Source organism: Aquila chrysaetos, chromosome 5, assembly GCF_900496995.4.
Source record: "Aquila chrysaetos chrysaetos chromosome 5, bAquChr1.4, whole genome shotgun sequence".
NCBI lineage: Eukaryota > Metazoa > Chordata > Aves > Accipitriformes > Accipitridae > Aquila > Aquila chrysaetos.
In genome coordinates, this window is record NC_044008.1 from 28,182,168 (window position 1) to 28,254,256 (window position 72,089).

A 72,089-nucleotide genomic window follows, 5' to 3' on the forward strand; every position below is an offset into this window, starting at 1 on the left:
ATAGTAGCCTAAAAACTTCTAAAGCCTATACTTTATTCCTCCCTCTAGATAACACGAAAGTATGTCACCATTCACACCAAGTTGTAAGGCTGGACACAACCTTCTCTGTTACTGCCATTTTGGGTTCTGTCTCTTCACACTCTCAGGTCTTTTCCAAGTTCAGGTCAGATTCCTCTACATGTCTGTCGTCTTGCCTCTGCAAACACATCCCTCTGCCAGGCCCTGGGTCTCTCTCTCCCCCAGAGCCATTTCCACGGATGGCGTTCGGGGCACAGCCCCACTCCTTCGAAGGCTCCCAGCCTTGCCGTGCGCCAGCCTGCTCCGCCAGAGAGCTCTCCTGAGCCGCCCGAGCCCACGCGTGGGTCCGGACATTTAGGTTTTGGGGCGGGGGGACGGGACAGCGTGAAAACGATTTTCAAATTTCCAAAGAGACTTGGAAAAATTGAGTCCAAGAGGTTGAGGTCTAGAAAGAAAGAAGAACAAAATAATGGAAACGAGAAGAAGATTTCAGTTATGTCTCTTCTGGTCAGCTCCTCAGCAGTAAACCCATGGTTTATTTCCCATGCCATAGGTCTCTATAAAGAGCCAAGAAGATGAAATTTGAAATGAATATAACTAGTATCATTTTATATCAGCCAGTGAATCACTTTTATCCGCCTACTTATTTTTGTGTCTCCCTTCACCCTTGTATATGTAAACCTCTCAAATAATTATAGGTTTGTCATCACAACACTTCTCCAAGGCAGAGAATTATTATGAGCTTATTGTAACTGGAAAATTGAGGTGCAGAAAAATTAGGTACTTGCTCAAGGTGAGGTAAGGAGTTTCAAACAGAGACTCAGGCCCTGTTCACTGACTTCCCTCCCCTATTTGTACAGGTTTATATATATGCTTTTGTGCTTTTGAGAATTTTATAACTGTTAAATGGCTGATTAATAGCATTTCATTCATTTATTAAAAAAAATATTAGAGCGTTTAGCACTGCTGACAGACACACTGAATTGGGATTCTTGGCGTATGAGTCACAAATTACATGTATTATTCAGAGGTTTCATAGGCAGTGATATGACTGCAGTTTATAACCCTGCTCTCCCAAGGGACATACACTAATTTGTTCTGATGGAATCACCAGGAAAAAAAATGTAGGTATTTATATCCAAACTAATGCTGGGAGGACAGGTGGTTTTGGTATCTGAACTTCCTCTATCTGTTTGTGACTGTATAGGCCAAATATCTCACTGTGCTTCTCTGCATATTTCTTTATATTTCATTACATATCCAATTGTCATTGTCGCAACAATAATTGAATGTGAAAGTTGTAATTCTAATAAAAAAGTGGAATGACCTACTTTGTAACCCCATGGTTTTCCATTCCACTACAGACCAAAACATCAAAAAAATATAAAGTAGTTTTAATATGGCGTTTCTGGGTTCTCTAGAAAGGTGACTCAAGCCAAACTTGGCAAATGTATGGAGCTTTGCAAATAATTTTTTTTTGTTCAAAGGCTGCATTACAAAATTTAATGAAAAAAGCCCTGCTATCCTTAACATATTCATTTTTAAAATGGTAATAAAAATAAAATTAATTTAAAATATTTGCATCAAAGTAAACACTTTGCTTGATCAGAAAAATGAATAATTTATAGCATTTGAAATAAAACCAAATAAAATTCAGTAAAAAATAGGATATTATTCTCCAGTTCAGCACTGGTAGACTTACTGTCCAAAGGCTACAGCATTCAGCTACAGTGCAGAAGAAAATACAGAAGTACCTTCTCTAACCAGTTTTAAGTAGCAATTGCAACTGTTTCAGTCTGAAACAGGTCAAAGCTGTTCTGCTTTTTAGATCCCTGTAGGTCTAAAAAGCTCTGCAGGTATTCACATTCTTCCCCGTTCTTGATTAAGTGTTTGAGTACAGTGTCATTCTCTTTCTTTCTTTTTCTGACTGGGACACCCTCATTAAAATTATCTCTTATCAGGTGGGTGGAGAATTAATCTAATCTATGGTGATGTTCTAGTTTTTATTTTTAATAAATAAACCCCAAATTTAGGGACTCAGCTACATGCTAGGTTTTGCTGCAGAGGGTCCCAAATGCAGCGAGGTACCTGCCAGGCTGACCGCATAGGTGTTTAGCTGTTGATCGATAACTACTTTCATCCATAGACAACTGCTATTTTTTCCTCATTTCATTTTAGTTCACTTAAGATGACTCTTCTTCCATGTAATTTTTGAGTATTATCCAGGGAACCTGAGCATGCATGGTTGAGGATACAGGAGAGTTAATTCTAGGAATTAAGCATAGCATTGCTGAATTAAGGAATGACAAAGATCTTCCTTATCTCTCTGATGACAATTTCTGTTGGGTTGTGATGTGTCTTGGTGGCAAGAGCCATACTTAAAAACAAATGTCTTAGAGCATGAGGTAGTTTTGATGAGTTACTAAAATACGCAACTAGGGGATGAGTACTTTTGGTGAAATTCTGGCCCAGTTACCATCACCAGGAATTTTGTCAGTGACAGCAATGGACCAGCCAATTCACCCATTTAAAGAAAGGAGATGCATGAACAAACCCTTTTTTGCTGTTGTCTTCGTAACACATTTTTCTTACATAATTTTCAAAATACTAAGCGACCGTTTCATTTCATCCAGCTTGCACGAGCCTCTTGGTTTACCAAGAAGACCCCAATTCAAACCCTTATGTTTATCCCCAAACCCCTGGCTTTCTCTGAACCGACCTCCCCAGGCTTTCCCGTGGAAAAGCCTCCTGCCATCGTCGGAGCGCACGTCACCGGGGCTCGGGGACGAACCTCTCCTTACGGCAAGTTCTGGGGGCAGCTCACCCAGAGCCGGGGGGGGGAGGACAGGGAGGTGTTGATTTCCATAGCGGCTAATTTCCCAAGCGAAGAACCTAATTACTCAACTCCCATGCTGAGTTTATGCCTGCAAATACAGCGAACGTATGTCAGTAGGTGCAATCGAGAGGGCCGGTGGTTGTGGAGAGCAGGTGCCGGGGTGGTCCCTGCTCCCCAGCAGCACCCGCTGGAGCGGGGTCTGCGGTCGAGTAACCCTTCTGCAGTGCAAAGGGAGGATACGCTATTGGGCACATTTTCATTCTTGCTGGTGTTAGTCATAGCCTTGGTGACTCATCAATCTGGCTCACAAAGTAAAAGCAGATTTACCCTTTATAGGGTTTGGCAGTTGGCAGATGATTGTTTCCCCTCTGTGAATCAGACTTTTATTTATTTAGTGTAATCAAGAAGGAACTGTCTGTTTTGTGACCTTCTAAGTTAGTGAAAGGGAACAAAGGATTTCTCTTTATTATTATTATTTTTTGGCATCATGCAGTTAGCAGAACAATGCAAAACTATGATAAAGGATCATGCTCTGGTTGGCTGGCTGCTTGGACTGTAGCTGCGTGTCACATTATCATGCCAGTTGGTCTGAACAATTCTTTTACATGAGCAGAAATAACCATTTTATTACAAATAAAGTAGAATCCATACTCTTTAGAATCAGTCAGGAAAAATTACTCCCTTCCAGCAAATACCTAGATAACCATTTAACATGCAAGGCACTGAAAGTTCCTCGAATGATTTTGCTAAGCTGGACAAAAATAATAAGAGAATTTTGCAACATGCCTGGCTATTGGACAGAATACATCCTGCCAGATTACAGACATATCTCATGCAAATTACAGAAAAAAAATTAAAAAAATCAGATGACGGGCAGGGACTGTGGTAAGCAACTCGAGGACAACAATCTGGGTAACAGACCTAAAATACATATAGAGATTGCTCAATGCCAGCGGAGCTGAAAGAAATTATAAAAAGCTAAGAATAACTAACCAGAAATAATTAATTGGTTACTGCTTCCTATCCAGATAAGGAAAAAATGCCATTTGGAAAGTTCATGCAGTTCCTAAACTTTGTATTTTGTTTAAAGAAAATGGCTTCACCAGTGTGAAGCACACTAATTCACTCCCTGGTCCTCGCACTCCGTAGGCATTTTGCTGAGACCTGTAAATGATCTGCAGTATGTTCAGGGAATGCCAACAAACAGTTATTCATTGCTACAGCTGCATTTATTGCATAGTTTTCGAAGCTGGTTTTATTTCTAAATGTTTTCCCCTTCTGTGTTTAGCCAGCGACAGGTTTCAAATGCAGTGATAAACCTTGGTGCTTAGTGAAGCTAAGCTAGATTGACCTATGTGGAATGAAACATCACCAATAGTAAAGTAAAAAAGAGGGCTTTTTTTTCAAGTTTATTTCAAGAAATTTTCATTAGCGTCCCCTGTGGTAAGCTGCAGTGGGGTTCCGTGTCCCAGTGGAGTGCGCTGGCTGCATGGTGGGGGGGGACCTGCCATGGGGGGGCCACTGGTCTCCCTGGTGGTGGAGTGGGGGCTCTGAGCATTGCACCCAGGAGGGGAGGGCTTCTCATCCTCCGCACTCCATTTCTGCGCTGCCACACTGTGAAGGTCATAAATGCGCTGTTTTACTGAAAGCCTTGGTTGAGGAATATGGTTGGAAGAAAAATTAGAAAAACTCTAGTTCATCAAGCTACATACTTGAAAAGGTACATTGCAGAGAAATCCACGCTTCTTTTAAATCCACCCTTTCTAGGATATAAAAAGGCTTCAACTCTGAGATGGGGAAAAATCTGTGTTAGGTATAAATAAAGCATGACTGCCTGATCAGTTTAGCGGACATGGAGGCATTACAATGAAAGCTCCCATGAACAATTTCTTTATTAAGCAGATCTTACTGAGATTAAATTACCAAATCAAGAGCGTTTTCCAGCAAATAGCATGCTTTGCTGAGCAGTCTACGGCCAATGAGTTACATTAAATGAACAAGGGATACTGCAGGTTATTCTTCATTAGGATCTGTAAGGACAGGATAAACAATCATCTGTGGGGAATGGTTTCAGTGGAAGGCAAGTTAGTGACATCCTGAGATCTCTTTCACCCCTCTATTTTTATCTGTGAAGGGAAAGATAAAATGATGGAAACCATGTCTGTTGATCTGAATTCAGAGATGCATAATTTGACCTGACATTTCTGTTGAAGCCAGTGGGTCTCTGAATAGACCCCAATTCTTGCTCAAAGCTATAGTGTTTTTGACTCAAAAGAAGACTTAAAGAAGTGCTCATCTTGAAGAACGTACTTAGAACACATTCCCAAATTCTTTACTCTGACCCTGATAATACCGTGACACACCACTGTGATCACAATTTTAGTGTGGCTTCACTTGAAATACTCCCAATCAAATGTTTTTGAATTTCATAGTGTGAGCTATGAGATAATGTCTTGCAAGTAAAATGATCATGAATACAACTAGACCAAGGAGAAAATTACTTGCAACTTTGTTCTTCTGCTTTCTTTTCCTCGGAAGCATAATACTCCTGAGACCAGCAGCTGTCAACAATATGAGAGTAAAAATAATACATGGTATTAGTTGCCTGTTGTGCTAGGCACTGTGTAAACATTCAGTAATTGAAGTTAGTAATATTAATTATTTTATTATAGCTTTCAAGATTTTTAGTGTTCTTTGTCAAGGCTTTTTTCCCATTTTCCTGTGCTATGTGAGAATCTCAAATATGGCTTAACAAAAAAAAAAATTTAATTCACATAACTGTGCGTGAAAACCTATAGAGTTCAAAGCAGAATAGAAAGAAGACAGATTTTTTTTTTCCTCATTTCTTAAATGTCACAATTTTAAAGTCAACCTTAAAGTTTATTTGCGCTTGCTCTGGATTTGGGGGACTACCAATACTAAGAAAAAAAGCAGACCCTCTGCCAGACGAACCATTCTGCCTACACAGACAAGATAAGCAAAGGGTGGGGGGAGTACACTGCTGTTAAGAATGTGGAAATGAAGCATCAGGAGATTAAACTGCCAGCACTTTCAGCACTCGGTTATGCAGATAAGGTCAGTGCCGAAGAGGGCGTAGAGGCAGGCTGCGGGAGGGCTGGGAACTGACCCTGGCTGCTCCTCGGAAGGGAGGCAGGCGGCATCAGGTGCGAATGAAGCAGCACTCACCAGTGCAAAAGCTGCATCAGCTGCAAAGCTTAGTACTTTCTTAATGAGCATCGCTATGAAAAACCTCAATGAACTGCCACCGCTGTCTGTATTCCTGTCTCTGGGTTAAGGGAGGTAGGTGTGAAACAAAGAAAAGCGCAATTGCTGTTCTTCACAAAATAGTTCAGCTTGGGACCTGCTTGCCACAGGATGCTGTGAAAGCTAAAAGTTCACGCAGCATTATGAGGGAACTGAACAAGTCCATTGCTAAGAAATGAGTAAATATTACCAAATAAAACCCAAACCAAACCAAACCTAACCTAACAACCCACCTGTATTGAGCTCAGGAAAATTAGTTTAATTTTATCTGAAAATGACTGAACGGTGAGAATGCATCTCAGTGAAATATCTCCTGTTTTCCTTGTTCTCACACTTCCTTAGACATTGACTTGTGGTCGCTGCTGGAGACAGGATGTTGGTCTAAATGGGTTTTTGATGTGACCTACTACAACTGTCCCAAGGCTATAATGTTATGAGGGACACTTACTGACAGCAGCTGAAGATCTAACCATCAGCTGTTGGAAGTTCTCTTAGATGCTACGTGGTTTTTGTGGCTACAAAGTACTTCCCAGAGACGCCTTTTCCCAGCATCTCTTGGCCCTACAAATAAAGCAGTTCTGCACGGTTCTAGCCACTTTAGACTGTCTGTGAGTCACTTGTTGGGATTGCAGCTTATGGAAGGGGTCAAATGCTTCATTAACAAGGGTAGGCTGCACCACACTGGAAAATATTTTTTTCTCAGTATCCCCTTGATAGTTCTAAAATCTAAGAAATGGTTTCTACAAATAAACAACATCTGTGCGTTACCAGTATTATCCATCTTCAGGACGGAACATATTTATCTGGGCAGAGCCTGAAAGCCCTCCCAGGAATATTTCAAATCCATTTCCTAGGTAAAGCAAACAGATACTTATGCCCCAGCCCCACGTCCCACACCGACTCCTGCATTCACAAGGAACCCCAATGACCTCTCTGGGTCCATATGGCTAACCATACCGCAGGACAGTGCGTTACCTTTTATAATTAGTACAGCATGTTTTTTTGATGGGTATACTTCAATTTTGTCACTTCTTCCTAATGACAGCGTTCAATTTAAATTGACTCTCGGGAATGAATTAAAATGTACAAAGGGTCTTAAATGAAAAAGTGTTAAGTATCCATGTAAGCTCAAATCAGATATCTAAATTATCAGATGAGGAATGCAGCTCTTGAAAACAAAGGTGCACCAGTAGATTTGTTTCAAACAAATACATTTCTGTGTGGTTAAGAGAAAGAGCTGATATAAGTAGTTTGGAAGCAAAATAAACCACACTGTTATCATATATTAAGAAGAAATTTGTGTAAATCTCAATGATTTGTAGAAATATAGTCCAAATTTGTGAAAAAAATAATCACAAATTTACTACAAATGAAAACTTTATTTTAAATATTGCCATGTTTAGGGAAAACATAAGAAAGAAAAGGTAGGTGGCACTTTAATTTTCAGTCTTGATTCAAAAGAGGGAAGTCTATGATTAGAAAAAAGCTGGAGGATGCAAATCAATCGCTTTCTTGAAGCCTTTTTACTCAGGTAGAAGTTACTCTTCCTAGTAATTAACCATGTGTGAATTACTCCTTCAGCAGGCTGACTTGTGGATTCACACAATTTAATCAAACTGTGGCTCAAACTTACTTGTAATATAATTATTTGCCAGCTAAAAAAGAGTAATGTAGTAAATGGGAAAATCTTACCTTTCCCTCCCCTCAAATCCACTGGTGAAAGAGTCAGTAGTTCTTCAGGTTCCCATTTCTAATTCCCTTTGCCTTCTTGACTGCAAGATATTACTGGCTTTCAATTCACTGGTAGTGACCGACTGCTCCAAGCGCACTCCCAGCCTGTTGCAAATGCAAAGTAAAATGGGTTTATAAAAAGTCACCCATGAATATTGGTTAAGCTGCCTGTTTGACTGCATGATTGCAATGGGCTAGGACCATGTGTACAACCAGTCACAGCGATTTAACTGACAGGCAATTAAGATATACTAACTTGTGCTTGTGGGAACATATCATTAAAGTGCCTTATCTGGTACTTCACCACATTAAAAAATATATTGTGTCAAGGTTGTGATAAAAGTTTTATGTTATTGATAGTACATGTAAATTAAAAATGTAGCCATGTACCAAGTTAAATTTTACATCTTCTAGCCACATTTTTCTCATCCTAGTTTCTTATGATTAAGCTTTCTCTGTCTTCCTTCAAGTACCAAGTGTACTTCCAGAGAAAAAGACATTAGATATTATCACTTTTTGTACGATTTTTATTAGCATTCAGAGGATCTCAGGACCACACAAGGAGGTCTTTGGCAAACATCAAATACAGAGTTTTCCACAATGCTGGGTGACTGCCTTTTTGAAAATCTTTAGCTTCAGTTACAATCAACTGGTTGCGAAAACACTTTAATATGTAAGAACAGAAGTGCTGTGCTTTTCTGTCTCAACAAGTTATTAATTCATTTCTAGCTGAGACTCCACATCTAGATAAGAGCTCCACTCCTAAAAGGTACCTACCTCTCCCTGCCTGAGTTCTTTCCATCAGAGACCTAGGTATAAATTTACCTTCTTTTTTATCACTGTGGGTGTGACAGCAATCTGCAGATTCAGTAATAGATAGGAAGAAAATAAATTATTTCTCTGTGATAATTTGGTGGCCAAGTGATTTCACCTCTTGTGTAATATTAAAAAAAAAAAAAGTTTAAGCAGATGATAGCATTTATTTTCTCTATCTGCTTACATGTGATAACAGAGAGATGCAGGCCTTAACTTTGTATTTAAATTATGTCAGCATTTTGAGCTGATAAGGTTTAATGTTTTAAATGTAATCTGTAAAATATGTGGATTAAATGTGAAACTAGTACAAATTCTGCAGAAAGGAATAGATAATTAACCTGAATTACTTTGACTCTCTGAAAGTCAGGTGTCTAGTCTAAGCTAAAGAGCTACCATCAGGAGAGAGTGAGAAGGAGAGGAATGTGTGCGTACAGTTCAGTCCATTCAGAAATAAATGTCTAAAATAGAATCACCCTCTGGAAATGCTTACCTCCTCTCGTTAGTAACAGGCTGAGCTTTGACGATTAGCTTCAGTTTGACACCTTACTTTTAAATGGCGAAAATTAGGTGATGTGAACCTAATCTTGCCATTATCTATTTCCACCCAATACAGCAAAGCATTTAATAGCAAGCTTATACTTAAATGTAAGACAAGTGCCATAAATCTTTCTAAGTGTTTTGCTGGAGCAGGTCCAGAGTCCTCATCGGTTTGCAGGATCAAACACTGTATCTTTAATGGTGTTTAGCACTTGAAATTTCTATCAATATCATTGCTCTGATGTGCAGTTACAGCTTCAAAACGTGAAGGCCAAACTTGAAAGGATTTGTTTATCACTCATCCATGCTGCTGTCTTTACCAGAGGGAAGCGAAGGTGTGGAAAAATAGATTGCACATCTCACGTCTGGCTGAATACTGAGCATCTGAAAGTTATTTTCATTGGGGATCTTCTTAAAAAGGCAGGAATGTTTACAGCACAGACACTGAAGTGGGAATAGATTCCACATACAATTATTATATTTACTTAATGATCAGCTAAGCTTACTTTAGGCACCTACCATAGGTGCAATTCAGGACATAAAAGTTTAGGAATCCAGATTTCCTTTACAGTCCATGGAAAGAGACACTCAGAGGGCCAGTGGGAACATCAGAGTTAGCTGCCTGTAATCTCCAGCGTTACCCATTTTGCTATTCAATTGCAACATTAATGCCTGGTTGTTTCCTGGCAAGGTATGAAGTACACATGGAAAAATAAGATACTGCGAGAACACAGAGCACCTTTTTGAGCCCATTTAACTCCCCTGTAAATTGGCAAGCAAACCCTGCTTTCACTAAGTCCTGTGTCTAAGCAGCACAACAGTGTTTTTCACATGGTATTTACCATATTTTACAGTACTATTTCACAGCAATCTAGATAAGTGGCCTGCATAAACTGTGTTGCAGTTTGAGTATGAGAGGCTAAACTCTATTTGTGTACATATCACAAAGATAAAATAGAAGCGACTTAACAATGTTATGCCTTGGCTTTGAATGTGGTGAGTATAGCATGTTATCATTCTGCCAAAACAAACATGTTGAATTTGTGACAAATTTCCAGAAAAATAGATTTTTGACTCACTTAGGCACCCAGTTTAGTTTCCAAAATGACCTGAAAGAGTAAATTACTTCTCTTGCCTACATTACTGTTGTTTTAGGCCAAGGAGAAGATGGGCTTAAGCAGCTCTGCTCTGACTTTCATTATATTGTTTGGCCTATTACAAATCTAGTCAAAACAAAGGAAAGAAAACATTTCAGATTTTGAAGACTATTACATACTGACTTATTTACAGCTTATATAAAACAGGACTTTGCATTTGCTTCTCTGACTCCAGTTGCCACAATAGGTGTTTGGCAGTGCTGCTCATCCAAGATGACTCACTTTTTTTGTGAGGCTCCACTGCAAATAGCTTCATTCTGAGAAAAGTCTTGTCTAAGGCAGTGGCCTAAATCTTCACTCCTACCCGTGGCGGTAAGTAAAATATCTGCTTAAGCTGGCAGATGTTGACTGGTCAGTGTGCTAGAGAACTGCACCAGCAAAAAAGAAATTTGATGTGGGATGGACCAATTCCTGCACTTGTATCACTTCCTTACAAAAAGGGGAAGGGAAATTACCGCCTTGATCTGTTTGTTGATGTGAAGCATTGTTTATTAGTTTAAAGAAGAGACCATATCCTGACATGCTTGTTAAGGTAAAATGTGGATGTTGGTATTTCTGATAACTCTCAGACTTGCAAGTTTTACAGACCACTCCAGTATTGAGAGCTGAGCTTTGAAATCAGATGTCTAACGAACAGCCGCCTCCACCGTTCTGAGTGAAAGACTGGGAGCAAAGGATACTTGCTGCAGTTATCTGCAGGACCCTTCCACCATCTCAGGTATGGCATTAGCAGCAAAAATGTAATAAAGGACATGTCAAAGAGGACCTGTTTGTGATATACTGTTAATGAGCCCTGAATACAGCTCTGGCCTTGCAGAGGTGCTCAAGATGGTGAACAAGAGAGAAAAAATTTCTTGCTGTAGTAGGAGGGTTACAGTCCAGTCTCAAAATTGGAATTCAGTGGTTTGGATTTTCACATCCCTTCTGACGCCAGACCCATCAGACTCCAGCATCCCATAAATCTGAGCCTTGAATCAGAGTGAACACAGATCTTTAGATGTTTGCTTCCATGCCTACATATCAGAACAGATGACATAAATTACGACCTCAGAAACTTGCAGAAAAGTTCACAGATTTCCTCTTCACTAGCCCATCATCTGTATGTGATTGTGCTGACATTGCTGAGCGGCTATAAAGTCAATCTAATGTCAGGTCACGTCTAGGCTGCTAAATAAAAAAAGACCAGAGGCAGAAGTAAAGCACTTGCCTCCTCATCATCCACATTGTTCAACAGTTTTTTCCTTGCTCTGTTTTGGCCATCTTCTAATAGCTCCTTCTAAGTCAACACCTAGCACAGTCTGGCAGACTAAGAGACAGTTCATTCTGGGGACCCAAAAGCCACATTTTCCAAAGGAAACCACATTTGGCTTCTTCCCAACACAGTTTTCTACTGTTATTCGCCAGACTTTGCATCATCACTTATCTCCAAATGGTCTCATGCTACTTTTCCAGGCATAGAGCGCATACAGCCTCAATGCCATGCTCTAAGTAAGCTGCTGCACAGTCCTGATAGTAAGAGCATCTAGCAAGCTTTGTTTTAAAACAAGAGAAACTGTCAGCTGGGCACAGATGTTCTGAACAATGGGCTTTTTGGCCTTTTGTCCTTAGTAAAGCAAATTCTTCCCCCACCACATTTTCTGATTTAAGCCTGAAAGAAAGAAGCCCCTCCTAAACCTGAGAATTGTCAGGCAGTTACATTGGCTGCAGACTGGTACGTGTCTCATTCTGCATCTCCCCGGCTGACAGCTGCTCTTACAGGCGTCAGTATTAGCAATAGCAGAGGTGATGGCATTGGCCTGGTGTAAAAGAACTGTGCTTAAACAAGAGTTATACCTTCATATTTCTTGTTCACTTTATGTGGAGAATCCTGTGAAAATAATTTCCTAGATTAGATTACTCAGATCCACTCTTGCTTCCTTTATGGATGACAGCTCTACCCCTATGAACAGGCAGTGAAGGACATGGGGTAGCTCATGGGGTGACATTCCTCAGAGGCTTCTAATTCCTGTCCTGTTACAGGAGTCTCTAGGGGACCCTTCCTGCAGAGCTCCCTCTTCCTATTACCTCCGCTAATGGGACCGAGACCTGGGTACCACCGTGTATGATGAATGCTGGCAGGCTCCTTCGGGAGGGGAGTCTTAAATTCCACATCCTATCCCCTTCCCACAGACTTCTGTCAGTGGAAACCTGTTCTTACCAATTTGAAAGACAAAGGACATGCAAACACAACCTTTTCCTGCACTAACAAGATCTCCCACCCCATAGATGTTCTCTGAATGATTAGCAGTGATAGTGCTGCCATAGCAAACAATAGTTAGAATGCGGCAATCTTAATGAGACCATTTTGGATTATTTTGGATTAAAGGATGTTTTCTTAAAATTTAATTTAATTTTATTTTTTATTTATTTAAAATGTTGTCTTATGGTAATGTTGTGGTTTAACCCCAGCCAGCAACTAAGCACCACTCAGCTGCTCACTCGCTCCCCACCCCCTGCAGTGGGATGCTGGAAAGAGTTAGGAAAGAAAAAGTAAAACTCATGGATTGAGATAAAGACAGTTTAATAGGACAGAAAGGAAGAAAATAATAAAGACTCGCCGACCGATGCCCAGTTAGTTCCCGAGCAGTGATCTGCTCCCCCCCCCCCCAGTTTATATAGCGGGCATGCCGTCCCATGGTATGGAACACCCCTTTGGCCAGTTTGGGCCAGCTGCCCTGGCTGTGTCCCCTCCCAGCTTCTTGTGCCCCTCCAGCCTTCTTGCTGGCTGGGCATGAGAAGCTGAAAAATCCTTGACTTCATATAAACACTACTTAGCAACAACTGAAAACATCAGTGTGTTATCAACATTCTTCTCATACTGAACCCAAAACATAACACTATACCAGCTACTAGAAAGGAAATTAACTCTATCCCAGCCAAAACCAGGACAGGTAAGTAAATAAATAGCTGGAGTTAACTGAGTGTACAAGTTCAATTGGCTGAACTAAGTAGTGAATGTTACCTGCAGTAACAGCATCAGGGTATTTCTGAAATACAAGAAACTGCACCTTGAGCCAAGATTCAGAGCATGGGAGCCAACAGGCAGGATACAACAAGAGCCTCGAGGCCCATGTGTAATCGCCAGGTAACACTAGCCAAGAAAACCTCCATACTGAGTTTGGTGAAACTGGAATGCTGAGAAAGCAGGCAATCACCTGGCATAGAACATTTACCACCTTCCACCTTCAAATTATTTTAAAGTTATTAACTGTCTCCAGAAGATTCCAGAAACATTAGTGCTGCCATCCTCATTTCAAAAATGAGACCTCAGAATTAGAGAAGGTAATGACTCTCTATAAGTGGTTAGCAGTGAAAGGAAGAAAAGCCAGCCCCAGAATGATACCTCAGGAGTTCTGGTCCTGCATGAACACCATTAATTTTGTAACTACCACTGAAAGTAAGCGTGGTATTATTATCTTTCCCCAGAAGTGCATTACTGTAATTCTAATGAAACTAATTAATTGATGAACTGATTAACTAACATAAGCATGCTTGAAATTCAGAATTTCCTATCCTCTGTGGACTTCACACTTTACACTACAAAATTGCTTTTCTGACATAATCAAAGCTGTCAAAAACATTACTGAATTTGATCCTACAATTTTAGTTTTCCTCTCTACATCTTCTACCATAAGTAGTTTCCAGTAAAAAGATAGTATTTCCTCCAAACCACTCACAATACAGCCGATACCGCACCTTTTCTTGCTAAGTAGAAACAAATCCTCAGTTTAGGGTATCAAATTTGGGTCAGGTTTGGATGCAGCACAGCCCCGTCCTGCTCTGGAACAGCGTGTGCCTTCCAAGTCTGGTCAGATGCACGTTGTACAACTGCGCCTGAAGGCAAGTGGCAGCGGTTTACATTAAGAGCAGAACTGGGCTTGGGACAGTGAGTTCAACAAGCATGAGAATAATGCTTCTTTCTTTAGCCGTCTCCAGGCTCCACCCTGTTTCTCAAAATTGCTGAACTATTTACAAATGTTTAAGAGAATGTCTGTGTTATTAGAAGAACGTTTACGTTGCCATGCATTTCAGATGCAGGCAGAGCTATACCATCAAGGCCCACCCCAAAGACAAGAGCTGCACTGTATTATCAAAATATGTACTGGTTCTACTCTCCACTACCATACAAGGCAGCTCTGCATTCCTGCTGGTAACCTTTTATTACCTCCTAAGTTTTCCAGATCACTGCCAGATTTCTTGAACTTCATGGAATGATTACAGGCTTCATAAATATAAACCTCAGATTCTTTTGGGCAGTTTTGTATGGGAATGCCAAAATGAAGAAAATAAAAAGCATTTCGGAAAAGACTGTTAAGACCATTTGTGCATTGTAATGGCTGCAGTTATCTAGTCTACAGTTTCAATAAACTTCACAAGTTAGAGTGAACCAAGCCTCAAAATATCACCGTGATGTTGCTATTACACCCATCTTACATAGGATGTTAGCTGAGGAACAGAATGCCCAAGGAATTTAGACAATGTCCCATTGCATTCAGCAGAGGACTGGAATTAGATGTCAGATGTTTCTGTTTTGCAGTCATAGTCCGAAGTCTACTAAACTATGCTGACTTCTTATGCCTTTAGACAGGAAGAAAGTATTACATAAAAAAGATTCCGAACAGCTTATATTGATACTCTCAATGCATTATGATTAAATTAAAAGGGGCCAAGAGTCCATCTGATTGCAGTAAATAAGAAATTTGTAGAGGAATACTCAGTTTTAGAGATAATTTCCCCAACATATTAAAGAAAAAAAAAAAGAAAAAAGAAAGAAGTGATGGAATAGATGCAAGTCCACAAAAGCAGCCTGAAAAACTTCTGAATGCATATCATATAGAGAGTTTTTGAGTTTAAAAACGTGCATTGAATTCCGGGAATGAGAGAGATGCTGTTTGTATTCTGCCCACAGTGTTCTGGATTCCTATTCTGGAAGGTCATTAAAATGTTTTCTAAGAACTGATGAACTGTTTACTGATTTTATTCTTACTGATTATTCCTGATTTCTGTCCTGAATACCCTTTCAAAGTTATGCATTAAAAATGCCTCCCAGCTTCTTTCAGCTGGAACTTTAATCTATGTTGTTGGTTTTTTCCTTATTTTCTTTGATGAAGATGTGTCCAACTGAGACAAGTTAAGCCCCAATAGCTTCCACTGAGTCAAATTCCTACACAATCTAACTCTTTCCTTTGCACCTGTAGACCACATAAAGGTGTCAGTACCAAAAACTTAGCTGTCAGAATGTGTCATTTTTAGGTTCAGAATTTGAAATGCGGAAAAGGTTAGTGCCAAAATAACCAACATGCTGAACAGAGAGTCACCCCACCAAAACACACAAGTAGGAAATGCTGAAAATGCTGAACATGGATTTTTCAGCCTGTTCTGAAGCTTACTAGTGTCAGATGGAAATGGGTGCAGACCACACTAAAGTACTGGTTAAGGTACTTTTGGAAAGACTTCAGTCAGTCATGTGTGGATGCATTTTCCATGTAGGGGTGTGTGTGTGAGAGAGAGAGGCAGGAGTCTCTTCTGTAATCTCAGCCAAACTTGGCAGAGGGATGGAGATCTAACACTTATTAAGTTCCTACAAGTTTTGGGAAACTTGCAAAACAAGTTTTGTCTGTTAATGCTGAAGCTCTGCTGAGCCTCAGCCTCTAAAAGACAAGGGAAATTTCACATGGGCAAATGAGGTCTAACAAATTCCCTAACCCTGGGAAAGGCTTTAGTCAGTGTTTGTGTATTAAACAGCAGAAAAACCTCAGACTGGAGTTCTCGCCTGTATGGAGTCTCTGCTGCCTAGTAAAATGCAGATGAGGTTAGAAGTCATAAATACATTTGTAAGTATGGTTCCCCAATTAGATTCTCTGAAGTCTGTAAGGGATAAACTCCTGCTGCAGCTTAATATAATACAATTAGATTGTCAATTAATCACAAAACCGCTGGGAGCCAAGCTGCTTTGGTTAAAGTATTTGGGAATGCTTGTTCCCAGTCCCAGGATCCAGCTGCATCTCTTTACTAGGGAAGACACAACGGAGCAATGATCTCAGCTAGAGGGAGAAGTAGCAGCTGGTGGGTACCTTTTTGTGATGTGCAATAGTGAAAAGCAGAGCAGGCCACGAGATACAAAGAACTAAATTGCACCCGTTGTCGGAATAAGCCGGTTGGTGACTACAACTTCGCTGGACAAGGCCCTGAGTAACTTGATATACCTACAAAGTTTGCCCTGTTTTCAGAGGGAATTGGACTAGATGACCTCCAGAAGTCTCTTCAGGTTAAATCTTTTTGTGATGTTATGAGCCCTCAAACCCTGAATTCACAGTTAAAAGAAAGGTAATTGTTTTGCTGTTATTTTGCTGAACTGTTACCAGTGCATGAACATTTGTCCTGGATGTCCTTAGCCTTTGGCAAATTTAAATGGACTTTAGCATCCTGCTTGTTCGGGAACATAGGGATTGACTCAGACTTTTCCAAATGCCTTCTCTCGCTATCCTTGTGTTTCACTCCTGATCTGATTCCTCAGAATCAGATCTGCTTCCTAGGAAGTGACATAAAGTTAAGCTCAGACAGCAGACATCAGCATAGAACATCAGCCCATTATCACAGAAAAAACATTTTTCTTTTTTAAATGCGGCACTTCTATTAATCAATGTACAGGTGTAATTGATTAGATTTTAGATACATCATAAGCATACAGCATTAGGAGCGTGGATTACTGCTGAAGAACAACCTTTCCTCACCACCTGTCCTCTTGATGTCCTCTTGTCCTTACCTCACAACCTGAATTATTGCAGGCTAGGCTCATGGTCTGTTTTCTACCCATAGCAATCATAGAATCATTTAGGTTGGAAAAGACCTTCAAGATCATCGAGTCCAACCATCATCCATGCCCACTGAACTGTGTTCTGGAGTGCCTTGTCTACACGCTTTTTGAATACCTCCAGGGATGGTGACTCCACCGCTTCCCCTGGCAGCCTATACCAATGTCTGACAACCCTTTCAGTAAAGAAACTTTTCCTAATATCCAACCTAAACCTCCCCTGGAGCAACTTGAGGCCATTTCTTCTCGCCCTATCTCCAGCCACCTGACAGAAGAGACCAGCACCCACCTCACTACAACCCCCCTTCAGGTAGTTGTAGAGAGCGATAAGGTCTCCCCTCAGCCTCCTCTTCTCCAGGCTAAACAGCCCCAGCTCCCTCAGCCACTCCTCATAAGACTTGTGCTCCAGGCCCCTCACCAGCTCGGTTGCCCTTCTCTGGACACGCTCCAGCAACTCAATGTCTGTCTTGTAGTGAGGGGCCCAAAACTGAACACAGCACTCGAGGTGCGGCCTCACCAGTGCCGAGTACAGGGGAACAACCACCTCCCTGCTCCTGCTGGCCACGCTATTTCTGATGCAGGCCAGGATGCCGTTGGCCTTCTCGGCCACCTGGGCACACTGCCGGCTCATCTTCAGCCGGCTGTCAACCAGCACCCCCAGGTCTTTCTCTGCCGGGCAGCTTTCCAGCCACTCTTCCCCAAGCCTGTAGCGCTGCATGGGGTAATCAAAGAGCATCATCAACTTTCCTTGTTTATAGTAATCGCCCTTTGCCACCTGAAGTTTTCTACCTTATCAAAGTAAGTAAAAAATTATTCCAGAGTGCTTCCGTGATTCAGCATTATCTTCCCTGGCTTATTTCGCCTTTTTCCCCCCCTTCTCCCACTTTACTGATGTTCATCTTAAAATACCACCCCTGTGCCTCCTCCTCCTATCCAAATTCATGATCGTGCTGTTTTCCACTCCCACACAGCCTCCTGGACTTACAGCCCCCTCCTCAGCTTATTCCTTTCTTAAAACCTCTCTTCTCTTTCAGTTCAAAGCTTTTTTTATTCTGCTGAGTATTTCCCAGGGTCTTACCTTGTGGATGCAGCACATGTGCTCAGCGCAGCACAGACGGCATCTGCTGGGTAACTGAAGAACATCATGTGGCTGCTCTGAATATTTCAGTTATTGCGAACACAAAAATCAAGTCTTGACTCATGTAAACAACTCATCCAGGGTAACCAATAAATACTCTTGATGTTTTATTGTGATGCTACTTTTTGTGTAACAAATGAAAAGTTATCAAAACACATGAAGCTTGACTAGTTTGTCATAAACTGGGTGTAAAAGTTTTCTACAACAATGTTAGGCTTGAAGCCAAACCTGAACAATGCTGGGCTTAATCTGTAGCAGAAACATCCTCTTATTTGGGTCATTTTTCACTTGTTTAGGGGGAGGCAATGGGGGAAACTCTGATGTGTTACGTTTTGTTGTGATTGCTCATAGCAACCACAAAACTCAGCATTGCTGCTCTGGTGGTGGCACAGCAAAGCAGGTACTGCCTCGGTGCTCTCCAGAGTGCAAGGTAAAAAATATCTGGCTCACTTTTTGTGATTTAAGTAGTAAACACAGGGTGGCAATCTACAATCTGAGCCTAGTCCTGGCTCAGATGGTTTTGGACTTTTGTTCCCTAAAGCTCCTTTATCCATTGTTTTGTTAATAAAGACATTGAAAAAATAAACATGTTATTTTCAGTACTTTGACTGAATTTTTTTTTCTCGCCACTTCTAGATTGTTGATGAACTTTAAATGATTTATTTTCCATTTAACACCTACTTCTGGGACCTCTTTGGCAGCGCACTTAATTTTATTAAGTGCCATTCTTAAGCCTTATACTTAATTACTAAACTCCATTTACTTATTTACTGAAGGATTGAGTAAAGGGAGACTCAGAAGGTCCTGGGCTATAGACTTTTTTGGCCTTAGCACTTTGAAGAAGTAAGGTAGTAGATGCAATACGTGAATGTGGATGATCGGTTACAGCCTTTTTAAGTGTTGAGAGTCTCCAGCTTTATACCATTAGCAAGCAGCTATTTGCAAGATGAAAAATCACCAAATCTAGTTCTGTGTGATCCTACTCACTGCTGACTGCTAATGACACAGCAATACAATTTTAATAGCATATTTAAGCTAACATTCAAAATCAAGTATTGGCTGCCTTGTGTATAGTTTAGATTGACTATTGCATTCTTAATTGCCACGGCTTACCTCCAACAGCTGGCGTGAAGAGTGCCTGCCCAGAAGTGACACTACATCTTGATGGTTGGGACATCCTCCCAGAAGGCGTGAGGCAGAATTTTGAGATAAAATGCTTGAGGACAACCTTGAATCTTCCCACTTCTGGAAGCAAACGCTTCACTCATCCAGAGGTACAAAAGAAGGTGAACACACCCTCCCTGTGCTTCACACAGAAAACTATAATGAAAATAACGTTTGTGCTCAATGGAGTGTGGCAGGCAGCAGGCTTTATACCAGCAGCTGGACTGGGTTCCTGTCAGTTCCAGGATAAAACAGGGCACTCTACAGTCCTAACACATGAAAAGGTGTGGAGGCCTAGCAAAAGATTTTGTATTGGCCTGTCACATCGTTTTCCACCACACACAAAAGCTTTATATATATTGATGTGAATCAGACTGAAATAGTGTCTTTACAGTGTTTTGCTTGGGCTGGCAAAGATGACCACATTGGCCCCAGTGACCCAGTGGAGTGCTCTTGTGGAGGTGATTTTTATGATGGCTTTCTACTGAGATGCCACAAAGCGTGGGGCTCTGCTGTGGTGGGAGAGCACATGCAGGACCCGAGAACACCATACAGGAATTCCCAAATTTTTGGAGCAAGTCCCTGCCCTTGAACTGCTGCATCCTCATACTAGCTCCCTTGCTACTGTTCTTACAGGACAGCCATTGTGCCCCTACTCCCTTGGAGAGCCTGTTGCCAGTTGAATTGTTGACCCTTTCCTGGACTGCCAACCTCCTCTTTGCCACACTTTGGTAGCTGTAGCATCCCAAACCCATGCTCAATGTTGCAGAGGTTGTTGAACCAAGCGTTACCATCCTGCCACCCCTACCTCACCAGTTCTTCTGAGAACAGATGATCTACAGCTTCCAAGCACCTCAAGTTAGTCTTGAACGTAAATAGTTTTATGCTAATGGTCATTACTTCAACAAAGCCAGATCATTTTTCTTCACACCATCAACTGTGTACCATAACTCTCCAAACCTAGGATTCTGCAGGAAAAGGGGAAGGTTCTGTGTTGATTGCTCATTAGCATGTATTTTAAGACACACAGAGGTTAGGTTTCCAGAGGTAAAACATACATATAAAAAGCTGCTTAAAGTATGTTTTTTTTTTTCTTTCTAGCATATGTATAACCATTGTAAGTTTGAGACGCAATCCTAATCTCAATAGAAGTTAAAGGTTATGCCTATCATGTATAAATATCTGTTACTAATTCAAAGATGCATTTATTTAGCTTTGTTCTTTCAAATTTTTTGCAAAGCCTTTGCCAGCCCGGACTTTACAGACCCACAGGATAACTCTTCCTTAAATAAAAGGCAATATTGGATTCTGACTGTATAATGGTAGTAGCAATCTCATGAAATCCAAAGCTAACTATGGCTGCATGCTAAGGTGTCCTCCAAAATACCATCCTATATAGAATTGATTCAGCCTTGACTTTACCTGTTCCCAAACAAAGGAAATCTTTTACCTGGAGTTCATATAAAATGTGTTTTCACAGCAGTAAGTCATTAAAAAAAAAAAAAAAAGAAAATGTTGTTCTTTGTACCACAAGAGCTACAATGGCATTACCACTTTCTCTTCATCCAGACTGTAAAGACTGATTAATACACTAATATTTGGAATGACATACACAAGTAAGTTTTGCTATATGAAGTAGTTAAAAAAAAAAGATAAAAACGTTAAGTGTGCTAAAAGCCCGTCATGTGCAAGAACATCCACATCTCCTGAAATTCCGCATGCTTGGAGTGCCACAGACCTTTGCTCTCGAGGCATGGAAGAGACTGCGTTGCAGTGTTTGTACAATGGGCCTCCTGGGCACCTGAGCCCTGTGGTCAACCAACAGGTAATACCTAGATGCTCCAGCCAAGGTTATCAACACATTAAGTGAAGCAGGATTTACTAATAATCTCAACAGCATTGCACCTCACCTGTAATTTTTGGGCACTAGGTAAATTTCAAAATTTCAAGGAGTGTTAGAAGCATAAGTAGAAATCTGGTAATTTTAGGGGTTCCCTGAAGAGGCTGACTGCTACTACCATATGCAAAAGAAAAATCAAGTTCCCAGATGTCCCAATTAGGTCAGTGACAGGATGGTCTCTTTGGTGCCCTCAGCTGCACCCCACTTTTGTTTAATCCCTATTGTTAAATTGTTCTACTGTATAACCCTACCTGTTCTTCACACCCCATTGCTAAAAACACTACTCTAAAAACCTCAAACTTTGAGTCATAACAACCTACATTGGCACAGTAGCCACATAAAATGCAACACAGAACATAAAGCTAAGACAGGCAGAAAGTTACATCCCAAAGGCAATTTTTTTTTTTCTCACACATGCTGATAATGACAAGGCCAAACTTGTCTTCTGCTGTGAATCTTTGTCTTCGTTTGGTGCTTAACATGTGAAGAGTTTAAATCAAATGTGTCACTCTGGCAGTAGCATGATCAACAGAGCTGGCTAAGTGCCTCCTCAAGCTGTTTCTTGCAGCCAATTAACTATTTCTGAAAATAAGAATATGTTATAATGAGTGCTTATAAGGCTTTCTTACCAACAAAAGTTATACTCTTAAGCGTAAAACTTCAACTTTCATACTTTGAGTTCAAAACTTCATCTACGAAATATGTACTTTTATTACTGAAGTATGCAAAATCTTCCAGCTTCTATTCTTAGTTTACCAAGATAAATAGATCCAAAGGGACCTCCATGATAAAATATCCAAAAAATACAAGAGGAAAAACACCCCAACGCTTAACTGCCAATATTTTTATCGTGGCAGTGACAGAATGAAATCTCCTTAATGCTTGTTTTCAAGCTCCAGTATGTTGACATATCTTTCAGCTAACACAAAAAGCATTATCTTCAGGAACATAAATTCCTTCCTAGCTCATTACAAGAAATGTTTAGTACTCCTAATCATCTCCTCATCTATTGTGTGGTCACACAGCAGTAACTTGGTCTCCCCTATGTATCATCTGCACATTACACTTGACCCTCCTCTATGACATGATCCTTTCCAATTACTACATGGACACAGGTTGAACTTTGGCTACCCCATAGCAGAAACACCTAGATGCTTCAAGGTTCCAGGAAAGAGAGCCAGAAGGGATCAAACAGACAAGGGAAGATTCTCAAGAAGAGAGCTAGCTAAAAGACAGCAAGCCAACATGCTTCAGAAGAGGCATGAAAAAAGCCAGTTCCAAAAGATGGTAGACTATTGAGATGTTTGGTTTGACATTAATTTCCTTAGCAATTCTGTCCTGATGGAATGAGTAAGTCCTGAGGTAGTGCCTGCTCATCCTTTTAAATGAAGGTTACACAATAATAAGAGTTTAATAAATAAAACTGCACGGAACAAGATTTAAAGTGAAAAGTAAGACTGCCATCAGTGCAAGCAATCACATTAAGGAGAAATAGAGCTGTTACATGGGGCAGCAAGGGAGGGGCAGAGAAAGTTGCACAACAGCTTTTCACGAAGAGTTCTTTATAAAGATCAGCTGCATCTTCTAGAATAGATGTTAGTGAGTGGGTGAGGACAGATGCACTCAAGACAAGTAGAACCCAGACACCATTAAGTAATCCTTATAGATAATCATTAAATAAGACCTTATCCACCCCCCAAATAGCATTCTCACAGCATGTCCTGCTATAGATTAAGGAGCACTTAAATGGAAAAATGGAAACCTTTTTTTACTGAGGCATCCTGGTTTTCCTTGGTTTAAAACTGCAGATCTGGCAAGAATACAGCCCCATTGGTATGAGCTGAGAGATATACACTTTTATGTACATCCTGAGGATCCCCGAGAAAAACTGTATGGGCTTCCAGAACATGGACCTAAAGTTTACATCTCAATTTAGACAACATACAAAGTATGTATCTCACACCAGTGTCTTATTTTTGCAGTACTCAAAGGATCACAGTGCACTTCATTTTCTCAGCACATTAGCTTACCTGTGTGGATTCAAAACTTCCCATGCTATGTCTTAAAATATAATTAAAGCTATAGCTTATGTGAACAAAAAGTCAGTTCACTCTAAGCTCTGAAGTTGCATATTTGTTGGAACAAGACCCATTTTTCTGCACCTATAAGCACATCAACAATATTACACAAGACAGTAAGCATTTCACAGTAATACAAGCTTTAAGTTTTTTTGGAAATAATGTCAAAGCTAGAGAAGCATGGAAACATTTCCCCTCCTCTTTGCCTCCCCTAAAGGGAATTCAACAAGAACAGAATTAGTAGACAACTCAAGTGAACAACGCTAATTTTTATTTGTAAGTGTTACAATACAGCCACCATAAAACTTGAGCTGAACATAAGACTTGCATAGATTTTTATTTTTTTTTCATTTTTTTGGGGGGGGGGGCCCAAAGACTCTCCATTCACTGTTTGGCACAAAGATAGCTAACAAGTTTCACTGTAGCTCTTTTTAAGAAAGAGAACCACACATTTGGTTTATCTAGTAAGCAAAGCTAATACACAGCTGTGATTTTTTTCACTCAAATAGTGAAAGTCTTCTGGGAAAGACTTCTTTGTGCTTTGGTTAAGAACTTACAAATCAAAAGCCTAAGTATGATCCTTTTGCAGAATTACATTCTTGGAAATACATACAGTATTGTGTGCCACATCCCTCTGATAGAAGGCAGAATTTATGAAAAGAACATTCATGAAAAAACAGAAGCCAGTTCTGAAAGGCTAAGAGTGACACCCACTGATGTTGGTGGTGGGGTTTTTTTGTTTTTTTTTGTTTTGTTTTTTTATATCTGGGCAAGACCTCCTATTATATTTTCCTCACCCTGCCATCTGTAAAATAACTTCAATATTCATAAAATGAAAACTTTTGCAGGCATGAACAGTTGTAAGAGAGACACATGAGCCAACACAGTTTTCTACTGGTGCAGTGTTAGTTTACAAACTAGGTGTGAGAGTAGTCACTATCCCTCAAGAACCCACATGTCAACAACAAGCAAAAGATTACAGACAACTTTTTTTTTTTAAGCTTCCTTCTCCCTGCATACTTGAGGTCTAGTGAACAAAATGATGTGGTGGTAAAGCTGATCATTCTGTCTAAAGTGCTTGATGAAAGCAGGGAAACTATAAAAATGATAAATTAGTGAACCCAAAAGTGGAAGAGTTACATCTATCACACAAAACAAGAAAAATTGGAGCATTTTCACATTTTCTTCTTTCATTAGACAAGATACAGCAAAAAGATCCTTCACAGTGAAGAGCTCCCTTAAAGTGTATATACTTCATAACACATTTTTTCTTGCATTTCTGGGATACAAAGTCATTTGACATAAGATGTGGGAACAGTGTTCCAAAAAAGAAAGTATTATTACAGCTAAGAAATGAAGATTACATAGCAAGTTTTAGTCATTAAAAAAAAAAATCTTTGGGAAAATGCTATTTAATGCTTTCAATAACTTTAAGTGCCCTGATACTATGTATTTTACAGTAGAAATGCAAGAGCCTTTGGAACGCAGCAATGCTTGGTTCTGTGCATGTCTTCTCTTAAGACATCATCTTTTTCTTACATTCCACTGAGCAAAAGACCATCCCTTCCACTGGCATGAACTTCTGGCCAATTAGACACTTGCTGCAACAGGAACACAAGAAGCATTCCTGCGTAGCATGCCAGTTGAAGTTGTTGTATGTCACACGTTGAACTTCTGGATCTATAGCATTATGACAGCCTTGGCAGATCTGTTTAGAAACAAAATGACACTTAAATGAAGCATACAAATCCTATCTACAAGTCCAATAAGAGTTGGAATTCTTAAGTGTTTTTGGAGGAGACAGGTGTTAAAAGAAGCCTTTGAAATACGTTTCCAGCTTTTGATTTTCCTTTATTTTTAAAGCAGAGTTCCCGATCAGAATGCAGCTGAGGACACAAACCAAAATAATAAAATGCACACAAGAAGTTAGTTGCTGCTCAGACTAAACTTAGACAGTTATGATGGTTAGGGTTTCCCAATGCCCAAATAATGATAAAAACTTGTCGTGCCAAACAGCACAGATCTTCATATATTATCCCACACATTTGAAGAGATTAGTTACAAATCTTCCTGTGCATTGGCAGCTGTAAAGCAATGCCAAAGAATTAAAGATTACTAGAAGGTCTTGGATATAATTCCATCTTAAAATCTGGTTGTCAAAAATTATCATTTAGATCAAGGAAGTTAATGTTTTAAGAGAAAAAAAAAAAAGCCTCTCCAAAAGATAATTCCTCATGCCTACCTCAGAAGATTATTAACTACCAGCTAGAGATAATAGTTTTTCCCTCCATTAACTACATAAACAGTCTAGGTGCACATTAGACTGAACTCCCAACTAACAGCTAGTTAATTGGTAGATATGAATGGACCATCATCTCAGATTAGAGCTCCTAGCACAACTAGGAATCAAGAACTACCATCCTTTCCCAAACTTCTACCTTTACCCCATCAGTCACTCTCCTTTATAACTCATGTGGTTAGAAATACAAAGAAACAGAAGTACCTAGATTGCAGTTGCCACTACGGGCTTTTAGCAGACAAGCTGAAGTTGAATCCCACTGGTCACAATGAACTATAATTGACATGAACTAAACATTTAGCAGCATTACTCATCTTCACCAACTTTACTCCTCCTGTTACAAAATCCTGCTTCACCACTGGCAAAGTTAAAGGTATTTTCGGAACAGCCTCCCTCCTGCCAGTGTTCAAGTTTATGAATTGTCAAAATACTTGTCTGCTTTTAAGTTTTTCTTCAGCAGGGAAAAAGATGATTAACTTGAGCCTAAACTTGCATTCAATTTATACTCTTCAGATACTCCCACACTGGGAGAAAGTGAGAGTTTCAAACTCCATAGATGTATGTTCCCTTCCTTCACAGCACCAACAAGTCTGTAAGGATCTTACCGCAGCATGGTTCTTCACATAGCAGGGTTTGCAGACTGGCTTGTCATTCACCATTACATAGATTTCCCCAGCCAGAACGCAATCACAGTCAAAACAGCAGAAGTGTTTCAGATGCCAGTTTTGACCTTCCGCTTGAGTATATTCATTGCTGAATATCAGCTATGACGAAGATACAAACAAATATTATTATATGCATTTAAATAGTATGTCTCTTAATAAAGCTAGCCTCAGGATGCTTTGTAATTTCCAAGGAACTCCTGGTGATTCCACCGTTTCAAATTATTTCAACAACAAAACCGAATGCATTCACTTGTTTGTTTCCCAAAAGCCTCCATTTCATTTATTAAAAGCCAATAGATGCCAAAGACACCGAGCAGGCTGTTCTCTGTATGCTGCACAAGGTGTAATTTAGTAAGGCACTCCCCCTAGTGTCGCTCATGAGGAAACAACTGCATAACTGGGACTGTAGAAGCATTTGCACTCGTGTATTACACCCTATGTCCCTGTAGACAGCAACGACCCTCCCGCTCCCAAACCAAAGCAAACTATGGATCTTCCCGAATGTGGAGTGTCCATATCAGTTTCAGTTCCTTGCAACTACAATCAGCTAAAACTGGTGAAGGCACATCATCTCCCTGCACTAAAATATTTTACTAAAAATCATACTCGCTTCTCAGGGGAGCAAAGTTGTGTGCTAAAACAAAAGGACTAGGATATTTCCTACCTCATCACATCCAGCACAGCGGGGTTTTTCGCTATCACAATAATGTCTTCCACAGTACAGGTTACCATTCTTCCAGAAATAGATCATGTCTACTAGAAGTTCACTGCAGGTGCAACACACAAAACAAGCTGGGTGCCACAATTTGTCATACCCAGCACGTTCTGCGTAGACAGCTGGGTCACCTTCTTTCATGTTCAGTTTGCAGCGATAGCAGGACTGGAAAGGGGTTATTACCAAGTTAAATAAGTCTTTGAAGAAGTACATTTATAGCAATCATATATTACCAACATTTAATAAATCCCACCTTCCCAGACTGAAATTAAAGCATTAGTTTACTCCCATGATCAGACAGTAGCGTGACATGATGCCACAGTACAGGTTTAACTAAGCAATTCAAGATGATGCACATTCTGCTGACATAGCACTAGTGTTACTTAAATGGATTATTGGATTTTGCCATGTTCACATTCTTGCAACTACAGTCTAGTTCTTAAAAAAGCAACAGGCAATTAAAATTCACGTTATGTTCTATAAGCCTTACATACTCAAGAATAAGGACAGAATAATAAGGAGCCTCCATCAAAGCTAACCAACTAGACTACGACTAGAACCCATGACAAGAAAATGGCTGTACTTATAGGTCATGAGAAGAACAAGCCATATCCGCATCACTGGTAGGAAAAAAAAAATTGTGAATATTTCAAACTCATTCTGTTTAAAGCTGTGTTCTAGGGATGCTAGTCACTCATGGCTGTTGTCCAATAGTCTGTGATTAACGATCTTAGGATGGGGAGAGTGATTATAGAAAAGGGACTACAAAGTTCATGAACACAACTACACTACAAATAGTTGCAAAAAGTTCATAGGCAGTCTTCTGCCCTATACCTGCTGACAGAGAGGGTTTTGTCATCGAGTCAAAAAACACAGGTGGTTTATGTTACTGAAACAAAAATTTTTATCTACAGTTTAATCACCGGTTTGGCATTTCCTGCACTCCAGTTGGTCTGTGGACTCAGTTGAACATCCTGGGGAGGTTTTCTCTATGATTCACATCACTACAAGCCCAGCCACAAATGGCTTTTTTAATTGTGTGTGTATATATATATAAAAAAATAAAATATATATAAAGTCTCTCAGCTGTAAGGCATATTGATCAGACCCCCACACTTATGTCAGACAAGCAATTCCAAAATATACATAGAAAGACATCAAAAGGGGAGGAAGAACAGCTTGGAACAGAATGAAAAAGGAAGTAATGAAAGGGAAAGTGTAAATATATATATATATAAAGCTTTTTGATTCTTTCTACTTTAGATCTCACACTCCAAGAGGAGTCATTTTGAAGGTTTATTAGTTGTATGGACCCAGATGAGGGCAAGATGATTCATTTACCTACCATGTGCAACATCCCCAGCCTAGGTAGTTAAAAGATGCATAAAGAGATTTACTTCTTTGCAAGATGAAAATACGCTGAATATCCATTTTTCTGTTATTCAGCTTTCATTCATGGTGAAATAGATTTTTTTTTTTAAACACAAAGGCAATTATTATAGGTATATTTGCATTAATAGTAGAGACCTGGTTGTTTGCATTTTGTTGTTGCTTTTTTAATCAGGTTTAAAAAAATTGCAATCCATTCCTATAACGAAAATTAATTTTTCAAGGGATTCTATTTACTACAGCTACAAGAACACATACTTTCAGACTCAGTCTGAAAGACAACGTACAAGAAGATTTGGAGAGCAAAGATGCAGAACTAGTAATAGATAGAAAAAAGTGTAGACAAGGATGGCAATTCTTCTGCAAGGCATTTAAGAGCTCTTCTCTGTATTGGTTTATTTTGAACTCTTCAAAAAAATAAAGAAGTTGAGATAATGCTATAGCATATAGCTGAAACTAAGTCACATTGCAGAAATCAGACAAAAAAATACTTAAAAATAATATATCTAAATCCCAATTATTTAGCACAGGGTAAACTCAGTATCCAACAATAGATAAGCAATTCAAATGTTCACTTACACTATTAAACACTTCTAAGTCTCTAAATCCCCGCCCACAGTGATGAGATACACCTGGCCTAAACAGTAGGAGGTATACTCAGGTGCTCAAGTAAGAAAGTTTGGAAGTGATAAATAGGTGTAAACGTAAAAACAAAGCACCTTTTGATATAATTACTCAGGAGGACGGAGTGCCTCCTACCCTTGACTTCATGTCATCCAAGCTAGTTGGCCAGCAGGGTACAATGCAAGGTGTTTATTTCTGTAGGTGTTTCTCGAGGAGACAAGTGAAGAATTGCTGTGGTGAAACTAAAGTAACCCAGCAGGAGAGGCTGAGTTAAGACAAAGTGACAGCAACCTAATCAAGCCATGATAAAATAACTTTTTAGAATCTTAGAATATCCATGACAAGATAATGGTAAAAATAACTGAATAATTAATTTTAGAAAGTAGCTACAGGTAACCAAATGGCACAGCATATGACTGATTAAGGTAAGGGAGCATGTTCAAAGCTAAAACTTAAGTGTTAATTTTATATTCCATATGAATTACACCAGAAGTATCATACTGTGTCAGTTTAAAAAAACAAAACAAAAAACAAACAACAAAAACACACCAAAAAAGCACACCACAGACCCCAATAACACTAAAAGCCATATTCTACAGCCATGTTAAACTTCTTTTCCATCTAGAACTTGTATATTCATTTTCTATAAGTAACCTGGAGACAAATAATTTTTGGGATTCATACATATAATAACGACATTTCTGGAAATCAAGTTACAGGAATTTTTGCCACTCTGAAGCAAAGGTCTACCTTCACTAAACTAATTTAATGTTATTTCAGTAATCCTATCCCTCTTTTGTATTCATAATTGGTAGCCAAGGCATACGGAACAGAAGTTAGCAAGTTATGTCAGAAATACTTTATTAAGGGTATAGTTTTAGAAATATCAATGATAACTGGGTAATTTTATATACCTTATTTTTTGTTGAGCTATTACAAGGCAGAAATCAGATGCCAAAAAAAAATAGATCAAAAAAATAGATCTGAACATCAAAAGAAGGCTAGTCAAAACAGCTGTTATATGTCTTGGCTTGTTGGACATGGGAGGGAGAGGTGTTACTTTACTATTTCTTAGTTTCATTTAATTTTAAACAGAATTTGTCAAGCGGGTAATTTTGGTGCTCTTCCAAGAAAGAGGAGAAAACAGGCTTCTAAAATTAAACTAAACTCTTCAAGGGGAGACAAGTGTAGCAATTAGTCTGTAAGACTACACAAGTATCTTGATTATTATTCTGTAAAAGCCACCTTGCTATACTGTATCTCCAAGCTAACATGTTTTTGCAAGGAGGATGAAAAGGTCACCTAGGAAGTTATTTGCTACAATGCATTAAATACAGTCAGAAACCAGGGTTCCATGTAGACATTCACAACATTTTCCAGTTCCCCTTCTTTCTTTCCCTCCCCAGATTTTCACTATTCCAATTTAACAAACAAGTTAATTGGGTTAAAATGACCAAAGACAGCACTTGCACGGTAATACAGGTTCTTGTTTTGTCTTTCCTTTCTTATACTTACATACTGAGATGCCTTCTGATCTGGGGACTTGCCCTCCATTGCTCCTACAGCAGCTGAGGTGCCTCTGTCACCATTGTTCAAGTTATTCTTGTCAGTATCTCTCGTTTCCACCTCACCAGGGAGCTTGACATCTCCTACGCCAAGCGCCTCGCTTTTGTACTTCTTCACAAACTGTTCCATCTGCTTAACTTCATTGGGGGAGAGCTCGTGGCATTTTGAAGGATCCTGATCATGAGCAGGCAGCTGCTTAGCCAACTGCTTCTTCCTGTACTGTGCGCCTTCCGAGCCAGCAACAGGCTGCTTCTCCTTGGGTAGCATCTGCATATACTGTCTAGCCTGAACCAGAAGGAATTAGATATCAGATGCCACTTCAACTAGAGACCCATCCTTTTAAGCAAACACGCAACTAAAATGATCTCTGCTGTTGTTAGCGACAGTCAAATTTGTCAAAAACAAGGTTCTTTCCATAAACATTAAGCTCCCGAAACACAGTAGAAGGAGATAAAATACAGCAGATGCATTAATTGGCTTCTTCCCAGAGTAAGAGGCAGGCTTCCTTTTAAGCCTTTTACAACATGCATAATAGTTATTACTTCTTAGAGTAAATAATAACATTTACACAGCACCTTGTCTCTTCAAAGCTATCTAAAACTACTAATCATCAGTATAGATTTAAAAAGTAGAAGCTAAATAGCCTGTGTGGGTCATACAGCCCATTGCTGAAATAATTCTAGCTAAATTAAGAAAAAAGCTCTAGTTTTAATAAAGCAAGGACAAGCCTAAAAATCAAGGTGGTAAATGAATGTTAAGTAACAGTCAATTTACATGCACAAGGTTTGATTAACTGACTGAAAAAGGATATTTTGAGAGATAGGTCAGAGATAATGCAATTCCGGCATGGATCACACAACACTGCAGTACAGTAAATTAGCAATCAAAGTTTGAAAAGCAAAATCCTCAGAAGGCTATCTACCATCTCATCTGCTTCAGCTGAACACATACTGGAAGAAAGTTGCTCTTTTAGACGTCAACACTGACCTTGTTCTTACCATATACAGTAAAAGCTATATGCAAGACTGAGCGTTCCCCTTAACTTTAAACAATGACATAAACTGTTGTGGGGTTGTTGTGGTTTTTTTCTTATTTTTCTTTTAAGCCCACATTCCATGCAAATTTTTCAAATTTACTAAAAAAAGGCAGGTTAGAGAAGTTTGACTTGAGGGACTTAGCAGATAACGCTTAATCCTATCTATTAAAAACCACCTCATTCCCTGGTTCTCAAGAAGTTCCATAGACAAGCATCCATATGTGCAAGATGATAGAGGCAAGACTCATTAAACAGGCACCATATTTTTAGTTTTGAGGAGGAAGAAAAGATGACTACAATAGGGAAATTTACCCTTCCAGTAAGCTCTACTTCTCTATCTCCCATCAACTCCTGCCTTGAGCATGAAGAAAAAGTGAGTTGGACTTACAAGTGTCTGATTCTGAACAGGAGGAGCCCACTCAAAAGTCACAGTATTGATGGATATATTCTTCTTGGCTGGCACTGGATTAGTCAGTATCATTACATTGCGTTTATACATGGGAATGCCATCATTCTTCAGCTTTGCAATAAGGGTTGTATATTTTGTATCTTCAAAGAGCTTCCCCACTTTCCGATCTTCCTCATTGCTTGTGAGGACATCATGCTCTTCCTGGCCACATTTGCAGTTGCGGCATATTTTTCTGAAATTTATGGAAACAGCAACAAAGTTAGTCTCAGCTGAAAATTACATCTCACACCAGCTGCATGCATAGTAACAAGTGACTGGGAACCCAAAACCTTGTTTTCAGTGCTTTAATTAGGGAATCTACAAGTTATTCTGCAATACGTCAAACACCTCTTGAGGATGTTCTTTACTTCTCCTGTTGTATTAATTACATTCTTTGTTCACAGAGATTGTGTTCAGATAGATATCAGTCAACTATACTAATGCATTTTGAATATGATGCTACAGCATTCTTTCAGTTACATCTCAGTACTGATCACACACATACATGTCCATTATCACCCACCTACCAGGTTTAGTATCGTTAGTCACCCATGAGTTAACTTAAATGCATCAACATGATCATCCCAGCAATCATTTATTTGGGCTGTTAGTTTTTCAGGTTCTCTTTATACACTCAAAATTACAGTATACTATTTTCTTCATATGCATTTCACTGTATGCATGATATTTGGTTATCACAGGGCTACTATCGAGTGGAAACAAGTATTTCCTAGAAAGGAAAAAAATGCATACAGCCATACATACAGTGTAATTGCATCAAGTTCTGTTCAAAGTTCAGCATTTAAAAGAAGATGAAAGAAAAGTGAAAGGCTTATATGGACAAAGCCTTTCAAACAGCTCTGAACCAAGTCAGAGGTACTCTTGGCACACGCTGTACAGAGAATTTTCACAGATAACATCCTTAAAAGGTAGGAGGCTTCACTTACTTAGATATAAGTGGTACTCTTTCATATACAACACATTTGAACTCCTTTGATTAAGGGATATTAGATAGCAATTTATTACCTTAGACATAATTAAAAAATTCACATATAAACCAGAACCTTGGATTAGACAAGCTAGTTTACTATTAATGGTTTCCCAGAGCTTCAGTTCAAAGCAGTCAGCCACAGCATATGGAAACTAGCTAAGCTAGATATTCACTAAAGGTTCTTATTATAGCCTACAAAAATGGATCAACCTTCTGCATCTCTAGTATGAAGACAAATGAGTAATATTTTACCCTATTATTTATTCTTCACCTAGCAAATAGCATAAGACTACTACCTATGAAACGCTTCTCAACCCTGCTTGCCAAAACCCATCAAAATCTAACATTGTTCTGCATCTTGCTTTCTAAAGTCTTGAAGGCAAGGCACATACCTTATCTTAAGTCATCTAACAGGTACATGACAAGAACACACCATGACTACGGAAGGCCTATTAGGTGATGGGAAAGGAAGGAAGGAGGACCTGAATACAACCGGTTGTGTGAAGTGTTGCACAGCCAGCCCCAAAGATACGCACTACACATGTACACCAATTTATGATGTGGGGTACCATCATTTCAGTGTGTGATGAATGCTGCCCTGGTCATGTAATTATACAGCAACCGTAGGTCATGGTAACCTAAGTTATAAAGCCCACTCCAAATAGAAATAGCTAACTCTGCAATAGAAATGAGCCACGCCACTCTAAACATAACAAGAAAATAAGAACGTTAAGCAGAGCAGACTCTGCTTTGCAATGCATAAAAACCTAAAGAGATCAATAATTGAAGTGCAGGCTGTCTGACAGCTTGCATGACTTCCAACTCATTTCCACAACAGGAAAGATGCACAGAATTTCAAATATTTGGATAACTAGTAAACACTAAGCACTTTGCAATCTCCCAGCTTACCAAAACATTCAAGCATGAACTAGCATTGCCCATTAAGCCTAAATGCTGTACTATGCATCTCAAGCACTCACAACATAAAATTTTGCAAGATCTTAAGCAGTCTACATGAGTCCTTTACCTAGCTAATAGAGACTATTTAATATACTAATAAAGCAATTTATATTCACTGTGCTCATCTTTTAAGGCGTGCATATGATTATACCTTATTACCACATCTCAATCACATCTTCTTTGAAATCTAATATGAGGTCACAGAATCAGACAGACCTTACTTTTTGCAGGCTTATTTCATTATTATATCATGACCATCATGCAGCTATATGCCTCACAGCACACATGCAACTTGAATTCAAGCAGTTAGTCCATCAGAACAATAGTTTACCAGGTATTTTCTTCACTTTTTCAACTTAAGTCTTTAGCAATAGTAAGCCCCAGTTTCAGTTTTGCCTCTCGACAGGATGTGATCTAACTACATTGGTGAACGAACAGACATTCTCAGGCAACCTTCACAGACTCATAGAAGTAAAGTATAGTCTTGCTGTCCAGAACTGCTCTGCTTGCAAAACAGAGCTCAGTAAGAACAATTCATACTGTTGTACTGCCTGCGTGGTCACAACAGTAGCGTGACAATTTGTGCAGCTCTCCCCACTCTGTACAGCATCCAACTACAGTGAAGCAGCATCGACAGCCTGCAGAGACCAGACCATCCCCAACAAGCTGTGGTGGAATTCTTCCCCTGAGACTTTCACACATGCTGGAAAAGCCACAAGTGCACCTTATTTTTGGTCATGCTACATCACGAAATTTCATATCTATTTTCTAGTAATATTCTCTCAGAATGCAGAACAGCTTTGAGATCCTGTTTCTGTTTCCAACTAGGAGAACACCCCGACTCAATTGCTTTTAAACACCCTCAGTCCCACCTTGAAGGCTTAACATGTTGCACTAATTTCAGTATCTGTGAGAGATTTTTCTGTTGTCCTGATAAATAGATGAACAGATAGTTGCAAAGAAGTAAAAGCATATAACTTGTCCTCAGGTCCTTCCTGGGTCCCACTGTGAAAACCACCATAGAACTACTGTGCTTTATACTTGCATTGAAAAGAATGAGCTACTCACTGATCTCCCCCAACTGCAGACTTAATTTAAGAATTTGACTGTGTACATCTCAGTCTAATGCCATCTCCTTGCTCTTTCAAGATTAAGTGAATGACTGCCTACATGGAGTTTGCAAGAAGCTGTTACAGGGGCTATGTTACAAAATTACAAGTGTAGTGGCCCTGGCATTAGAGCTTGTGGATAATTAAGTCTCCAAATGCAGGAGAAAACAATCCGGAAAGAATGTGGAGAATGCTGAGTCACAACTGATGTCAGCATCTCTCAGTAAGTCAAAGGAAAATCCCCGAGGCTGTTGCCATTTCCCCTGCTCCCCAAGGCTCCCCTGGATCTCAGCCACATGAAGATGTCTGTACACTGCTAACAGCCATAAAGAAAGGTTTCCTGTCCTGATTTATAACCCCTTTTCAGGACTGGAAATTATTCTAGAAAGATATCCAGTTGACATTTACACACATAACTCTTCCTGCTTAGTACTGTTTACAATTTAGTCATACCTTCTTCCACTAAGTTGCCACATCAGAGTCCTGTTCATTAGTCACTGTCCCTTCTGCAGAAGGGATATGGCCAATTACTTCTACTTAGAATAGACTGGCTGGTCATTTCTTTGACGACGATACAGCTATCTTACTGAAGCAACCCCGTCCCAATACCTCAAACTTAGACTCGTGAAGTGTATCTGATAACTGATGCTTAATTTTTATTTTTGGTGTTAAAGCAAACACCTCACATGTGCCAGGAAACCCAGTTGCTATTATATACACACACAGAGACATATTTATGAACACATGTATATGTATAGACTTAACTATCTCCTTTGGCTCCATCAAGAAGACAGGCAGTGAGAATTTCTTGTTCTCGCCATCTGCATTGTCAAAAAGATTTTCCCTTCACTTGAGGGCATTCAGCAAGATCCCTACTTAAGGAGGTATTAGGGACTCCTGCTTATGTGTTCACAGCTCAGGACTTCAAAGGAGAGAAATGTTCCTCCAATTAAAAGTTGCATATCACTGTAAAAGATGGATCTAGTAGATTGTGCCTTGCTTCCAGGTCTTGGGTAGGCAGAAAGAAGGAAGGTAAACAGATTCCACCCTCTCTCCCAAGCTGGTGAATTCCTGCATCCTGGATGTCTACTGACAGCAAGGATTAAAGACTTCCAGTTCTTTCTCCAAACCCAAATGTCAACCATCCTCCTACTCTTCTATCTTTTGGTGTATGGAGAGGAAAAATAATTCAGATCATGACCCTTCCTACACTGGCTTTGCAGTCATTCTAGTGACAGGAGGCAGCAGCTGCAAGCACATGGATGGCCTCAACAAATACCCGGCAGGTCCCGAGGTTTGTGTCCTCCACACAGAAAGACTAACCTCTTCCAGTGATTCCTTCTGTTATGCTTTCTTGCTATTAATGCAGCTATAGTAATCACAAATGTTTTGAACTGTGCCTCAGTACTTGCCTGTCAGCTGTAGTACCAGAAGATATTAAAGCCAACTTAAAGCTCTCCCTGCCTTCCAGGGATTGTATCTGTGCAGAGAAGCCAGATGCTGAAAAAGGTCATTCCCAAGCTTAAGATTCTTGTCTCCAGAAGCATTTTAATATCTTGGCAAGCTACAGAGACAATTATTGCTTTCCTGTATATACATGGCCAAGATAAATCAGAACCTTCCCTCCTGCTTTTAGCAACTGACTCCTGTCCCACACTTCCCTCTAGTGGGAAATGTATTCCCAAAGAGCAAACATGTATCTGACCAGCAATGTCTTACCGCCAGCCTGCCCTGTGAATTTTGTGGAGACAGTTTTGCAGACTGACAGAAATCTTAACACCTGAACTGAGAAGACCCTGCCCACTGCTGCTACACTTTGATGGAAGCATCATTGTGAGGGCAATTTTAAAAGCAAAAGCTATTAACACACTAAGATATAATGCAGGTAATTGTTCAATTTTTCACCATTCAGCTACCATTGTAGACCATGGCTCTCACTGTATTCATTTTGTGTTCAGCTCACAATACAGGTTTTCAGAACTTCAAAATTTAGGAACAAATTTTACGAAGGGCTTTGTTTACCACCATTTCTAAACTAGCCTAAATTAACAGTTCTGCACCTATATAAGCATCCCACACACTGTGCCAAGAATTACAGCACAAAGTGCCTAAACAGCACTTGCCATCCCAGAAGAGGTATTTTCCAAACACTCCCAGTATAGGGAAGAACAGGGTAGCAACTCCGTGTAAAACCCTGCTACTAGATAGGTATACTTGGATTTTTTTCGTGCACTTTCCACTCTGACTCAAAGGCAGAACTGAGGCTCTTTTGTACTGAAATACTGAAATTACATCTTAGCTCTCTGAGGTACATTGGAGTTTTCACGTACCAGACCAAGAATTATGTGATCTGCTGAAGCTCCTCAGCTCCCCCCAGGAGAGGGCAGTGTCACCCCTACACAGACTACAGCAAGGGCTGCAGCCTGCAGACAAGCACAACTGCTGCCTTACTGTACTGGATCTGGCGCCTATGGAGGTAACTCTCTTCATAATGCCTGTATGGTGCTGCGCTTTGGATGGGTGGCTAAAACAGCATTGATAGTACTTGCTATTGCTAAGCACTTCTCTCTACCAGTGTCAAGGCTTCCTCCTTTTTGGACTCTGCCCCTACTTCGGCAAGTAAGCTGAGCATGGGCAAGAAGCTGGGAGGGGGCACAGCGGACTCAAAGTGGCCGGACAGGTACTCCATACTAGTGTCATGCTCAGCAATAAAACAGGGGCAGAGGATGAAGAAGGCAGGGTTTTTGACTTCCAAAGTGGACACTGCCTGGAGACTGGCTGGGCACCAGTCCGCTAGTGGGAGGTGGTGAGTGACTGCCTTTGCATCACTTGCTCGCCCACCCTCCCTCACCCATTAAACTGACTTTATTTTGTTTCATGAGTTTTCTCACTTTTCTTCCTCCGTTTTGGTCCCTGCCCCGTTGTGAGGGGACAGGGGGTGAGCAGCTGTGTGGGTGCTTGGCTGCTGGCTGGGGTCAACCCACCACAGTTTTCTTTCATCCCAACGCGTAACAGCTTCTTTAACTACAGTCCCTACTTCAACACCTGTCTTTTACAGGTGAGTAGCAGTGAAATCCATGACTAAACTTGAACTGATTTTTAGCATTTGTGTTATAAAGACAATATTCTGTCCACTTGTGCTACAGTTTGCTTCTACTTAAAACAGAGTTTCAGATTTTAAGGCTAACACAACTAAGTGAACAGGTATTTGGGATCCATCCCTTTCTGTTCAAGTGGTAGACTCCCAAAAATCTCTGTATCATGCAAAATATAGTAATATATTTTTTCCTTTGAAAGCTGTTTACACAAAACTGATTTCAGACTTCAGATTCACACCCTTACTGTCCCCACTAGAAGCTCTGCTGAAGAAACAGCTACTTTCTAACCCATTCTTGAATTGCCTCAACGGCTAACTTTTCAACTGTTTCAGAGGTATGTGCCACATTTGTCTGACACCTAGATTATGCTTCTCAGACTACTTCTCACCACCTTATTAACCGAGTCTATCCTATATAGATTTGATTTCCAAATTAAATCTTAATCTTAACTAAATAGTCACTAGTTTTATGTCTTTTACTCGCTCTTCAATCCACTGCTCTCTACAAGCTCTTGCTTTCTAGGAGAGACAGTGTTCTGACAAGCTATGTATTCAGGACCTGGCACAATGAGCCCTAACCACAGGAGCATAGTGAAAAGCATATAAAGCAAAACACACAAAAACCTCCAAATACACACACAGAAGCAAACACACATTCTAACCTTGTAATCATGCTATTATGTGACTAAATCACTTCAGACATTTTATTTCTTTTTATTCCAAATTCTTCCCTGTTAAAAAATAAGCTAGGAATTACAAGGTCTAACAAAAGAGGACAAAAAGGAAGAGTTGAGAAAAAGTTAACTGGACTAACCTTTTATTTTTTTCTCCCCCACTTGCAATTTCCCCACCCATCACAGACTATGAACAAAACTTTCTCTCAAGTAGGAAGTGACATATTTTCTCATCTAACCATGGATAAACAACACTATTTACTCCTGCAATTTATTTTGTTTTACTGAATTGCCTATACACATTAACTATGTTCCATTGTATTTTACAAGTACCTCTACATGAGTCCCATCACTGACTGAATGCATATTGAAAAAGTCTTTCCATAAATTAATAATTTTTTATCTTTAGATGATCACATTTATTTACTAGTGTATTACAAATAATGACATGGAGCAAGGAGTGGTAAGTTGTTTCTATAGCTACATATTACAGATATGTAGCCAAGAATATATATTCTCATCAACTTACAGCAAGTCTTTGCCATGGTCTGTTCATCTGATTATTTTCTAAACCAAGTATCGGCTGCAGTCAAATACTTGGGCAAAGTTGTAAAGTCTCCTAGGCCTTATCTGCACCTGATGGCACTATGGCTGGGATATAAAGACTACCTTAAAAAAACCCCACAAAATAAAACCCTACTGCAGATAGTTATGACTGTAGCTAAATAGCATTGGTGAAATGTAATCATTTTAATTGCTAGCGTGCGCTAGTGCTACTAACATTTATTTTTATGTCCCTTCCAGGCTGTTCCCTTTGAGAGAGGGTTTGTTGTTTTTTTTTTTTTTTAAGTCAGAATCACTAAGCTACATCTTGAAGCACACCCAGTATGATCAGTAAACTGGGCTACCTAGATATATACATTTACATCTTGTTTAAGTAAAACAAGAAAGGTCTTAATAGAATACAAAGTTTCTGCAGAAGAAACAGCATAGACCACAGCATAGACTATTTACTTCTACTATCATCAGCTCTTACTGGTTTAGGAAGAGTGCATCATCCAAGGCCAAGTACTAACTTATTTGAATTATGACAACTCTTCCCCCTTTAAGTAATTTGTAGATATATACAAAGTTTCAACATCTTTTCAACATAGATAAGATATTTCACCTAAAATCTCAGAACAAAGCTTATGTACTTGGTCAGGAGCTGAGAAAGCATTTTATTACTGAGATAAAGCACACTTCCCTGTCATCTCTCTTACTGCAGGGATATAGATGTTTTTACAAACCTACTTCAACTGTTTATTAAGCTAAAGCAAATGCTTCAGTAGAAGTACTACCATTGACTTCATTGCAGATGAAATGTATGTTCGTAAGTGATTACATACTTAAACACTCTGTTGTAATGCAACTGAGAAGTCCTGGCCCTGAACCTAGACACAGCTTCTTTAAAGCATCTGAATAGCTTAACTGAAAGAGAGAACAAAAGCAGTTACTTACACATTTGCATATATGTGCCAAAATCTGCAGTGCTGAGTCACAGCTTAAGAGACATCTGGTGTCACTTACCTCCAGAAATGAAGCTCAAATCCTTCACACTTATCCTTGCATTTTAAGCAGGGGGCACCAAATCCTTGCTCATGGCCCAAGCCCATCTGTGTACAGAGCAAAATTACTACAGTCAGCTTCAAGAAATATGCTGCGTGAATGATCTTACTGCTGCCTTTATAATCTACATTCCACAGCTAAAGCAAAAGATAAGCATTTCACTAAGCTGACATCAGGACAGTATTTTGAGTTCCACTCACCTTTCTATTGTACCTACATAAGCAACAGTGTTCACACAAGCCTGTTCATAGGGTTGAGCTAGCAGGCAGCAAGTTAGCATTAGCCAAACCCAAGTATTTTTCTGGTGACTTGTCTCCCCAGCCCAGCTTGCTCTGCAAGCTTCACACAAGAGAAGCAGCAGATTCTCTGCAGCTCTTCCTTAGATCTGTGGCTGTGAAACCACAGCAAGTGAGGCCATAAGACCTCAAGTCAAAGGACATTTAATCCAGCTGTCAGGACAAAGTTATTTGCTGAATACGACTCGGCAAAAATACAGAAGAGCAAGAAATAAACAGAACCTACATTTATATGCACTAACCTGGTCACCTGATAGGAATAAAGAAAACACCTAAGTGATTTGTCTAATATTCCCAAGTATATTTGAGACTGGTCTGATAGTGATTGAGAACAGAACATACCCTTTACAATAACATTTCAGCTGGACTAATACCAGCTTACTTTCCGAGGAGAAAGAGAAACAGCACAGTTAGCAAAAACAATGACCATAAATTATATGCAAAGGGTTTCGCTGTGAAAAAGATTAAAAGGACAGACGACCAATTCATAATGCAGAGGAAATACAAGAGAATATAAAAAACAGTGCAGAGTAAAGGCCAGGTATTCACACAATATATCAACACATCAGCAAATTTAACTGAGTAACAGCCACTGGGTAGTTCGGGGTGAAAAACAGACACCAAGCACCATAACTTATGTATTCATATAACAGTAAATTTAAATGCCTCACTCCAGCTCTTTAAATCTTTGGGGAACGTTGCTCTTAAATCAGATGGATGAAGGACCACGGAACTGTGGCCACGGTTGGGTGTGCAGGCTCATGCCCAACATGCAGAGGGGAACCCATCCCCACACTCCCACCTACCACTCCAGTGGTGTGAGGAGCACTCCTAGTTAGCTGTGGATAGGCACAGTGGGAGGAGGGACAGTCAGCTCACCTGTAGTTTGGCTTTTACCATGAATGGAAAATGAGCTAGAGCTGACAAGTGCTGGTACTAATCTTAGTTCTGGCAACAATAATACAATGCCAGGGCTGTGGTGATGCAGTTTTATTATGAAGAAGTTTGCAATTTACTCTGAGAAGTTATACTACTATTGTTTTATGTGCAAGGATATAAAGAGCTCAACTTTCAACTTGTTTCTGTCCAAAATGAAGGAACAGATTATTCACAAATCACTTGCTCAACACAAAACACACGGTAAGATGCAGGGAAGACCACATTTTCAGTTATTTTATAATTTGAAGGATCACTGCCTCCATAGTCATTAGACATCCCCGAGGAAATTACAAATTTTTCTTGCAGATTATGGTCTGTTTAGGGAAAAGAGATACTTTGGCAGCTATTAAGTTACTGCTTGCAACTGCAGAGATGGATAGAGGGGCGTGAAATTATTTCTTCCTTTCTTATCTGGAAGAAATACAAGCCTGCTGTGATCATGGTGACATCTTTATCAGCCTAAGGGCTCAAGAAGTTCACATGCTGTAAGTGCTAACCTGAAGCCAGACCAGTAGACATCTAAAATAAACATAACTTTGAAGATTAAGTTCTTTCATCAACTACATTTTAGTCTATGTTGGATATATAAAGCTAATGGGTTAATAAAAGTTTGTCTCCACTGAAGATGGGTGTTTACAGGGGTCTTCTCATCTGGAATCCAGTGCCCCACCATACACACACAGTACCTTGGTGCACACACACCATACATCAGAAAACAACCAAGCACTCTAGTCAAGTCGCACATGAAGAGAACAAAATGTTGGCCAGGATGTTCCCTAAAGAGAAAGAGGAAGCTAAAGCAATACAAAACAATTGCTTTTTTTCAGGACAGGTTGGTTTTTGTTTGGGGTTGTTTGTTTGGGGTTTTCTGGTTGGTTTTTAAAGTCATCCTCCCTAAAAAGCTGTTAAACTTAAAATGTGCTTGCACTGCCCTGAAAAACAGCCACCGCCCCCCCCCCCCCCCCGCCCTGCCCAAAGCAAAGCCAACATTAACCCATTCTCACTTGCTGCTACACCAGCTACAAACTGGAATTACTTCTTTATGCTTATGCTCTCCCCTCCTTTAAAAAGAGGGGAAGGGGAAAAGGGGAATAATGATGATTTTATTGGTATTGTAATTAGAAGGCTTAGAAACCTACAATCACTTGTGTATAGAGCGCTATTGTACAGTACACAGAGAAATAGCCTTAACATTTCATGAATTACCAAAACAGAGTCCGAAATGCAAGTACGAAAATGAAAATGGTTTCTGCAATTTTTTAATATATCATTTCCAAGCCTCCTAACATTCAGGGTTTTTCAAGCTAAAAATACCTCTCCAGAAGCAAATTAAGAAGAGGAAATATGTGCTAAATGCTCCACCCAAAACGTACTCCCTTCTCCAGACTAAAACAGACAACAACCAGCCAGCCTACTTGCATCTTCACAACCAGCAGTGTCAGTGGAGATTTCTTCAGAAATACAGGATCCCACATTACTTCCCCAGTAATGAAGAGCATATCGTTAAGTAAATGCTTATGCAGCTTGAGACAAAGTGAATTAGCAAACAAGATAGACTTGTTTTGAAATGTATTTCTCAGTTTGCTGCACAACAAAAAGAAGGGGATGACCTTTCTATACACAATGTCTGGTCACCTTATGGAAAAGGTTTAGCTCGAAACTAAGGAGCACATTGAGGACCAAATTAGACATGATTCCAGATGCACAGCCTCTGCCTTTGTTCTGATAGAGAAACTATGTGGCCATTTGCCAAAAATAAAGATATAAAAAAATTGCACACAGTGCTTTTGAGTTTGACTCTATCTAAAAGTCAGTGCACATCAAACATCCCTCCACAGTCCTGTAACAGGACCTCCTTCAGTGGTAAGGAAGCATCAGCCTTAGAAATGACTGTTTCTTCAACAGCTGATTCTGCTGTAATTTAGGAAATTAAGAGAGCCTAAAGCTGCAGCAGGCTTCTTCATTGCTGCTGCCTACATCTATTTGCCATGCCTTCTGAAGGACATGGCCAGCTCTGTGCTGGAGCACCCAGAGATAGAGAGCAGGCTGAGCACATACTGGAGCGGGAAAGCATGCCTGAGAACAGGAGGGAATCCATTTTCCCCATAAATGGCGTTATGGGAGAAATGGCACAGATAGGTCAGCTGAAATACTGCCAGAAGAAGGTTCCTGCCTGTCTACTGCCATTAATTTTCATTTTACAGCAAAAGCTATCCAAAACCATCTGGTATTACTAACATACCCAATACAGTTTTAAATAGTCCGAGTACAGAAGACGATATAAATATGATTGAGATCATCCGTTGCATGCTGCTTTCAAGATTAAATAGTCCTCTAGGGCAGAGAATTTTAAATGGCTACAGCTAAGTGAGAATTAGTAAAAGACTGCCCTGCTTCAGTTCAGACTGGAATCCAGAGTCAAAAGTGGGCTGTCTTTACATTAAGGAGACCTGTGTAGAAGCTTACTGTCATCTTAAAAACCCAAATGGTCCCATTCAAGTGTCTAATAGTTTGTTCAAATGTGTAAGAGAAACCCAGTAGTTGCTATGAAATAGTCTAGACCTGGCTTACCAGAAGCTTCTGCCCACTGTCTCTCAATATTATCACTGTACAGTGACTAGAGTCTAATTCTGTATTCCCTCCCACAAAGAAGCTGGGCACAAATGATACAAAGGGTATCCTAGCAGAGTTCCACTGGAAGTCTTCAATTATTTTGAGTTACCATTTAACAGTCATCAGACCCACCACAAATATAGCCCTCAAAGCTAGTTGCTCTGACCTTCCTGCCCCTTTACAAAGGGGCCCCTTGGGTGCAGCAATAAGAAGGTAAAAGAGGAACCCATAACAAAATGGAGAAACTCCACTTGGCATTTCTAGGTCTCCCTCCCACAAGATTTCTTCCACCTCCTCAGTCCCACCAAAGGACCAGAGCTAACTTGGGTCTTGGCTGCTTTTCCTTCCTCCCTCCAAGGAAACTCGTGTACCACCAGACAGGTGAGCTGTATTAATATTTCACCTTGCCACAATACCGGTACTTAGCCTCTGCAGAAGATCAGAAGCCCTTTCCACTGTTTGAGACCTCTCCAGAATTTGAAAGGTTGTGACTATACAGTGAGAAAGTTGTCATTAGTGGATTGTGATAATTAACAGTGGAGCCCCAGAGTAGACTTAAATCCTCTTCATTGTCCTTTTTGCAGAACTGTGTCCCATGCCCTTGAGTCCTCCAAGGGCAGAAGCAAAGAAATCCATGCTAAAGCTATTCCTGGATTTACTGTAAAATCCCAGGAATCTTCTGGTTTGAAGATTACCTAACTATTGATCCATTTGGATGTTTGAGGGGCTACATCAAGTGATATTGTTTCCCATTTCCAATGTAAGCTTGAGAAAAACACCTGTATAGCACAACAGAACAGACTTCTAGCATATCCTAATGTACTTTAGAAACTTACAAAGAAGTGAAGGTAAAGCCAAGTATGCAAAAACAAAAAGAGACTGAGAACAAGACACATTAGAAATCTCACATGCTATGCATGCTTTATTGCTGAGACCTGATCTTGTATCACTCTATTCTGTACCAGCAGAAGTCTTCTCTAGTAGGGAAACACAACAAATTGGAAATTAAAATAGGCTACAGCATTTAAATTTTAAAAGCAGCAGAGCTATGTTATTTCTTATGATTCCAGAATGAAAAAAAAAACAACCCAACCACAAGAGACATGCTTATATGTGGACAATGCTTATAAGACTTCTACAGACTCTGTATGAGAAGAGAGAAAAAAAAGTTCCATCTGTAGAGCAGTATCCCACTAACCACCCTATATTTGTTATTATTTAACATGTCTATTGAAATTGACAGGAAGTCTGTCCTAGCTTTTTTGACATACGCAATTTGATTTAGGGAAAAGTTGACTGGAATAAAGATGTAGAAGCTTGGGTAAGGAGGTCCATTTGCACAGAAAGAAGGATGCCAAAAAGTCGTCGCATCCAAGAAAAATATTAGAAAGATGATCTGGGCAGGACAGGCAGAAAAATAAATCGAGGAGCTGCAGCAGCCTATGATAGCACACAAGTACTAAGAATTTATTTTATTGTGATGTCTTCAACTAAATATCAAACAGTTCAGAATATAAATATTTAAGACACTGCTACACAGTCTGCTGTCAAAAGACTAACAGCTATTAAAGATCTCAGCCGGATAGAAATCAAGTCATGTTTATTCACAAAGTCCAGTATTATGCTAGCTAAGTTGGAATGCAGCTGACGCACCAATAACACTGCCTATAAACCACCAATACAGCACTATCCATCACCCAATGCTGCAGAGGCTTTTTCACAATACTTGGCATATTTTGTTTTGACATCAGTGCTCTTGCCCAGTTGCATCTTCTAAGATTAGGTTTTCAGAAGCAGACCTGGAAATCTACATACTCACTTATTAGGATCTTAAGTCATGCAGGAAAGCACATGCTTTTTTTCAGCCAGTGCTCTTAGAAGCTGCAGCTAGACAACCTCAGACTGAAAACAAGGCACAACGGAAGGGTTGGGCAGACACTAAGAAACAAAAAGACCAGAAACACACATACAGCAGTATCAAAGTACAGTTACATCTGGTGTAATCTGGAATTATCATGACAGAAGCCTCCTTACTCCCTTGACCTATTCATTTGACCAAGCCTAAGACTAGATAACAGCCGTGACAAGCTTTCACCTTCACAGCCCTATTCTTCCTGCAGGTCTCCAGCACCAAGAAGAACCTCAGCAACTCTGCATGTTAGCAGGAAGTACATATTAGGGGTTTTGGTTTTTGTTTTTGGTTTTTTTTGGTGGTTTTTTTTTGTTTGTTTGTTTGTTTTAACATATACACCCTATGTAAAACATATATACACACACATCCCATACGTATATATTAGTTATATATATAAACCAAACATGCATATCTATTTAAAACAGATTGTAAAATACAATTTTTAAATACAGCACAGTATGTATATTTACATCTACCCCATTGCATCTGTAAACTTTGTATTTGCTAGGAAGAAGCCATTAATTTGCAAGACATGTTCAGCATACTTTGAGATAAAAGAAATGTGTTTTTAAGCAACTTTTACCAATAAAATTTCATTCACAATTGTTACTCACCATTATTATTATTATTATTTTACTTAGAGGAAAGGAAAAAACATTTATTTTTTTCCAGGAACACTTGCAGAAACAGATCTTTATGCCTTTAATGACAGAATACTGTAACTTAAAAGTAAGTTAATTTTCCATCTCACTAATACTTGGCTTATAATTATAGCATATCAAAGAAAGTTTAACCTGATCTTCGAAGTCATGCAGTCCTGCATTCAAAGAGTTTCTTGGCTTGCTATTCAGGCATTTCATGTTAACTTATGGTCAAACACCTAGGGAGTACTTTTGCACAGGAAAAAAAAAAAAGTAAAAAAATGTTTAATTTAGCCTTGCCATCTTTGCCAAGCTGATATCCAGGCACATTGGACAAAAAGTAACTAGGGGTGTGCATTCAGATAGGTGTTCCAGAAAACAATTCACAGAATTTTTTTTTTTAAGTTTGTGAAGGAAAAAAAAAAAATAATCCCACCACAACATATGCAGGAAGCAGTTACTCAGTTTCCTTGTTAACAAAACTGAAGTAGCTCCTCTCACACCTCCACACTTGTTTTCATAGTTCTCCTTGCAGGCAAAATTTACCCATGAATAAAATTGCATTTCCTTGATCTTACTATACATAAGGAACAGCAAAGAAGCTCTGCTATCGTGGGTTTCCATGGCAGTAACACCAAAACAAACAGTGACCTCAACAGGAAGCATAGCCCAGCAGATATTACTAAATCATGCTTTGCAAAACACGAAAAAGTTGACTTTGCTCCTATAAGTATTTTATTCACCATTCATTTATCAACAAGCATTACAGTTGTTGACTTAATGATGGCTAAACCACTCTGTGTTTGGTTTTCCACCATAACAAAACAAACCAAGTCTCACGCCATAGAAAAATAACCACGCAGTCATTCTACATCGGAGAAGTTGCACCTCTTCTCCCCAAACTCCTCTGCCCCTTCTCCATCACAATCAAAGTTCCTTTTATAAAGCAGGCATTATACTGTGAAAGCTTATACAGAACAGACTCACTGCCAGATTCTTATTTTCTCTAGTGAAGCACAAGACCATGCTGCCAGCAGGACTGGAAAGCAGGACCGTGACCTACTGATTCATTTTACCAAGCTCACAGAGGTGACAGACAGGGCAGGAATCCAGACTAGCAGAACTTTGTTCTAACAGAGGCTTCAACAAAAAGCATTAAATCTTCATTTTCCCTATACCCTCCAAGCAAGGTTTGAGAACACAGTGTACATTGTGTTTGAGAGAAATAGTCGTCTGTTTGTTGCACAAGTACTTTTCAAGCTGGAGCTGCTGTTTTTAGGCTTCAGGTCTGTGTGCAATCTCTTTTTATATACAAAATTATCTTCACAATCCTCAAGTGCAAGAGCAAATCCAATCGCTCCTGAGAAAAAGGAGAAAACTATATAGTCAGCCTTAAACTCCCCATCCCCTTTAAAGGGAAATTATAAGGGACAGTAATGTATCAGTCTTAGTATTAACACAGTAGCTGAGAAGACTGCCTTGCAACTGTATTTTCCCTCACTATTCACTGCCTAGACATTTGCCAGTCATTTTATGTCTCTGAGAAGCACACAGACTTGACTACAAAAGAGTTATACATATATGTGGAAAAATGTGTATGTTCTGCATATATTCTCAGTGCTGAAAATGCATTCTGAAATTTGTGTTTCCTGCAGACTGTGGTTGTCCAGAACCCAGGATTCAGACCAAGAGAGACATCTGGCTACACAGCAGACTTCCTTCCTCCAGCCACTTGTGAAGACAGCAAGATGAGTTTTACAGCACAGAAAAGAAACTGAATAGAAGATGTTAAATGAAAGGTCTGAGCTGAAGTAATTGTGTCCCTAGATTCCTCACAGCCACTTAAGAGTATGTTACACAGGAATGCTGCCTTTCTCTCAAAAGACAGCAAATATATGAGCTATTCACTGCTAAAAGGATGGGTTAGAAATTGTGGCAGGTGGGGCAGTAGTTCTTTCTGCTGAAGGACAGGTAGGTTGTTTGAGCCCTAGCGGTCTTGTACTGGAGGGGAACCAATTTCTGTCAGATGAACTGTGCTAGAACTGTTAAATTTGGGGGGGGGGGGGGGAAATCAAACCTGATATCAACAACGAGAACAGACTTTCCTGAACCAGTTCAGAAGTGTGTTTTCTCTTTGTACAAACCCAGACACATAAATGTAGAATTCACATATATGTGCATGTTTTTCTCCAGTACAATACCAGCTCCTTGAAAGCCAACAGCAGCTTTCTAAAGAGACAATGCAGTAGTTCACAACTGAAGAATGGACTCATGGCCTAGTGACACTTGGAGAAATCTCAGGAATGTCACCTTGGAAACTTCATCTCTTGAGTTTTCTAGAAGCAGAAAATGTCCCTGTGCAGTTATACATTAGCAGTTGTGGGCAGGGCAAGAAATTTTTCTACAGTTATGAGGTGAGTGTCTGAGTCTCCATACCATGCCCTGCTCCACTGGGCATTGATTTCCCTCTGCTCTGCTGAACACCAGGGTTACAGAACAGCCAACTTCTAAACTCAGACTTTGAGTTCAGAAGAGCAAGAGAATGGCAACTTATCTGGGGACAACGTAGCAATTCCTGCTTTCTTCTGGCCAGTATTCTTGGAACTTCCTACCCAACAGGCAGGTTAGCCATCATTAGTCCATAATGTCTACCTCCATTTGGCAGGCAGTAAATAGGTACAAGTCACTACAAAATAAAAAGTTAACATAAGGTAGCAAGCAAATTTTGTAAAAGGACTCAAGTTATTTCAGCCCAGTGCGTAAGATATGAAGACAGGGGTGAGAACCACAACATGTAGTTAAGTAACCCATTACTGCTGATGGACTAAAAAACTGACATGGACATCTCCACCTCAAGACAAGTTTCTCTTAAAGGCCAAGTAGTTTACTGGTTTTGATAAACTTTACTGGAAACTTCCCAGAATGTTCTTCCACCTTTCAAGAAAGGGGGAAGTTGGCAAAAAAAGAGAGAAGTAAAAGATAAGGAAACAAACAGGTTGAGAACAGGAATTAAAGGATGGAGACTGAAGACATGCAGCTACTACTACTTGAAGACAAGCAGAGTTGACATGAACTGTTACTCATTTGTTCCAATATACAAAATCTGAAGAAGTCTTGATTAAGTAAATATCGGTTGTCAAAAAAGAAGGAAAGAATTTAGTACCGAACACACTCGTACATAGCAAAGCTTCCCAGTTCTCCCTGCATTGACTTGTCACAGATCCTTGTCTGTTCTCTTGGGAAGTGAGCTTCACCCAAGTTATAAAGAGAAAGAAGGTGATGAGGAGATGTGAACAAGGGAGGAGAGACAGAGGAAGAACAGAAGTAGTTTTCTGAACATACGTATAGTAGAAACAGAGAAAACTTGAAGTTCTTCACACCATAAACATCTCTTTGCAGTATTAATACTAAAGCTGAACAGCACAGAAAATACAAATTACTTTCTACAAACAGAGCTTTGCTGGTTTCTTTTGTGGCACTAGCTTCCATGTCTGAACAGGTTCAGAAAAGTCTTCAGGTATCTTTGAAGTTGATGAAGGAGAAAAGATGACCAAAGAAAAATATGACAACAGTAGTCAAATAAACTTACAACACACACAACTACCCAATAATTACAGTGCATTTTAAAGCAGATGTTCAGCAGCTACAAGTTCACTTGAACCAACACTCCACTACCAGCAGAATTGTATCAGTATTTCACAGGACATATTCATTTTCTCTTTAGATGGAGAAATTGTGAATAGGAATGCTCTATCTTCCACAAATATGCATCTCTCCCCTCTTGGAGTTCAAAAAAACTTTCAACAAACAAGCTCTGTGACACCATCAAGTTTAAATTTTGAATTGCACTTAGAAAATATAAGCAAATCTACTCAAGAAGCTTGTTTTCATTACATACATGCAGTCACACAAGGGGGACAACCCCGTGCATGCAACTAGCTTCTAAAGACAGTGATAGTACTTAGCTACACCCATCTATACACTGATGGCCTCATGTTGACTGGGGACTGAGATATGTAGATTCTCCAAACCAGGACCCTCATCCAGGTGACTTTATCACGTAGTAACATCACTCGGAGAAAGTTGTAACTCAGGGCTAGCCTGCTTCACTAGGATTCAGCCTTGACTTAATAGGTAGCCTTCCACACTGCACAGCTACTTCTTTATCTGCATCAGTTTCTAGCCTGCACATTGGAAAAGCATTTGGGTATAGAAAAGTGCATATTCATACTTTAAAATAAGTTACTACACTTAAATGTAACAATTCAGGAATACACACCATGCATATCCATATAACATGCATTTCAAATGACTAGTTTTCATATATCAATGAGGGTTATGTACAGATTTAACTCATGTTCATACACAAAGCTCCTTCTGCCTTTATCAAATAGTGCCATTACAAATACCATAAAGAATTTCTTACTAGAAGAAGTCATTGCTTAAGTGCTGCATTTAATTTCAAAAGCACTAGAAGCAAAGATTGAGAGGTGCATCCCACATGAAGTCAGTTTTACATACGAAGTTTTAAATAGCAAGTTTTAGAAAGAGATCCAAGACAACTGGGTTATCTATCACTTTCTGTTACTTATCCTTCGCTTCTTGCCAGTTTGACTCCAAAGAAACTAGTCAATACGCCTTTAAAAGAAAAAAAAAAACCAACGACCTTAAGTTTCTGTCTCGGGAGTGTCAGCGTTTGTATGGATTACAACACACTTGTGATGAGCTAGTCACAGCAAAGGTCGGAAATTAATCTGCAGCATATCCACAAACAGCATTCTGGCTGTATGCAATTTATGTTTCACCCACACCTACATAGGCACAGCACACACCTGAACACAACTGTTAGATCTCAGGGGTTTTAGTGTGTGTGTGGGGAAGAATACGGGTTTTTACTTGCAGGACAGGACAGGGGTGCTCACTTGGCTACCTGGGGAACAAACTGCAGCGTCTTAATTAGCGTCGGGAGCAGAGAAGTTTTTTGTTCCGCCCGAGGGCGAGGCAGCAGGAGGTCATTCCGCAGGCAGCTCCCCCCGCCTATCACCTCACCCCCCCCGAGACGAGCCCACGGAGCCCGAGCGGCAGGAGCCGGGAGGGGCCCACCCCCGCGCACGGCGGGTCCGCGGCCGGCGCGGCAGGTACGCTCGGCGGGCAGCCCCCACCTTACCTTTTTCACTTTACTCTCCAGGTCCATGCTGCCGGCGGGCCGGGCTCCGGAGCAGGGCGGTGCGGGCTGCGAGGCGGCTCCCGGCCGAGCGGCCGCCGGTCTGCGGCGCGCCGAGGTGCTGAGGCGAGGTGACGCCCGGCCGCCCCTCAGCGCCCGCCGCCGCGCTCAAACTTCCGCTGCCCTGCGGCAGTGGCTGCAGCCGAACAAAGGCAGGGCGGCAGCCAATCCCCGCCCGGCCGCCCGCCGGCCCGCCAGCCAATCACCCGCCGCCGCCCCGCCCTGCCCGGCCCGGCCCCGTCTGCCCTGCCCGGCCCGCCGGCGGCGGCGGCGAGGCCGGGCCGGGCCGGGCCGGGCGGGAGGCCCGCCGGCCGGCAGGGCGTGTGAGTCCCCCCCGGCGGGACGATAAGGTCACGGGGAAGGCATCCGCTGGCGCAGCGGTTTACCTTCGAAGGACAAGACGCCTGGAAGCGCGCCGCCTCCCGAAGGAGGACGAAAGAAATGAGAGTCTCGGGTTCCGATGATTTATCGACACGAGTAGGAGGGGGCGGCAAGGCCGGGAGAGGCCTCGCCTCGCCGAGGCTCTTCCCACATCCCCAGCGACTCCCCAGGCGGTGCCATGCCTGCGAGGGCTGGCTCCCAGCCTCTACCTTCCTGCCGGCGGCCCGGGGAGGCCGCCCGGAGCTGGGGCTGCGCTGGGGACGGGCCGGCCACGTCCCTGCGGAAACGGGTAAAACTTGGCGCTGGTAGGGCCGAGCTGCCGCCGAGGCGGTGGAGGAGCAGTGGTTGTGCCCGTTCGCAAAGGGGGTGGCGGGGAGCGGGGCTGCTGTGCGGCTGCTGGCCCGGGCGGAGGTATGGCAGCGGGGGCAGGCGGTGTGGCGGTTGGGGCAGGGCCCCGCCGCCGACCCTCTGCCCGGCCCAAACCCTACCACCGACCTCCTGCCCAACCCAAAACCTACCACCGACCTCCTGCCCAACCCAAAACCTACCACCGACCTCCTGCCCAACCCAAAACCTACCGCCGACCTCCTGCCCAACCCAAAACCTACCGCCGACCTCCTGCCCAACCCAAAACCTACCGCCGACCTCCTGCCCAACCCAAAACCTACCGCCGACCTCCTGCCCAACCCAAAACCTACCACCGACCTCCTGCCCAACCCAAAACCTACTGCCGACCTTCTGCCCAACCCAAACCCTACCACCGATGCTCTGCCCGGCCCAAACCCTACCACCGACCTCCTGCCCAACCCAAAACCTACCACCGACCTCCTGCCCAACCCAAAACCTACCACCGACCTCCTGCCCAACCCAAAACCTACTGCCGACCTTCTGCCCAACCCAAACCCTACCACCGATGCTCTGCCCGGCCCAAACCCTACCACCGACCTCCTGCCCAACCCAAAACCTACCACCGACCTCCTGCCCAACCCAAAACCTACTGCCGACCTCCTGCCCAACCCAAAACCTACCACCGACCTCCTGCCCAACCCAAAACCTACTGCCGACCTCCTGCCCAACCCAAAACCTACTGCCGACCTTCTGCCCAGCCCAAACCCTACCACTGACCCTCTGCCCAACCCACACCCTACCACCAACCCTCTGCCCAGCCCAAACCCTACTGCTGACCTTCTGCCCAGCCCAAACACTACCACTGGACCCTCTGCCCCAACCCACACCCTACCACCAACCCTCTGCCCAGCCCAAACCCTACTGCTGACCCTCTGCCCAGCCCAAACCCTATTGCCAACCCTCTGCCCAACCCAAACCCTATTGCCAACCCTCTGCCCAACCCAAACCCTACCACCAACCCTCTGCCCAGCCCAAACCCTACTGCTGATTCTCTGCCCAGCTGTTCTGCCGAGCCCAAACCCTACTGCTGACCCTCTGCCCAGCCCAAACCCTATTGCCAAATCTCTGCCCAGCCCAAACCCTACCGCTGACCTTCTGCCCAACCCCACCACCCTACTGTCGACCCTCTGCCCAGCCCAAACCCTACCGCTGACCTTCTGCCCAACCCCACCACCCTACTGTCGACCCTCTGCCCAGCCCAAACCCTACCACCGACCTTCTGCCCAACCCAAACCCTACTGCCAACCTTCTGCCCAGCCCAAACCCTACCACCGAACTTCTGCCCAACCCAAACCCTACTGCCAACCTTCTGCCCAGCCCAAACCCTACCACCGAACTTCTGCCCAACCCAAACCCTACTGCCAACCTTCTGCCCAGCCCAAACTCTACCACCGACGCTCTGCCCAACCCAAACCCTACTGCCAACCTTCTGCCCAGCCCAAACTCTATCACCGACGCTCTGCCCAACCCAAACCCTACTGCTGACCCTCTGCCCAGCTCAAAACCTACCACCAAACTTCTGCCCAGCCCAAACCCTACTGCTGACCCTCTGCCCAACCCAAACCCTACCGCCAACCTTCTGCCCAGCCCAGTCCCCTGACATTGTGTAGAACTGCTCTTTGATGCAGGTTCTGTTGCCTAATTCTGCTCCATCTCACCCCCACTACGTCTGGAGGAAATTACTGGTTTTGCCCAAGTGGGTTTGCTTCCACCTGAATCCACTCAAGAGGTTTTGACACTCCAGAACCTGATCACATCAGGCGTTACCACACATTTTACAGTAGTGATTTTTTTCTATTCATTGAACTGCACAACAATTTTCTTCTGTTGGCACTGGATGAATATTGTGAAAAAAATTTAGACTTTGATCCCAGTCTTCAGACTCATATGCATGTGATCAGTCCTGGAATGTCACTGATAATATAAAATATCTTTTATATATAATGTATATGTAATATGAAATGACAGAATAATTAAGCATTTGCAAGATTGACTGCTTCCATAAATATTTTCTTCTTTCATATTTCTTTTGATCTTTGGAAAAAGTAACAAAAATTCATACAGACTCTGTAGCTACCCTAGGCAGTGGTGGTGAATAATTTGGTAGATTATGTTGTCATTCCTCTGCAGAATCTAATCTTTTCTCTCCACACATACCAACTTTTCTCAAGTAACTCTTAGGTCATTTTGTTTCTTCCCCGGAGGTCAAATATACTTCTCTTTTAGTGTTCAATATTTTTGTCTGCCATCACTTGTTGAAAGATGTTTGCAAGAAAGCAAAAATGAGACTAGGTCTGTTTGTTGACTGTTAACAGGTAAAAGCAAAACTCTGTTTGACTTTTCTGCTGGGAGAGGTGTCATGGTGTATGGCATGGGCCCACCACTCCTACCAATGAATCTATGCAGCAGACCTTGGCCAAGAAGTTCAATACAAAACTAAGAGAGGATGGTCTCAAGCTGTAACATTAGAAAAAATGAGAGACCATAGACCACCAGGTAATGCTGCTGTGCTTAGTGTGTGTCTGTTCCAAAGAGAGGTGAATAATAAGGGCTGTTGCATGAATTTTCTTTGGTTGATTTTGAAATTTTGTTTTTCATTTCTTGTTCTCATTCTGTTTTGTTTGGTTTAGTGGTTCCTTTCTGCTGATTTTGGGGGTGAAAGACAAGGGGAAGTTAGAGTGCCTGAAATGTTGGTATGCCTGGGACCATATAGTTTGAATACCATCCATGCTTGGAACTTCCTCAGACTAACATCAAGGGACTAAGCAGGAGATTATTCCTGTTCAGTGAATGTGCTGTCGAAAGTTATAATGTAATAGTGAAAAATGCCAGCAATTACAAAGACTTGCTAGGTACCTTTGTGCTAAGCAGAGAAATGAAAGTTTCATAGTCCTCATTATATGCTTTTTATATGGGAATGGATATAAAAGCATATTTTCATTTGTGGAAGCTAAAAAAAGTGAAACAAAATCTTGTATGATTTAAGTGTATTTTGCTTATTCTTATCTCCCTGAGAATAATAGCATAGTAATAGTTTTGATCATTACATTTTTCTTCTTTTTTTTTTTTTTCCCCCTACTATGCTATGACACTGCTGGGTTAATAGTAATTTCTTTTGCTTATATTTTTCATGAACCTCTTGAGTTCAAGATGCTCTGGTTGTGATTTGTGCATCTTTCAATTGTGTAATTTAGTGCCAAAATATAGTAAACTTTAACAGCCTTCCTATCAATTAATTTGTATATGAAGACTACAAATTCATATATGTAATGGAAAATGCAGACAGTAATATAAGACTTCTATTTTGCAAACCAGCAGATTGCTGTTGGAACACACTTCCTCTGAGACCTGGATCAACAAAGAATGCATTTTAAGATTCTAACTCTTTTCTGTGTTTTCTATGACTTTAATTAGTCTGGCAGAAATAACTTCCTATTCTGTGAATGTGATCCTGTATAGTTCTTCCCCTTAAGGATTCTGAAGTTGCCAGGCACACAGCATTGAAATGTGCCAGGCCAGAGAGCTGGGCTTTCTCATAACTGTCTAGGAAATACCAAATACCTGTTTTAAATATTAGATTTTTTTGAAGAAAGAGCAAGATGCGTCCCAGCATTAACTTTCCCACAACAACGATCATGGAAACAACAGGCAGAAGATGGGAAAAAGCTAATACTTCTACCATACACACTTCTGGGAACATAGACAACAGAGAGTGAACGATCTGTCAGATTGTCTTCCTGGTTTTACAATTTTCTTTCCACTCAGATACCATAACGATGAATGGATTTGGAGTAACTATATATCTCCAAACATTAGATATGTAGATTATATAGATGATGTGTAAGTCCATCCTCAAATGAGAGAAAGGATAGTATCATAATGACTTAGCAATGCTGAAAATTTGTTTCTAATAAAGCTGTTATTTAATAATGAGTTCTTTTGTTTAAACTTTGAAGCAAATACTTCAGACTAGCTTCCAGCTAAATCCTTCTAGTTGCGCTGTTTACTCAGTGCTTCATATGTTATAACTAATGACACTGTGTGCTTTTAAGATTTTTTTAAGTATAATCTTAAGTGTAATATAAATATAGGAGTCTGTCTTGCCTCAAAGTGGCTTAATACACTAATTTAGTTTTCAAAAAACATTTCAGTTTGAGAAAGGAATAACATTTGCCTTTTTGTATCCATTTGGATAGAACAAAGGAATGTTACATGGAATGTCTTGGGGTAGGTCCAATAAAGAACCCAGAAGGGAACTTCAGTGCCTAAATCAGAAGTTGCAAATCTTACTGCATTACCAATAATCTGCTTCCCAGCTAAGCATATACTTAGTTCTCCATTGTACATTAATTGTTTTACTTTTTGTTTACTTAGATTTGAGATTTTGTGAATGTTAGTATTGAGAGAGTAAATTGTTACCTGTTTCATGCTTGGTCCATCCAAGATCTAAAGAATAAACTTCATTGTATTTAACTCTTCAGAGAGGCTTAATGTGTTAGGAGGTTTCAGACCATGCATGATGTAGAGGCTGATTTAAGATCCTTACAAAATTCAGTAACAGCTATTGCTTTTTTAAAAGAATATAGTGAGAAGAGGCTCTGCCCCACTTTTTTTGTAATGCTCAAGTAGATAGTAAACTTGCCCCCAAGTTGGAATACGACGTTGTAAGCTTTCCTCAGCCTGATGGGGATTCAGACTACAGCTTCTGTCTGTTAGGACTGTGTCCTAGCTACCAGACTTTGGCTACATAGTTAAACGAGAGGTTTTAACCATGCTTTTGAAGTAGTGCCACTGTACAGAAGAGAAAAAGAAGCCCACTGAAATAGTGAGAGAGTAGTATGTCTACCTAAGTTAGTGGCTATGCAGTCCCAAGACCTACATTAACTAGATATTGGGTAAACCTACGGTTCTACAAGTGGGGAGGACTTGTTATCCAAAGAACCCTTAACACAGGCTACAGTCATGCTCTTTTTTCTTCTCCCTGTCTGTCCCGGTGAGTCTTCAGTTCTTGAAACAGTGGCAAAGCAAAATGGTGGAAAAATGTGCTGTAGTTTCATGATTATGGCACTTGCTGGGAAAATCAAAGCTTCCTTCAATCAGAAGAGGAGCTTGAACCTGTATCTTCCACCTTGTGGATGGTATTAGAGGCAGAAAGAGAAGGGGAGGGGAGGGGAGAAAACAATAAAAGAAAAACCTCTTCTAAAAGGAAAGAATGAGCTGTGCTTTGTTCTTTGAAAGAACTGGGATAGGAGGAGGCTCTGTTTCCCAACAGGCAGATATGTTTTCTATCAAGTATGGGTGATTCAGATAAGTTGGGAGGCAGCTGCTTGCTGACTGTGGTTCTTTTCTTGCTCAGTGTGCTTCATGGCTTGGAGTCTGTTCCAGATTATGGAACTGCTACATGAACTCTATGTGCTTTAGGTGCTCTAGCATAGATACCAAGTGTTATAGCACGTAACTTTTAGGCTTTTAAGTCCTTTACTGGATATAACTCAGACATTATGTAGTGGAGAACGGAGATAATTCTTCAATTCATCTCTGCTTTTTAGTCCCAGTCACAAAATCAGTAGTTACAAACATGCCAACCTGAAGAAGGATCCTGCATTATTAAATCTCTAATTGAGGTAAATTTACTTAGACCAAAAAACCCCCAACACTTACTCAAAATGTATTATAAATTATGTTATTAAAAATTATAAATATGGTATCAGGAAAATACTAAGTAAAGCCAGAGATACACTTCTTGTTCTTTGAAAAGCTTATTGTGTAGTAAGTTTCCATAAATATTTCATTCATGGATGAACAAGGAGCTCCTGCCAAAACTCGAACATAAAAGGGGAGCGTACAGAAGGTGGAAGCAGGGACAGGTAACCTGGGAGGAATACGGAAGCACTGCCTGAGCATGCAAAGACATGTTTAGGAAAGTCAAAGCCCACCTGGAGTTGAACCTGAGAAGTGATGCCAAAGCTCCGTCTGAATATCAGGAAAGACTTTTACTGTGAGGGTGACTGAGCACTGGCACAGGCTGTCCAGGGAGGTTGTGGAGTGACCCTCCCTGGAGAGATTCAGAAGCCGTCTGGACATGGTCCTGTGCGACATGCTGTAGGTGGGCCTGCTGGAGCTGGGGGGTTGAACCAGATGACCTCCAGAGGTTCTTGCCAACCTCGATCATTCTGTGATTCTGTGATTTGACTTTTGACAGTATCGAGAGGTGCTGTCTCACCTAAAGATGTGAAAAAATAGCAAAAAGAAAATACAATTTTTTTTTGAATTCTGTTTTGGCAGTTTTTCCTTCTGGTAATTTCTGTTGGATGCTAATATTTCACTTTGATTTGGAACAGCTATCTAGACACTTGTATTTTCCATCTGAAGAGAGATCCAAAAATTTGATATTTATCTATTAGCTGCATTGTCTTCATCTAAGTCAATGAGTTTAACCCTTTCTTGTTGTTGAAAATTATGTCAGAGGTCTCTCAATGTCCAGTAGCATAATTTTGAAACTAGAATTATTTGGAAATTTTATGTCAAACAGTTTTTATTTTATCCTGAGAACAGTCCAGTTCTTTGAAATCAAAACTTTCTGCAGGAATTCAAACACTAAGAGTGGAATTTCTGATCACAGTGAGAGAACACAGGAAAAAGATTCCCATCTCACCCAGGATTACGGTATTTACATGAGTTACAGAAGACCAATATCTGATCCTGCTCTGCCTGGCTCAGACTAGAAAAATGTAACCATGGTGAATGCTTTCACTATGGGGGTAGTTAGTTCAGTAAAGGGCAAAGGGTGTTTCTGTCAGGTTTCTCAGTTTGAACATTCTTGGTTTCATTCCAATGCAATGCAAGACAATTTTTGATCTCTCAAAAAACTATGGGATGGGAAATAATTTCCTGTACAGCTCTGCTAACAGTATAATGTTATGAGCACTTGTTTGGCTTCTTTCCCATGCAAGAGAGCTCCAGCAAATGTTCTGTAGTTCTCAGATTTTCCATTAGTAATAATTTACATAAAGATTGTATATAATGTCTAAAAAGGGATAACATAAGTACCAGCTGGATAGAAACATAGTGACTCTTTTGCTATAATGCATATTTAATAACTTCAGCCTAGGCTTGCAGAGATGATGTCTAACACTATTGAAAGAAAGTAGTTACAGTATATGAGATCATGCTTTTATGACTACAGATGCCAAGGAACATTAATAGGTAACTGAATTCTTTATGTGTCCGTTCATAATTACAGACTCTTACGATACTTGCCACCCACATCTTAGAAAAGCAAGCCTGTTAAGTCTTAGGAAATAGGCACTGATCATCAGCTTTCCTGCATACCAGACTCCTTTTATAGCCATCGAAAAATGTTCTGTCTTGGCTCTGCAAGCAGAAATTTTTCTCTCAAGTGGATTGAGGTTGTCATTAGGGTCATACATCTCCAAGCTGCCATTTTGATAGCTCAGACGCTCTTGCTTTTTCTGTCACTGATCAAACCCACTCTTAGCCCAACCAGAAAGGTACTCATCTGAGATCTTACCCAGAAACTTACAGCTTGTCAAAGGACTAGTCTCAGTGGGAATGATTTATAATTTCTGGTGTTATGTTTGGTATACAGTAAGAAAAATTAAAATTAGGACAATTATCTAAACTACAGTAAGTAAACTGCCTGCTTGGGCTTGCTACTTCTCTTTTTTTCAGTCCTGGAAGATTTTCTGCTGCACTCTAATCTTTCTTCAGACTTACGTGGTGTCATATAATAATACGACTTTGCTATGAGTCTAGCACTTGCTGCCTCTATTTAAATATAGGTTTAGGCCCTAGTCCAGCAGATGGGAACGCTAGTTGAGATTCATAAGTCATCCATGGAGAGAATTTCCCTACATTTGTGCCTTCATTTAAATTGAAAAGATGTCATTTATATCTGTAGCAGCTGTGGAATCTGTCACATGCAATTCACTTTGGCCGTTGTACTCTGATGTTTGACTTGGAGGCCTTTGGTGTAGAGGTTTTCTAGCTCTGAAACAGATGAAAAGCATGGCTCAAGAGGACTGATCTGCAAGAGTGCTATTCCCTATGAAAAAGGTGACATTGTCTCAAGAACAGATCAAGAATCAGAGGAAACTGCATTTTCGGCAAAGGAAAAAGAATTTTCAAAAGCTTACAGGAAACTTGATTTCTTTTCTTGTGACAAAGAGCCTACAAAGGCATGAGTTCAGTCACAGGTTGATGCTTACATAAACCTACTGCATTTGCTCTTTGTTAGGCCTTGTCCTACAAGTAGTTTACCTATGTGTTTAGCTTTACGCAGCTACATAGTGCCAGTGACTTCAAATGGTTTATTAACTTGCATACAATTAACAGGAGTGTTTTGGGGAGAAGTAAAAAGATTTTCATGTGCTTAAAAAAATAATTCAGTAAAGGTACCTATGAGGCTGAGGAGCAATTGGAGAAGACAACAGATTATATCTAACAGCCATTTCTGACTAAAGCAGCAGTTCTGTTTCTTCCTCCTTCCCTCCCTGCTGCCCTTCGCGCAGCCTCGTGGCCTTCCTTGTGCCACCTCTGGTGCTTGTCCGATTCCTTGAGCAGCCAGTTCAACTCAGTAGACCTGAAGAAATGTATTCATCTTTTGATTAATTAGTTTCCCGTCAGCTTAGTGAGCTGAACTGGTTGTGGAGGAAATCAAACAGCAGAGAGGGCAGAAGGCGAGGGGTAGGATGGTGTAGCTGGGAGCAGAGAAGTTCTCATGGAACTCCACAATGAGGGACAGATAAAGGGAGAAGCCATTGCAGAAGCAGAGGTGGTAGGACTATTTAATACAGCTGTGAGACAGCTTTACTACAAAATGATGTCCAGAGGGGATTAGGGATTGGGCCTTGAAGGTGTGACAGGCAGAGGCAAGCATGGGTGGCCGGTTGTTCAGGAGACACTCTAGAATTCATGTCTTCTATAATGTATCACTGGGAGAACGCCTGTTGTACCTACCACAGGGCACGAAACAAAACTGTGAGTCCCAAAGATTATCAGTATGTTTGCACACTTTGAAGTACAGTACTGTCTAGATTCTGGCTTGTTTAATGGGCACTAGTAAAATAATTACAGTATATAAGCTAAGGACTGAAAACCAAATCATTCACTGGTCAAGCATCTAGTTCTAATGAACAATAGATATATTGCTGTCTCAAAGCTGTTGGATAGAATATGATGCATGAATGCTGAAGAAAACCAAAGCTGTTGAAATTGTATCTCATTTTGTGGTTTCACTTCTTCATTGCCCATATGGTGTATTTCTCCTTTTCTGTATGTATTAGGCATGAAAAATTACAGCAGAATTTCTGACAGCTGTTTTATATGTGCATCAGCTGTACTCCTTTACTGGTAAAGACTAAAGGATTCGCAAGACATTAATCAAAAGAAACAGTATGAACAACATGGTTCATCAGATTAGAGCTTTTCATATATTTCTTTTTTTCCCATGTATGCATTCTCTTACCCTTTGCTGCCCTGTTATTTGGTTTCCATCTTCTTCCCACTCCCTTATACGGAGTGACTGAAGTCTTAGTTTACTTTTCTCATCCATGTTTTGCCTTCCTTTCTCAAAAAAAGTATTTTAATATAGCTTGATAGCATCTTGTATTTATCTGTTACTAAGGGAATATATACAAAAAGGTGCACAAGCAAAGTCAGCAGTCAGTGTGCCCACATACATGTCTACCTCTCAATGCTTTTTTCTTTCATTTCATTCTTTGCTCATTTTTCCGTGAATGACAAAATACAGCACCAATAGCCAAGGCTATCCAACACTTCCTGGTACAGGGTCTATTTTCAGTTTGTTATAACTTTGTCAAACATCAACCATTTGAGATGAAAGCTTTGCTGCCTCACATCCTACCCAGCATAATTCTTTTTTTAAAATTTGTTTATTGTTGTTTCTTTTTTGTTTTATTTGCTTGTGGATGTGGGACAATAGGGGAGAGAAAGAAGTTGATTTATTGTTAATGCCAGATAATTAAGGTGTTTCCTAGAACACTAATTGTGGAGAATATTTTGCCTTCTTTTGTCAGAGTTAAAAATTCTTGTGTCTGTTTCACTGGAAATTTTACTGACAGCTAGAGGCTCATTTTGGAGGCATTTTGAGTAGACGTTAATGGCTACATCCAGAAAACAGGCTAAGTGGATGGACTGATTTCCTCTTGGATAGTCTTGTGGTTAGGGCCTTCAACTGTGGAAGCACGGGAGATCCTCGTCTGATACTTTGTCTTTTTATATTGAATCTCCCACACAAATTCTGTAACCTCCAAGGTAAGGAAGCATTCTGTCCCACCAAGTACGTACTTAAAATATTTTGTACTGAGAAGAACAGCTTTGACAAGAAACATTCTTTTTCTGATATATCCCTTTTTGCGCAGAACGCCTGCTGTGAAGGAGCAAACCCTGCTTCTGGATAATTATCCATACCATTTAATGTGGGATAGTTACAAGTGTAGTCACACTTAGAATATATAGACTGGGCAATTTCTATAATCCTTGACAACTTTATTATGCACTAGCAGATAAGGTTTGGGAAGAAAATATACCCTTCTTTCCTGGTTTTGTAAATGTCCCCTGTAAATGTCTTTTTTTTTTTTTTTTTAAATAAAACCTATTTGTCAAGTTCAGCCCATCTTCACAAATGCCATCAGATGAAGTAAAACTGCCTTTTTGTTAAGTCACTTATTCCCTCCAAAAGTGCATCCAACTGTAAGTCTAGTATTTCTAATCTGTGCAATGAATACTTGGATTTTTGCAGAAAGTAGGTCTGGGTTTTCTCTTTTCATGGTTTGTAAAGAATAGTTGAATTTGATTCTAACTTTGCCATATTATAAACTGCTGAAAAATTGTGTTCACAAAAACTTGTCATAATTTGTCAATACCATGTAGCTCAGCAATCATTCAGCCTAGGCTCAGTAACCTGAAATGGTTACATGACTGAATAATGTATTGGAGATAAAAATTTCGGAAAAAAAGTCAGCTAACATTCTTTAAGTCTTACTGATTTCTCTTTTGAAAAACCTGATGTTTCTGTAACTCAGTATTCATGTATAAAATATGAATAATAATTCTTCCTTAAACCCATATGACATTTGGGAAAAAAAAAAAAAATCAAGAATCCAAATGCTTCATATGCAGCAAGGGAGTAACTTCATAAATACCTAAAATAGGTACATGGCTCTGGAGCAATCAAACAGAGACTCAATTCCAACATTTTACAATTTCCTGATGTTAGTTAAGTCAAATAACATATATCTATTTATTTCTTCTGGACTAGCTTATCTTTCCTGTTGAGAGGATGCCTTGTTTAAACCAGATAATTCACTTAAGATTTTGATCCACTCAGATTATTAAGAGAAGTTTTTCTGTCGTCAGTGTGCTTTGTGTCAGATGGCCAACTACATCAAATAACAACAAATTACAGACTTGTTTTGTCAAGTACTGGTATGCTTTTAAAGGTCTGCTCCACACTGCAAATAAAGATTCTACTCCTCCTGGCAGAAGAATGCTGCATTTTCATTTGAATTCAATTTGCAATTCAAATCATGTCTTCAAAACAGGATTATCAAACATCAGGTCTATGCAGGATTCCTAAAACATCTTAATGCAAGTTGGCAGTCACTTATCACGCATTATTAAACAGTTTTCAAAAATCACAGTGTTGTCACTGTAATTAGAAGCCTCTTTATATTGTACTACAAAAGTGGCTTGTTAATCTGAAGAGTAAGTTATTAATAGAAGGGTCTTAATTGCTATAATTACATTAAAAGTAGTCTTGTTGTGAAGTCTGAGAATGCTGTAGTTGCTTTACAGACTTTCACATCTTTGGATGATCATTATAAAATGCCAGTGATTTTGAATTAGCTTTCAGAGATAATTGCGATTTAAATTGTAACCCCCGTTTTAGTACAATATAGCGTGAGTATATTTTCTGCTTTGAAGTTCTAATGTAACTAAGGATGAAATTCTACGGTGGCTGCCATCACAATTTTGGTATCAATTTTTTTTGTGGGAAAAATAATTCATGATTTTCTTTTCTCTTTTGAAGGAAAGGTGAATCTGTTGAGAAGCAGTTCATCAAACTACAATGAGATCTTAGAATACCACAGATTGTGATCTTAGCGTACTTCAAGGATCAGTGAAGGGAAGGTGATACTGGTCTGAAAATACTGATTTTTGTAAATATTTTTAGGTTCCCACCTATAAAGAAAAGTAAGAATTGAATTTTGAAAGCCAGATGGGATTTCCAGAGTTGCTGCTGCATGAATGGGAGTGGGAGTCGTGCCATTCTCAGTTATGTCCACTCTCATTCACAGAGTTATCCATGATTTGTCACTGCATACAAATGATGGGGGGGGAGGGAAGTATATTTCACAGAATCATTCAGATTGGAAGGGTGCTCATCTACTCCAACCTCCTGGTCAGAGCAGGATCAACACTCAGACTGTATTGCTCAGGGCTTTGTCCTCTTGGGTCTTGAAAAGCTCCAAGGACAGAGTTTATGCAAACTTTGGGCAACCTGCTCCAGTGCTTAATTATACTCATAGTGAAAAATGTTTTCCTTGTTTGAGTTCAGGACATCCCATCTTTCAATTTATGGGCACTGTTTCTCATTTTCCCACCGCACCTTAGTAAAGAGCCTGGCTCTATCCCCTTGGTGGTCCCTAAGTTCCCCTGAAGCTGCCTCTTCTGAACAAGCTCAGCTCCCTCAGCCTCTTCTCACAAGGCAAATGCCCCAGTTGCTGACGATCTTGGCGCCTCTTTGCTGAGCTGTCTCCAGTTGGTCAACGTCTTTAATGTACTGAGGGGACCCAGACTGAATGTGGGGCCCCACACAGTGGGGACCCCCACTGGAAGTGGTTTAATGAGTGCCAAGCTGAGGGGATTAATCACTTCCCTTGACTTAGTGGCTGCAGTCTTTTTTTTTTTTTTTTTTTTTTGCAGCCCAGTACACAGTTAGCCCGAAGAACCAGACATTTTTTTACCCATTGCTGTGGTTTAACCCCAGGTGGCAACTAAGCACCACACAGCTGCTCGTTTACTCTCCCTCAGTGCTGTGGGGGGAGAATCGGAAGGGTAAAAGTGAGGAAAACTTATGGGTTGAGATAAAGACAATTCAATAGCTAAAAAGAAATTTTAAAAAATTGTGAGAATTAAAAAACCCCACCAAAACCCAAAGAGAATGGAAAATAAACCCCAAGAAAAACAGACAATGCAAAAGTAAACAGTTGCTCACCACCACCCGACTGATGCCCAGCCAGTGCCCGCCAACCTCCCCGCCCCCAGTTTTATTGCTGAGCACGACATCATATGGTCTGGGATATCCCTTGGGTCAGTTGGGGTCAGCTGTCCCGGCTGTGTCCCCTCCAAGCTTCTTGTGCACCCCCAGCCTCCTCGCTGGTGGGGTGGGGTGGGGTGAGGAGCAGAAAAGGCCTTGATGCTGTCTAAGCACTGTTCAGCAGTAATTAAAACATCAGTGTGTTATCAACACTATTATTTTCAGCACAAATCCAAAACATAGCCCCATACAAGCTACTATGAAGAAATGTCATTCATTGTCCTTCCCACATCCACAGATGTAGTCGTTTCATCATAAAAGGCATTTGGCATTGGATTTGTTAACCATGGTATACTCTTGGAATATCCATGCTGGCTATTCCCAATCACCTTCTTTGCCTTCTTGTGCCCAGAAATAGCTTCCAAGAGGACATGTTCTGTGATTTTCCCAGGGACTAAATTGTGGCTGACCAGATAGCTGTTCCTCAGATCAACATGATCTTAAGACGAATGCAACATTTGCCTTTCTGCAGTCATCAGGACCTCTCCTGATTTCTACAGTCTTTCAGTCATGGTGCGAAGCAGCCACACAGTGGTGATGGCAAGCAATCAGATGCATACCACTGATCCCATGGATTTGTATGGTTCAATATTTCTTAAAGATACTTGACTCTATTCCCTTCCACTGCTGATAGTTCTCTTCTTGAATCCTGTCTCTAAGCACAAAGGCCAGGGACACCTGGCCAGGTGAACACCGAGGCAAAGAAGGCATTGAATATCTCACCATCCCCTCATGTCCAGGCAATGTTTCTATATTTTTCTTGGTAGCGTGCCCTTGCCTCTACCTCCTATATACAGCCTTTTTACACTGGAGCTCAGCAGTGTTTCCTGTTCAGGCAAACTGGTCTCCTGAAACATCTGCTCATTTTCCTGTCTATCAGGATGGACTGTTTTTGCACTTGGAGGATTCCCTTAAAGACCTGCCAGCTCCCTTGAACTCCTTTTTGCTTTCAGAGATCCCTCCCACAGGATCACATGTATCAGTTCCTTGAAGAAGGCCAAGCTTGCTCTCCTGGTGATGGGGTCTGTGTATTTGCCTTTCTCCTTCCCCTTGGGATCTTGAACTCTGCTGTTTCCTGGTCACTACAGCCAAGGCTGCCATTGATTATCACATTGCCAACCAGTTTTTCTTGTTCAAGATTACGGTTGGGCTGCCTAAACTCTGTGGTAAGAAGTTGTCCCTGACACCCTCCAGATACCTCCTAGATTGTCATCCTGCTGTGTTGGCCTTTCAGTAGATGTCAGGGAAGAACCAGAGTCTGTGATCCAGAGACTTGTTTGAGTTGCTTAAAAAAAGGTTCATTCACTTCCTGACCATGATCGGGTAGTCTGTAACTCCCACTACAGTGCAACCCTCAGTGGTCTCTTCTCTGACCCTGATTTACAAGTCCTCACCCAGTCTGTTGCTTATTCCAGAGAAGACTTTCACACACTCAAACTACTTCTTCACATATTCCTTCACATAAAAGGCAATGCCCTCTTCTCCTCTGCCTGTCTTTTCTGCAGAGCTTGTGTCCATCCATTCATCAGTGAGGTCTTGTCATTTGAGTTGTCCCACCACTTAGGAACTGTTCCAGTGATGCCATAGTTCTGCGTCTGCATGCAGGGCTCTTATTCCTCCCAAGCTGTGTGCAACTACGTACGGGTGGGAACTCTTGCCCTCTTTAATCCTTCCTGAGGGCTCTCTTGTTCCCGCCACCTTGCCTCTTGTGCTAACAATTGCTAACCTCTGTTCTCTCACTTGACTGCAAGCTCTTACACCACTTTACTGGGGTGCATAGCCAAGTTGGCCACCTTTTCTGAATGGACCTCATCTTTTGCCAACAGTCCTCATTTCTGAAACAGGCACCTATGGTTGTCATAAGAGCCCTTTCTGTGTGAATTTGTGTGGATGGGTTCTATAGGTATCTATGGGTGTGGATGAAGAAATAGTAACCAGAAAACAGCAGTCTGAAGGGAGGAAAAGTACATGCTGAGAAGTAGCATGTGAAGAAGATCTTCCAGGATCTCCACAAACTAGTGGTCCTTTTGAATCCACAAGAACTGATAAACTCAGGACATGAAGAGTTTGCTGAATCTGTACTTGGCCACTAGCTTGCACTAGCATCAGCAATGGGTTGTGTAGCTCAGACCACATCAAGAAGCAGTGGTGGCTGCTTTATGCAGATGAGTACTACAGGGTTGCATATACAGCTGGTGTAACAAAGGACCGTTGGAGGGACTATTCTCAACACCTACGTACAAGCCACTGATGCATCAGTATAACCCTCTGCTTCTGAGTAAGCAGCTGCGGTTGGCCTTTTAACTGTTGCTCCAACTAGTAAGTGTGGATGTGTGTTTAAGTGAACTGTGTGAGGGAAATGTACTGTGTGAATAGTTATCTGCTATTAGCAACAACAGCTTAATTAATAAATGCTTTAATAAACATTGGCTGTGACCTGCATCTCCCTCTGACTTGATCCTCTATCAGGGAAAAAGGAACTTACAACATGGTCATAAAAGCCAAAGTGTGACACCAGCCATGCAGCCAGCTGGTAACTCAGAGGATGTTCAATCCTACCAGGCCTTTCCCATTCACCTGTAGGATTGAGGAAAATTCCCCTCAGATTCCCACGTCCTTCACCCTTGCCTCTCAAGCTCTGTGGACCCCCTAATTTGCTCCAGGTCTCCCTTGGTGCCTATGTGCACGACCAATGAGAAATAATAGTCTGAGGGCATCGTGATCCCCAGCAGTTTCTCCACAACCTCCTGGATCAGGTCCACAGCAAACAGCAAACCTCCCATGACAGCAGCTCCATCCCCTACATAAGGGGATCTCCAACCATTATCAGCCACCACTTTGCCCTGGTGCTAATGCACATTTCTGGCTCCAGAGTCTCCCCAGTGGAGCTAGTGCCCCTTCGTTGGCCCTCGGGACACTGTAAGCTCAGATCTGAAGGCAGAGGAGGACCCATTCTGTTGGTGCCAGAAGTCATAAGCTTCCAGTTTCCCCCACTGCGGCAGTCTTCATCCACCATGGGTGCAAGCGTAGCCTCATGCCATGCTTCCTCACTTCATTGTGTGGCTCAAGGCTCTTGCTCTGTAAGGTGTCTGGAAAGACCCGGCAGTCTCCTCTTCCTCCTCCATGACGGTGTGCAGTCAGTCAGTCACCTCACCGCACAAGCCCTTTACCTGGCAGCCTCAACAGACACACCTCCCACAGGTGAGACCACCATTAACCCCAGCCCAGAGACTCCCTGCAGCCTGTCACCTGGCCACACCATGGCCACCTGCCCTCCAGATTGCCACTGGGGTCGAGGTCTTTTATGTGCCGGGGTGCTTTCTCCAGCTGGTGACAGAGACTGCGCCACGCGGCACAGTCCCGTACTGCTTGGAGCAGGGTTTTTTTAAGGCTTCTCTGAACAAGCTGCCCTACTAACTACCAAATTCTGTTTGCTGCATTCCTATTTAGCAGCAGTCCCCACTGTGGATGAACAGTAGATTGCTCCCTAATCAGTAGGAAGGTAATGACTAAAGAGGCAGGCGATTTTTAATCATGAGCCAGCCTGAAAAAGCCTGAGTTAGCCAGATGCTGTTATCTGTGGATGTTCCTAGAAGCTACAAGAAGCAAAAATCCGAAGAAACTAATAAACAGAACAAACCCCAAACCAGAATAAGTAAATAAAAGAACAAATCCCAGCTACTGGGGAGAAAAGTGCTACCAAGAGGAGGTGTATGTGGTGTAACAGCAGTGCTCCTGGTTACGGTACCTACTTTTGCCACAGATCATTGCTCAGTAGAAATCTGTCCAATCATTCTTATTGCTCAGGTATAAACACAGATCGTAGGGTAGTCTACAACTTCTTGTATTGCCTCTGAAGACAGATAGAGTTGCCTCTCATTATTAAACAAGAGCTTTTCATCATTCAATTTTAGATGTGTAGGAGTTAAATGTATGAGTCACAGCTAGTCACTGAGCTCCCTTTATAGTCTATGGAAAGAAATAAGTACTACTACTGGGTGATTCATCTGGCTTATTTAGACACCAGTCTTAGGGTGATGTGATTCATCCTTTAGAGACAGCAATTTCTTTTTGTCTTTGATGTTTAGTTAATCACAGTCTTTCTTGTCAGATCACCCCTAGCTGTGATGAGTATTTGCCGCCTTGAGGCCAGAGGAGTTTAACTCATTTTCACAGAATCACAGAATCGCAGAACCACAGAATCACAGAACAGCTGAGCTTGGAAGGGCCTCTGGACATCCATCAGAGCCAAGCAAAGGTAGCAGGAGGACTGTATGAATGAACATCTTCACCGGGAGTAACCATTAAATAAGGTTCCAAGAAATGTTGCTTAGTTTGGCTATCTCAGATATGATTAGGCATGCAATTTCCTCTTAGAGTTTTTAATCAAAAGCAAGACTATTTGTAGAAACTCAGAAGAAAGTAACCTTGAAAGCTTCTATGGGTTGGAGAGACCCAACCAAATAGTTCAACCAAATTACTCATAGGACCCAAAGGTAATCTGGGTGCTGAGTCAGTAGTATTTTGATTTATCTAGCTGTGAGCATAATGCAAAGGAGTTTAGCCAGCAGGTTTCATCTTACAGAGATGACTTTGGTTTCTTTGCCTCTTATTCCTCCAATCCATCCTGCTTAACCCCTTCCTGCTGCCAAATTCTAATCAATGCTTGAATCAGTTAGTGATGGCTATACTACTATCTTTTGCCCTTTTATAATACTAAGGAATTGAAGTTGCATTTGACTTTGACAAAGTAATGGAGTAAAATTAAGATTTAATTACTTTTATGTGAAGCAGAAAACCAAACAAATAACATCATAGGCACCAGTTAGTTTTCTAAAATTAATTGCTGGTCTCCAAAGCTTCCCACTACATCAGTATAAGTTTTGTAAGGTAATAGCTTATGGTTCCCCTCACCCCCAGCCACCTTCTTCCTTTTGAAAGCCACAGAGTTGTTTCCAGTGAAATCTGCCCCTTTGCACTTCCCTTTCCACATTAGTTCAAGCTGATCAAACTTGGTGTTAGCAGGAGGCTGCCCCATACCTTCTGGCTCCTCGTGTCAGGGTTTTATCACCTCTCTTCTGCTGGTCTGATCCTGCAGTGAACTTTCTCATCTTCCTAAGCCAGCAGGAAACCTAGACAGGCGTAACACTCTGCCAGTTTACCTGCTTGAATTAGTTCACTCTGCCAGTGTTGGCGTCAAGGGATGGGAGGAAACAAGTGACCAGAGGGAACTGTGATGCTTTTGACTTAGATAGGGCAAAGTTGTCGAAACAGCATCCTCAGGTTGTAGTTTGAGATACATCTAGATCACCAGTGACTCCCCCAAAGCAGTCCCCTTCCTTCTTAACTGTGCCCACGTGCACATTTCTGTGCCCACATTGGTGTGGGTGGATCACAGCAGCCTCATTTATTATATGGCTCTGAAAACAATTTAATTGGCACAACTCAGCAGGCATCTCAGAAAGCAAAACGGAATGAAGGGGTGAGACTGATGATAACTTCTTACAATGGTAAGAAATCCGGCTCTGGCAGCGCTGTTCTCTATTCTAAACGCATACCGACCATTTCAGTTGAAATTACATACAAATAAAAACTCCAAGATGTATCTTGCTTAAAAAGCTCAATTTTCCTAAGGTTTC

The 72,089-nt window shown here is 40.9% G+C and overlaps 1 protein-coding gene and 1 long non-coding RNA gene across 3 annotated transcripts; one reads left to right on the top strand and one right to left on the bottom strand.

Moving 5' to 3' along the window:
• Positions 1-13,387: 13,387 nt before the first annotated feature.
• TES (testin LIM domain protein) lies at positions 13,388-52,410 on the bottom strand. Of its 2 annotated transcripts, XR_005932518.1 has the most exons (8): positions 52,242-52,410; positions 40,635-40,720; positions 32,175-32,427; positions 30,700-31,035; positions 27,121-27,336; positions 26,397-26,555; positions 24,781-25,200; positions 13,388-13,400 (listed from the first exon to the last, which is right to left on the bottom strand). XR_005932518.1 is itself a non-coding variant. In XM_030015993.2 (7 exons), exons 1-7 carry the CDS (start codon positions 52,266-52,268, stop codon positions 25,009-25,011), a joined length of 1,269 nt encoding a protein of 422 aa, XP_029871853.1. In that variant the 5' UTR covers positions 52,269-52,410; the 3' UTR covers positions 23,742-25,008. The 2 variants fall into 2 exon arrangements, 1 of the variants encoding a protein (XP_029871853.1); XM_030015993.2 differs by lacking the exon at positions 13,388-13,400 and having other exon boundaries at positions 23,742-25,200.
• A 226-nt stretch (positions 52,411-52,636) lies between these two features.
• Positions 52,637-55,920, top strand: LOC115341874. The gene is made up of 3 exons (XR_003923552.1): positions 52,637-53,090; positions 55,403-55,583; positions 55,718-55,920. It is a non-coding gene; the product is annotated as an uncharacterized LOC115341874 (long non-coding RNA).
• The last annotated feature ends 16,169 nt before the right edge of the window (positions 55,921-72,089 follow it).

What these genes read in the sequence shown, in the direction of transcription:
- TES (XM_030015993.2), bottom strand. Translation starts at nt 52,268, where the DNA reads ATGGACCTGGAGAGTAAAGTGAAAAAG. An exon ending in TTTGAGCTTCATTTCTGGAG is followed by an intron (nt 32,428 to 40,634) that starts GTAAGTGACACC and finishes CATAAATTTCAG; the next exon opens with AAAAATATGCCGCAACTGCA. An exon ending in CTGTTCAGAATCAGACACTT is followed by an intron (nt 31,036 to 32,174) that starts GTAAGTCCAACT and finishes CTTCTGGTTCAG; the next exon opens with GCTAGACAGTATATGCAGAT.